Genomic DNA, 68,571 nt, shown 5'->3' on the forward strand with positions numbered 1-68,571 from the left:
TTGTTCTCAGCCTCTTGAATTCGTGGCAAGTGAAGAACGGCTCTGTGCTTTCCCCTGGCAGCCTTTTTGCCTGGCTCGTGCTTGATCTGAGAGAGTTCTCAGAAAGGTGGGAGGTTGCTCGGTACACGTACTATTTTTCTGGAAGGGTTTCTACCAACAGCAAATGGTCTCTGCCCTCCTCTCTCACAACACCAATCACACAGGTACACGCCTTACAGATTCTGAAACGATTCATCCTTCTGCCACTTTGCTACTGGCTCAGTCGCAGTGAACCGGCCTGACAGCTAAATGGACAGCACTGAAGAGCCTTTAAGGGCATCCTGGCATTTCTTTCAATGGCTGCAGTTGGAGCTGTTGCTTTACTGGCTAAAAGAATGCCAGTCCTGCTTAAGTCGATGCTTTTTGACACGCTAATGAGAGGCAGAGACTCCCATGGGTTGCATGTGCACATGCATGTTTGAAGGATCAGAATCACCTTGCACTTGGGGCATAGGAATGGGTGTCATAAGTACAGGTCAGGGGACAAGAGGCTGGAGAGCAGCACTTGTGAAAGGGACCTCGGGGTGCTGGTTGACTGCAGGCTGAACATGAGTCAGCCATGTGATGCGGTGGTCAAGAGGGCGAACGCCACCCTTGGTTGCAGAGCCAGAAGTGTGGCTTCTAGATCGAGAGAGCTATTACTACCACTCTACATGACTCTGGTGCGTCCGCAACTGGAGTATTGTGCTCAGTTTTGGGCCCCTCATACCAGAAAGGATATAGCCAGGTTGGAGTCAGTGCAGCGCAGGGCCACAAGGTTGGTGGCCGGTTTGCAGGGGATGCCGTATGAGGTGAGACCGAGGGAACTGGGTCTCTTCAGCCTGGAGAAGAGGAGACTCAGAGGGGATACGTTGGCGACATACAGGTATGTGAGGGGGTGTCACACGGAGGTAAGTAGAGACCTGTTCTCCCCTGCAGAGGAGGGCAGGACACGTTCCAATGGAGCAAAGATCAGGAAATCCAGGTTCAATTTGGGTACCAGGAAGTCCTTCCTGATTGTTAGGAACCTGAGGGTGTGGAATGGGCTTCCACGAGAGGTCGTTGAGGCCCCATCGGTGCGGGTGTTCAAAGATAGGCCGGACATTCACATGGTGGGCATGTCGTGAGTGGAGCTGGCTAGAGCCAGGGGTCAGACTAGATGGCCTGGGAGACCCCTTCTGACTTGCTCTGCTTCTGTGTTTCTATCTTGTAACATTAGTGATGCCACAGAACTTTTTTAACAGTATACTCATCTTGTGTTGATGCTTCTCTAAGTATCAACACACTGTCAGGACTGTCAATGTTCTGTGCAAGCAGCATGAATTCTGGCAGGCATGTAGATTCTGATTTCTCAGTAAACTGATCCTGTGCTTTTAAACAATGGGCGCACGCTGCAAGCCCTCTTGGCTGTGTACACAAGCCCATTCACCGGCTCGGGCTGCTGTGCCTTTTGCGGGGAAGTTGCAGCTACCTGCCCTGTCAAGAGCCTCGGTCAACAAGGGTCCTTGGAGCGAGCACACCTGCCCTGGTGGGCCGGCAGATGCCCGCTGGGTCCCCAGTGCGTGGGCCATGCCAAGCTCCTTCTTGCTTGCTGTTTCAGACTGAGGCCTGGGCCCAGCCATGGGGAAGCAGAACAGCAAGCTGCGTCCCGAGATGCTGCAGGACCTCCGTGAGAACACCGAGTTCTCGGACCTGGAACTCCAGGAGTGGTACAAAGGCTTCCTCAAGGATTGTCCCACCGGCATCCTCAATGTGGAAGAGTTTAAGAAGATCTATGCCAACTTCTTCCCCTACGGCGACGCCTCCAAGTTCGCAGAGCACGTCTTCCGCACTTTCGACACCAACGGCGATGGCACCATCGACTTCCGAGAATTCATCATTGCCCTGAGCGTCACTTCGCGGGGGAAACTGGAGCAGAAGCTGATGTGGGCGTTCAGCATGTACGACCTCGACGGGAATGGCTACATCAGCCGGGAGGAGATGCTGGAAATCGTGCAGGTAGCCCTGCCCTCCCCGCCTTGCCCTAGCGTCCCGTAGGGATCCCTTCCCAGAGGCTCCCCATGCTCCAGATGTACAGCCAGAGGCCCGCTTCCGTCTTAGTCAGGCGGTGCCCCTTCATGGCTTGCAGGAGCAGCAAAGGCCGTGTGCTGCAAGGCCGGGGAGCCTGGCCTCGACTCTGCGCACTCACGCGGGTTCCATGGGAGCACTGGTGCCGCGCGGCTGTTGTGAGGCTAAAACGGGGGCCGGGGCCGCGCACGCCGTCTCTGGTGAAGGTGGAGGCGGAGTTGCTCGGGGAGCCTGCCCGGCGCTTGTAGGCGTGTCACCCTTTGGGCCTGTCTCCTGGTTGCAGGGTCTTTGCAGAGGGAGCACAGCTCCTAAATGGAGCACAGCCCTCACATCAAGTTCAGCCTGTGCCCCACCCCCAAAAAAGCTGTTGTGAGTCAGCTGGCAATGCTGCGTTGGATGGACCATGCAGAGGTCCAGCTGGCCACCTCCCCGAAGGCAGGCAGCTCTGGTGCTTCTGCAGCAGGAAGGTGTGAGATGGGAGCAGAACCGCCCAACCTCGGCTCCAGCTGCTTTGGCGGAGGGTAGGCCAAAACTGCCAACCATGGCGAGGAGCCACAGGGTGCTTTCAGTTACATGATTTTCAAGGGTCAGAGGCCCAGCAGGAAGCTATGGGGGAGGGAGCGTGGAGGCCAGCCAGGCGTCCCAGTGGCAGGCCCAAAAGCAGCCTGTGCAGTGGCGCCCTCCCACCCGGCCACTGGTGTACATGAGGGGAGTGCCGCTGCTCCTGGAGTCATGAGGACTAGAAGCCATCGATCGGCTTTTGCTTGGTGAATTCCCTTCTCAAACCATCCAGACTGGTAGCTATCACTGTACCTTGTGGTGAATTCCACAGTTTAATTAAGTGCTGTGTGAACAAGTCCTTCTTTGATCTGTCCTGAATCTCCCACCATTCAGCTTCAGGGGATGACCCCACATTGCATTTTAATCTCTCCATATTATGCATTGCTTTATACACCTCTTTCCTTCCCCCCTCACTCACTCTTTCTGAGCTAACAGCTGTAAAGAGTGAGCTGTAGACATTCCCAGATCTCCAAAGCCACCTGTAGGACCAGGAATTTTCCAGGTTGGGCAAGCTCATTTCCCCTCCTTTCCTTTCCTTAAAGCCCCAGCAGAAGGAGCCCCTGGGGAGCGAAGGCTGTGGTGCGGCTGCTGCAGGCGTCTTCGGGCAGGCAGTGGGGCTGCGCAGACCAGCTGGCCTCGTGCGCGGGAGGGGTCTCTCCTCAGCCGAGGCGGATCCAGGCCCCCGGCTGGCAGCTCAAAGCTGTGCCTGGCCTTCCCTTAGGAAAGGAGGCTTCGCGCTTGGGCGCTTCCATGCCACGGGGCTTGAAGGGAAGCAGCCCAAAAACAGGGTTGCGGTTCTGCATACTTGGGGACACTGCAGGTATTTGTTTGAAAGTGAGAAGGAAAGGGAATTTTGGAAATCCCCCAAACAGGCTGACAAGGATCCGTGAGCTCCCAGAAACATCCATGGCAACGAAGCCTCGAGGTTTGGTTGACAGCCTTGCCCTCTTCTCCCCGGTGCCTCCCCTCAGAGCTGGCCGGAGTCCCCGGCTGGGAGGGCTCACGCGCCGTTCTCCCTACCATCCCACATCTGAAACTTTCTGGGTGGCTTGCGACTTTCTGTACAACAGATAATAAAATGCAATGATAGATAACATCAGAAAAACATTAAAATTTTAAAACAGCTAAGGCCAAACCATAGCAAAGAAAGACTGTAAGGCACCCGGAATGGGCAAGCCCCTCCTGTGTCCAGACAAGTCTTTTAAAGCCTCGGCACAGAGGACACTGAAAAGACGGAAATCTGGCCCAGTGGGGCCACAGCAGGGCCTCTGTTCCATAAGTGGGGCCATGCAGAGACCCCCCCACCATTGCCACCCTCTGTGCTGATAATGATCACGCCTTGCTCTCAAAATAAGCCCCGTGAGAGCTGAGTTTGCTCCTGGCAGGCTCGCTGTGGGTGGGCAGCCCCCTCCCTCCCCCGGGACTCCGCAGCAGGATTGCCCCACCCCACGGTGATGCTGAGCCCTTGCGCTTGCGGGGCTCTTTTCCCCAGGCGCTCTTCACAGTGCCCGGTTTGGCTCCCAGCGACACCCGCCCAAGTCAGGAGCGGCACATCGGAGGGACTGTGGCTGGTTCATCAGTCCTTAGAAAAAGTAGCGCAGGGCATTTGCGCCATGCTGGAGCATTCGGTGCCGCTGCCCGGGAAAGGCGAGTGGCCGCTGGAGCGGCGCCCTGGCCTGCCACTTGGGCCAAGAGGGAGATCGGCTGGGGGGGGGGGGGACAAGGCGCTTTGGCCGCTGCCTGGCCCCGGGGCAGGGAGTGGCTCGTGGGGGCCCTGGGGGCTCTCAGCCCCTTGCTGGCCCGTTCACATGCTGCAGCTCTTGCCCAGCATCTCCTTCTAAGCAATGTGGCCACTGGCCAGCATTTGTTCTGGGTGGCTAATTAAAAGTGGAACTGGCCATGCATGTGGCTTGTTCCTGGAGTTCCGCAGGTAGCCAACCCAGGAATTCCTGGGTTTATTGTTGTTTAGTTTTTTTGTTTTTATGAGTATTGTGGGTATGTTAATAGTTTGATGTGGTTTTGAATAATTGTTCACCGTTCAGAGAGAGACTACTGTGGGAAAACGTGAAATGTGCGATGCGACTCTGCATTCAGCTCTTTGAGAAGAAACACCACTTGCTCCTTAACTGCCAGAAGGCACGGCCAGTTTGAACATCTCCTGTTTCAGCAGTTGCCCCAGGAAGACTAAGATCAGCCCCAGAACGAGCAGCTGCAGCTTCCCGCGCTCCCTGTCCACCCAAAAAAAGTGCCCTCCCCTGCTCCATCAATGGAAGCCTTGCTGACTAAAGCGCTGATGGCACCGATTAGAGCCCGCAGGCCCAGTGTTGAGCGGGCACCTTTAAAGGGGCCTCCAATCTCATGTCCGTACCAACAATTTAATCTACTGATTAAATTGATTAAAGATGGCAGCGTATATATCTGCAGAGAGAGCAAGTCTCTTGCATGAACTATCATAAACCTCCTGGAGAGCGTTGGCTCTTGGGCAGAGTAGGAACGAGATTCAGGATGCTCTGAGCTGGGTTTCTGGTCAAGAGTGTGTGTTCGTGCTCAGGAGCGTGACTCCCTTGAGGAGGGCAGCCACGATGGCTCAGGGGAAGCTGGAGCCTCGGTGGTTTGCGGGCCGCCATGGCTTTTGTCTCTGAGTGTTTCGAGGCAGCTGGGGCCGCAGGCGCTCCTGGCGCTGCTAAGCAAAAGGGCCCGTGCGTTCCCTCCGTATTGGATCTTTGGTGGCAAGAAAAGGGATGGGGGACGCCGTGGGAGAAGAGCGGACTGCCCTTGTCTGAGCCTTCTTTGCCATCTCTTAACGCCCAGTCTTTCTCACTTTCTAAGCAGCAGCGCTACAAATTTAAGGGAGGGGACACTCAGAGGAACAGATTGGGCAGAAGTTTTTAAAGGGGATTTTTATCAGCCAATGGAGCAGCTGAGCAGAGGTATAGGGTGTGGGGTGACGGTCCCTCTGGGAATCTTCCATGACACGGGATTCAGACGCCCACCTAGCACCACTGCCCAAGGTTGCCTTGACTCCCTAGAGAGGGGCTGAGACAGCTGCTGAGCAGCTGTTCCCTTTCTTTGCCACGGGGGGGGGGGGGGGATGAGACGCGACCCCTAATCCTAGCCGAGGTCTGCAGGGCAAATGAAGCCTGGATAAATCGCTTGCTCAGGCAGTTGGACCCATCAAGCATAACGAGCAAAATGAAAATGAATTTGTCTTTGAGGAATTTCTTCTTTTCCACACTGAGAAAAACATGGTGTTTAGCTCAGTTTTGAAGCACCTGCTTTTCGTGTTCCCCACGGAACCCAAAAACTAGTCCAGATTGTCAAGAGGTAGCTGTGGATCACAGGTGCGGCGGGCAAAGACGTCCTGGGTCCTGGATAGCTATAAGTTGAAGCTGCAAAGTGCCCTTGGCAGGGAGAAATGGGAACACCTGAGAAGGTGGAGTTTGAGCCAGGTGGATCTTTGCTGAGGCCGTCAGCTGGGAGCTCGTCCTCTGCGAAGGCTCACTCAAGTGGGAGCAACCACAGCACCCTTTTCAGGCCGAGTGGTCAGACCTGTGTGGAAACACGGCAGCTCAAGCCATGGAGAAATTTGCCACTGCAGATTCCCTGACAGTCCTTGGGCAAGCCTTTCCAGAAAGTGGAATCAGCGTGCCTGAACCCCAAAATACCACAAAGCAAATGAATCATCAACTATTAATTTCAATTTAGGAGGGTGGCAGGAAGGAACTTCCAGGAAGCCTGCTGTGGGAGAAGGCAGGTTGCCGATTGGTGATGATGTGCCCCGGACAAGCTGGTTTTCTGCCTTTGGGTACTGGTGATTTCTGAGGGCAAATGCTTTCATTTGCAGAGAAGCAGATTTGGTGGGAATGTGATGAAGGTGTAGTAAAAGGATGAACCATGCGGAGATCTGGCAGCGAGACACAAGCCCTTCCTGCCTCATCATACTAGAATTCCTGGTCACTTGGAAACCTTAAATGACAAAAAAGAAAGCCCGCAAATGCACTGTTGTAATTTGCACCTGGCAGAATCAGCTGATGGGTTTTGTTGCCATGACTAGGTGGCAGGAGCTGACTTAGATGGCCTTTGGAAGGAGTTCTGTTGGCAGCCAAGGGCCAGAATCAATCAATGGCTCCTCTCTGTCCGGATGCAGCCCACTCGGAACCGTGATTGGTAAAGAGCTCTGTGGTGCCCTCTGCTGGAGGCAGGACAGAACAGCATGTCTGCAGAATGCCCCTTTTCGCTTTTACCTGCATCTTACTCCTGAAAGGTCCTTTGCGTGGGGGGGGGGGGGCATTTGTTGCTGTTCTTGTTGCTGGACTGAATCTCCCTAGAGCAGGAGCGGTGTTTTCTGAGCTGCCCCATGCTGAGCTTGGGGTTGGAAGGGGAGCAGGCCTTGCTGAGAAGGGTCTGGGGCGATCTCTCCATGGCCGCTTCAGCAAGTGTTTCCCCCAGAGAAACCCGCCCCAGCATTTTCAGTGCTAATCACCAGGTCTTCAGCCAGGCGAAGCATGTGGCCTCCTGGGACGTGGCTGGCTGGCTTTGAAACGCCGCCTTGGATTCGCCAAGGCTGTTTGCCTGCTTTTGCTTTCTGGGTACTCGGCGATGTGGGCGAAGGTGGGTTCGCCCCTGCAGACCCTGGGCCTTCAAGGCCATCTGTCTGGGGCTGGCTGCGAAGGGGGCAGAGATGCAGGCTGGGGCTGCACATTCAGTGGCCATGAAGCCCCTGGGGCAACACTGGAGGGCAGCCTGGAATGGCTCTGAGGTTGCCAGCAGCGAGCCAGCCCAGACTCTCCTGGGGCTGGGGGGCTGTTACGGACCCCCCCCACACCAGCCCAGGTCTCCCTTCCTGCAAGCCATACAAGGACTCGGGGAGCCCCCTGCATTGCCTTCCCGCTTCGCTAGTTAAGGGATTTTGCTACGATCGGATGCCAGAGAATGACAGCTGGCACTGTGCAGTGCTGCACAGGCCGGCTTCGGAGTGCCAGGAACAGGATCTGCTGCCCCCTAGATCAGGTGCTGGGGGGCTGGCTGGGTTTGTGCACTTGCAGGAGAAGCCGGTTCCTCCCATTCGATGGCCCCCTGTGCCGCTGTGTGTCCATTCCAGAGCTGGAGAGGTCCGGGGGCTCCCAAGGGCTTGTGGCCCAAAAGCCCCGAGCAAGGCAGCTGTCTCCACAGGGCTGCCGCTGGGGACCCTTCTCTCACTGAGCTCACCGTTCCTTCCCTGCAGGCCATCTACAAAATGGTCTCGTCAGTGATGAAGATGCCAGAGGATGAGTCGACTCCTGAGAAACGGACGGAAAAAATCTTCCGACAGATGGATACCAATAACGATGGTAAAGGAGGAGATAGAAAAGATTAAGGCACACGCTCGTCACTAAATCCGGAGTGCTTCGGCAGAAAGGCGGGCGTCCTGACTGCATGTCCCGGTGGGGGAGGGACAAGAGGGCCGGGGGCTGGCTGGCAGAGGGATGCCACGGGGGGCCCTGGCGAGGGGCAGCTTCCTCCTGTCGGGGAACGACGCCGATTGATCGTGCGGGGGGCCGGCCAGGGCGTCCCCGCTCGTCTGTGGCCGCACAGGAGGCCTGTGGGCCGCGGCGGGGGCCGAGCAGGCTGCCATGCTCAGCGATGCCCTCGGGGGTCATTCTCAAGGGCATGTACAGCCATGTGGGGCTGCTTCGGGGAGGAGGGTCGGAATGGTGCACCGCTCCGAACGGATGAGACACCAGAGCAGGGTAAGGAGCCGTGCTGGCCAGCACGACAGGGTGGGGGGGCTCCGATCTTTGCAGGGGGCCAGGCTGGGTGGGCTCGCGGGGCTGGACCTGACGGCCTTCTGGCCACTTCCGGCTCCACTGTGCTGTGAGTCCGTGAAAACCCCCGAGCATGAATGGCCAAAGCATAGCTCTGGACTGCTGCTTTAACAACAACAACTACTACTACTACATCATCATCATCCTCACCATCATTATTATTTTCTCCACCATCCATAGCTGAAGCTTTCTGGGTGGTTTACAGCAAAGTATAAAAACAATAAAATACAATAGATAAAACATTAAGAATTAAAAATCAATTTAAAAGAACATTAAAAGACAATAAGAGGCAATTTAAAAGATTCAGCCAAGAGTAAAAGAAAGGCACCTGGCTAAAGGCCCCTGAAGATCAAGAAGGTCTTTAAAGGCCTCTGCAAAGAGGGCTGTTTTAGCTTGGTGACAAAATATGGCAAATTTGGTGCTATTCTTCCAAAGATGGGAGGCCATCCCAAGAAGGCCCTCCCGCTAGTTACTCCCTTCCAAGCCCCTCGAGGGGTCGACACCTGGAGGAAGGCCCAGAGGCCGAATGTGGTGTCCAGGCAGACTGGTGCTAGGAGAAGCACTCCAGTAGGTGTTGCCGTCCCAAACCACATCATGCCCCCCGGCACATGGAAAAGACCAGCCTGGGTGGGCTGCGGGGGGTTGAAAGCCCCTTTCCGTGCCTCGCGTGGATTGTTCTGTGCAACGCTGTGCGACTCATAGCGGCTGTTTCCCGTCTTGGGCGGCACACCCTCATCGGGAGCTCTGCACTGCAGGGGAGCGCCCCCTCGCCGGCAGCAGTGGCCCTTTCCCGGGCAGCCCAGCCAAGGACGGCTTTGCAGTGTGGTGGGAATGCCGGCCGAGGTTTTCGCTGAAAGGGTTTCCAGTGCTCCCACAGACCATTTGGACGTGGCAAGCTCCGCTCGGCCGTGTGGACAGCCTCCCTGGGAACAGGGCAGTTCTTGATGGATTTCACTCGGCCTCGCTCTTGACAGCTGTCGCTGCTCTGCTGCCACAGCTTCTAACCTTCCGTCATGCCGATGGCTGTGGTCTTGGCTTCCCAGCGGAAATGAGAGGACTTGAGAGGACACAGACAGGGCCCACACTTGGAAATGTGGCAAAACCATGTTTTTAAACATTCAAATTGTTTTGTGCAGATAACGCAACAGCGTGGATAAGCAAATCCTGCAAGATTCTCATGGAGTCTTGGACATCACAAGGCATGACCAAGTGGGGAATCATTCCCGTCCGGCGCAGACTGAGTGTTCATGCAGCCTAGAAGCTGATGGTGGTGACACTGCACATAATGTTCTAAAACTCTCCCTGCAGTGCGGACAAGATGCAGTAGATGTTTAAAAATGCAAAAAGTAATCCCGGTGCAACTGAGGAGACTTGATGGCTTCAGAATAGTACCTGCAGACTTTGCAGAATCCATGAATGGCCACATTCTTCCAGCTTCCTTGAAAACAAACATTAAGGCAGCAGGTGATGTAACCAATGATTTGCTTAAAGGTTAATGAGCAGGGAATGCCAATTACCGTCAGTAATAGGTTAATCAGAGCAACCTTCCCACCTCATAATCCAAGGAGGAAAACAGAATTCGAGCTCTTGCCCCTTTGGGCAAATCAAATAGTATTGCACAGCTGTGTGGAAAGAGAACGAAGAAGACAGACAACAAGGCTGCATGCAGAGGACCAGACGGAGCTGCCCAAGGTGAGCTCTGCGGCTCTGCCGCTTGCAAAGGCTGCTGGACAGACACACCGCGTGCCAGAGGCAGGCTCAGTCGGTCCGCCCTGGGGACTGCGGGGGCTACCACGCATGATGTTCCCTACACGGATCTGGAAACATGCATAGGCCAGGAGTGTAGCGTGCAAATGTGTCCTTCTGCTCTCTGGTGTGACATGCTGGTGTCGTGGCAGCCAGACTGGACGGCACTCCATGCTGGAGTCTCTTCCCCAAGAGCAGCCACGTGAACCGAGCAAGTGGATCTGGAGAGAAGCAAGCGCTTGTTGGCATTCAGCCGCGGGAGCAGGAGAGACTCGTCGCACGCGTGAAGACACCGCCGGCCCGGGCAGCTTCCCGCGGAGACGGCGGTGCCGGCAGCACCTCCACACATCTCCATGGAGGGGGCTGAGCGGGAGGGGCTTTTCCAATCTTCAGGGAGCCATGAGGACACTGACCCAGGTCACAGGTGCCCTGGTGCATGGCCACCACCCCGCCGGCCTGCAGGCCCATGCGTGTGTCTGCGTACAGAGGCAGAGTCCTGCACCCGCCTCCCAGATGGCCCCCCATATCGCTTCCCAATGGCACTTGCACACGTGCTTGCCCAGGCGCAAGGCAGACACGGGGCCGGCACAGCTGTGCTAGGAGCAGCAGCAGCTGAGGAGACTTCTTACCAAGTGCTCAATGAGGAAAGCAAATAAAGCGCTCAGCCCACCCGCCTCCGGAAGTGCCAAGGAAGCTCCCCCTCCTCTGAAGAGATGCAGGAGAAGTGGGAGCCAAGGCTGGTGGTGCTCTGCCGTGATGGCCCCGGGGACACGTGCAGGGGCAGCGGAGGGGGGGGGCAACTGTCAGCCACAGCGCGGCTTTGATGGCTGTTCACCTGCCCGTCAAAGCTTCGTTTCAGTCCGAGGTCATGCTTCTCTTGACGCCCTTGCAGCCTGAAAGCGTCAGAGGCAGGGCCCTACTGGGGCCCACTGGAAAACAGCCGGTCCTGGGCATGAGGCTTTTGCAACCTGTCTGATGATGGAATCACAGAACAGTAGAGTCGGACGGGGCCAGAGGGCCATCGGGTCCAACCCCTGCTCGGTGCAGGACTCCCAGTCAAACCGTCCCTCTCAGAGGGCTGTCCAGCGGCAAATGCCCGCGTGTTGACTGGCTATGGCTCAGGATGATCCTTCCAAGGCTATGGGAAAACCCTGCTGGAAAGTGCTTCTCTTTTGAAACAAGCTCACCTTCCCTGGTTTGGGAAGGTGTTGGTGTTACTTGGATGCCACGTGATTTCTGTGCGGCAGGTGCAGGGCTCCAGCTGCCTAAACGCCCAACCCCAGTGCTTGTGGGGTGATGTGTCCATTCCAGGGTCTTTTCTGTCCTGAACCCTGTCCCTGAAACAGGCCGAGCACCTTCCATAGCTCCCTTGACCATTCAGGCTGAAACCTGGAATGGATTAACCGTCCCACTGGCTTCAAAGGGCACATCCTTCCTCCAACCAAGGATGCAGGTGCCAATCAGCAGGCAATCGCCTGACTGAAGGGACTGTGTGAATATGGTCACTGCCAGACCTTTCTCTGGGAGAGGAGGAGCCCAGCGGTTCACCTTCTTTGTCCTCGGCTTGCCTGGAATGAGTGAAAACCTGACCTGCCACACGATGCCCCTGCCTCAAAGGGGGCTTGAAATCTACCACTGTGCAAGGATGCTCTGCATGCCTGTGGGACATGGGCGTCCGAGTCGTGAAAAGCTTTGATCGCACTCAGCCTCATGGGGGGGGGGGGGCTCGAGGGGCCCTTTTACTCTTCCCCTTTAATCACTCGGTGACAAAGGGAGAGACTAACATGGCTAAGTCCTCAGAAGGGCAGACGTAAGGATATCATTTGGAAAGGCCATTGCAAATCTGTTTCCCTATTAAAAAAAAAAAAATCCAACGCAGAAAAAATAAAAAAAAAACCCGACAACAACAACCCCACATTTTGGGTCCTAGGTCTGGGAATCTGAAAATACTCATTGCTGCAACCTAGCAAAAGCCAAATAGGTCTGGGGATGCTCAGCAGCCAGATGCCACCCTGAGCTCCCTTTTTGGAATAAAGTGGGAAACAGACCATTGTATTTCAGCTGAAGAGATTTTATTATGCGGCTGTGGCTGAAAGAGTAAAAACCTGCGTAAACATTTTAACTGCATGCAGAATAGGCAGCGTGGAGACCACCAGTATTCCGTGCCAAGGAATTCCACCATGGCCCTGCTGCGAAAATGAGGGCCCGCGGAGTCCTCACCAGCCCCGTGCAGCTGCCCCACAATGGCGTGGGCCCCAACCCCCGTTCTCCCAGTCCCGGGTGCGAATCCTTCACCACACGCTTGCTGCTGAACGGCGGGCTCATGTTGGGTCCTGCTCTCTTTTCCAGGCAAACTGTCCTTGGAGGAGTTCATCCGAGGAGCCAAGAGCGACCCCTCCATCGTGCGGCTGCTGCAGTGCGACCCCAGCAGTGCCTCGCAGTTCTGAGCACCCGTACGCAGCAGGCGGCGAGACGCGGCGGCCGCCCGAACCGGCTCCACCGCCCTCGCGGGGCTCGCGCCGCCCCCACCCCAGGGAGGCAGCCGGAGCCCCTTCTTCCGCTGTGGGAAAGCAGACCGATCCCAGCATAGCCCCGAGCACTGCCAGCCTGTTTCTTCCTTCCGACTCACAGGTCTCTCGACTCCCTTCCCAACACTCGTTTTGTGTGAATGTTAACAGAATTTGCGGGTGGTGTGAGAGCAACAAGGGGAACCCAGTGGGCTGGCGCACTCCTGCGAGCCCCCGGCACTTGGTTTGGCAAAATGCCTCCCACCTCCAGCAGCCTCTTCCCTGCGCTGCACGTCCATTTCGCCGGTTTGTGGCACACGCTCCTTGTGGCGGCGTGCCTTCCGTGTGCACAGAGCGTGATCGTGATCGCACCAGAGGCCCCGGCCCTGTCCAAGCCTTCGGGGCCCTGAAGGCAGCACCCAAAGGTGTGTGGATGAAACTGCAGCCGCCGAGGGCGGGGGCGGGCCACAGGGGAGAACATCGCAGCCGCCCGCTCAGCCTGCAGTGCGGCTGCTGGTCCCAATCCGTCGCTGAGCGGAAGGCACGGTGCCAAGGAAGCCCAGGCATGCCCAAGAATGGTGTCCTGTGGCAGCAGTGGGGTTCTGGCAGGGTGTGGGCTATCCGGGCGGCTGGTAAGGGCAGGGGGTGACCTGCTTGCCGGGAACGTGCATGCAGATCGTCCTCCCTCTTTGAAATGGGCCTGCGGGCGCCCAGAGACCTCACCCCGTCCCAGGACAGGAACCGCAACCGCATCCGCAGGCCTCGTGTAGGGTCAGCCAGCCTGGACTAGATGCCTCTTTCTTCGGCCTTTTGCTTCTGAGGCGGAGCACAATCCGGGGGTGGGGGGAGCCCAAGCACCTCCCAGATGAGGAGCCTGGCGACCACCACCCCTCTGTACACAGCCCAGACTACCCAGCCCTGGCACGTGCGCGAGGCAGGTCCCCAGGGAGGGCAGAGCCTGGCGTGGAGGGACTCCTCTGTGACCGCGACGCGCCGAGCAGAGTTTGCGAGAAGGGCCTCCCTAGGATCGGAGTGCTCCGAGCCCGGAATTTGCGTCCTGACCCTCGGAGCCGCTCGGCGTTCCTCCCACGTGCCCCGGGCCCGCTCCGTCTCAGCCATGCGTGCTGCAGCAGGAGGGAGAGGGGTGCTGCTTGCTGCAGCAGCCGTTGCGCGACGCAGCGGGGAAGCCTGGCGGGCGCACTGCAGGTCGCGCAGGACCGACGGGTGGATCCTGGTGCCCCTTCTCCCCCACCTGTGCGCACGATGACACAGTCAAGGCTCCACTCCCTGGCCAATTACCTGAGGCGAAGCACAATCGGGGGGGGGGGCAGCTCCACCACCTCACCCACGTACCGCTCCTGGTTCTTTGCACTGCCAAAGGGGAGGACTGCAGAAAGACGCCCCGCCGGCCTGCCCTCGCTGCACGCAGCTGCCGCCGTTCACCTCCGCCCCGAAAGGAAGGCAGCCACCCAGGCTACAGAGCACAGGGATGAGACGGGGCGGGGGGGGGAGGGCTTGGTCCAGGCCTTGGGGGTCGCCCGGCCGGGGGGCTGCTCACACCAGCGTGGCGGGGCCCGTGTGGAAGGTGCCTGCGCCCCCTGCTCCAGGAGCTGAGTGGGCCCAGCGCTGGCCGTGGCCGCTCGTGGGCCAGGCAGGGCAGGGCAGGGCAGGGCAGGCCGGGGGATGGGGGGCAGGACTGCTCCTGCTGCTGCACTGAAGGCCACGCAGGGGGCCCGCTGCTGCTGCACGTGGCTCCTCGCGCAGGCCTGCCTGGCCTTGCCACCTCCCTGCCCGCCGTGCCGAGGAGGGCTGCCAAAGCCACGGAGGGCCGTGCGGGCCCGGAATGCGGCGTGTGAGTGATGCACATAAATAAATGCGACATTTGGAACCAGGCGATTGCCACGTGGTCATCTTCAGTTCACACGCGCGTGCTCACTTGTACAGCACAGGAACAGAGCGAGTCAGAAGGGGCCTCCTGGGCCATCTAGTCTGACCCCCGGCTCCAGCCGGCTCCGCTCATGCAACCCCCAGCATGTGGTGGGCCAATCTCTCCTCGAACACTCTCACTGATGGGCCCTCCACCCCTCCCATGAAAGCCCATTCCATACCACAGCTCTGCTGTTACGGACTGGGGCCTGGGACAGGTGCCGGCTCCTGACAGGCGTGCCCGCCATGCCACAGCTCCGGCCCCACGAAGGAAAGGCACCCGAGGGTTCCTGGACTGTGGGGGCCATGGGTGGGCAAGCAGGAAGCACAGCCCTCCTGCACCTCCCGCCCCTGCTCCCCCCGCTAGTTGTTGCAGAGGTGAGATCCAAAGGGGTAACCGTCTCCCACGGGGGGGGGGGGGGGCCCCACCCCCCCCCCCTCCGGGGGTGGAAAACCCCCCCCCGGGCGCCCCCCCCCCCCCCCCCCCCGTCAGGTCTTGGTGCCGAGTCCACCCAAAGGACCCCTTTAGACTCATCCTGCCCAAAAGAGCGAGCCCACCCTGAGGTGCCCGCAGGTGCTTCTGCGGCTGGGGGGGCATGCTGCTTTGGGCCACAGTTCGGGGCAGAGCGCCCACAGTGCCAGTGTGTGGGGGAGGGGAGGGGCTTGCCTGACACTCGGCGGGGAGGGTGCACAGGCAGGGCCCCGCTGGGGCTCCCTGGGGCTGGCTGCCGAGATTGGGGGGGGGGGGGCAGAAGGGCCTGCCAGCACCATGCTGGGTGGGGCGATGCGCAGCTCCTCTTCCCTCCAAACGGGCCTTGGAGGCCGACGCAGGAGCAGCCCGCAGAGAACGCCAACCTCGCCTGGCGCTGCGCAGAGAACGCTGCAAATTAGGAAGCTGGGAGGGGTGCCCTGGGACTAGTGGTCTCAGCCTCAGACCACCTTTCAGCTTATTGAGCAGTTCTCTTTTTAACGATTGATTGTTTAATGTAATAGATTTGCATAGTTACAAAACATCGGTTCAAACTCTCTTTGGCCAGACTGAAGACTCCAGGCTCAATTCCATTCCACAAACAGGCTCCCTGCTCTTCCGACCCCCTTTCCATTGCCTGTTAAAGTTACGATAGCCAAAGCCCGTGTCCTCCAGGATGGCGGCGCTTCCCGTCGAGACACTCCCTGCTTCCCATTGCAGAGTGCCCACCGCTTCGCCTGGGGGGCTGCAGTCACTGCCTCCCCCTGCCCCAGCGTCTCCGTCCTTGGGGTAGCCCTGCAGAGGCTGGCTGGCTGGCTGGCTGGGGAGCCTGAGGCAGCCTCGGCTGCTCGTGGCCAAGGGGATCGTTGCCCTTGTGCTCCGCAGACCCGCGCAGCCCCCAGTGGTGCAGCTCGCCCTCCTCCGGCCCTTCAGCCATCATCGCGGAGTGCGCCAGTGTGGGGAGGGCAGGGAATTGCCCTGCAGGGCCAGCCTCTTAAAACGTCAACGGGAAACGGTTTCCTGGAGTCCAAGAGCCACTGTAGACCTCGCAGGCGCCGGAGCCTCGGCTCTTCCCTTTGTTCGGAAGACTCGGAGAGGCCGGGGAAGATCTTCCGGACCGAAGCACTGGGGCACCAGTGGCGGAGCGCCTCTGGCGAGGAGAGGAAGCGGGGCCCTTCCTTGTGCGGCAGCCCACGGGCCAAGGGCCAGCTGCCCTGTCCCAGCCACAGCGAGGCTCCAGGGCGAAGCTGCCGCCAGGCGCTGGAGGAGGCGCTGCCGCGGGCGGTCGTGCAGGTGCAGCCAGGCGGTCCCTAGAGCCACACGGCCTCTGTGCGGTTCCCCCTCAGGAGGTCGCGGCTCTCGCAGGCGTCTCTCCTCTCGGCTGCGTACAGCTGCAGCGAGACCTTGAAAGCAAGCGGGTGCCCTCAAGCCCTGGCAGGAGAGGCGGCTTCTGCGTGTGCCCGAGGGCCCCGGGCACGTTCAGGGCGGCCCTGTTCTCAGGGTGATCACTGCGCCCAGCAAGGGAGCCTCTCGGGAACCACGGAGCTCCCCGTGACGGGGCACGGGCACGGGCCAGTGCCCATCTCCCCTCCCTGTGACGAGAGCGCAGGAGCGCAGGGCTCGGCAGCTGGCCGGCAGGAGGCGGGTGGGCCCGTCACGCCTTGCTCAACTGACTGCAGCTGGCAAAAACCCTGGCAGGCGGGCGGGCGGGCAGCGCCTCTCGTCTGAGCCTCCCGGACACAGCCTGAGCCAGGAGCACCGCCAGGCTCCTTCCCAGGGGTCCATTCGAGGGCCTTCCACCTTCGCCCCTCCTGAGATTGGAGCATACGGCCGGACGATGGAAGCCGCAGGTCCGGAAGAAGGCAAGGCGTGGCGGGGTGGCGACACTGGCCTGCCCGGCCTGCTGGGCCAGTGCTGCCCGCAGCGAGGGGCCGTGGGAGCTGCAGCCTGAGAACGCACCTGCACTGTATGGGGACGTACTGGGGGCAGAGGGGGCCCATCCAGTCCTCCTCCAAAGCGCAGGCGGAACGAAGTCCGGATCACAAGGACGGGGATCTCGACCACAAGCGGGGGGGGGGGGGCTCACCTTTTTCTTCCGGGTCGTCCTGCAGCAGAACCTCGGGTTCAGGAGCACGAGGGTGACCAGGAAGCACCGGATGCTGAAGATGATCTCCAGCACGTCCAGGAGCAGGGAGAGGCCCCAGAGGGCCAGCGCAGAACTCTGGCGGGTGGGCAGGAGGGGGAGGGCCACGTGAGACCTCCCGAGAGTGCCCCAGCGTTCTCAGACGGGCAGGGGCAGGAAGGGGCAGGGCCGCCAGTCCATTCCAGCCCCCGCCCCCGGCCAAGAGCAGCCTGCCCCACTCAGGCTGAGGCTCACGGCAGTCCCATCTGAGGGGCGGGGGAGCATCCCCCAAACAGGCCCGCGCAACCTCGGCTTCCACGGGCGGACAAGCTGATGCTGGAAGGGTCCCCGGTGGTGGGAAGCGTGGAGACAACCCCCAGGAGCGCAACCTCCCTGGGAGAGGACTGCTCACGTCCCGCTCGGCTCCCTGCCCCGCACCCCACGGCACGCATGCCATGTGCCTGTGGCAGACTTACATAAACCCGGGTGGGGTCGAAGGGGCACTCGTGGGCGATCTGGATGAAGTCCATGTCCGCAAAGGTGCACACGGCCAGGAGGGCGCGCCCCTTGTTGGCGAACGTGGCGGCGATGGCGACCACCAGCCCCACAGCGCAGAACAGCGAGAGGAGGGCACTGGTTGTGCTGAAGGAGAGCACCGCCCATCGCTGCAACGGAGAGGACAGGCCTGCGCGTGCGTCCCTTCGTCAGGGCGAGGCGCCCCTCCCTGCCCCACAGGACGCCCCAGGGGACCGGGCGCCACTGGGCCCCAAGCCCCCGGTGAGCTGCGTGGCCAAGAGGTGGCCAGAGCCCTTTCCTAGCCCCAGTCCAGCCCTCTAATGCCCTCTCCAAACTCGCTTCCCACGCTGGCGGCTTGGCTATTCGAGGAGGTGCTGAGAGCGGCTTTCCAGAGGCAGGAAGGAAAACGTGTCCACTCCCTCCCTTCCTGACCCCAGGCCTGGCAGGCAGGTGATGCCCGTCAGGCGCAAGGCGCTGCCTCGCCCTGAGGGCCCCTGATCTCCCGTCCACTGGGCCGCTCCAGCCTGGCCGCCCGCGATCTGGAAATGCCGGGTGCAAGATGGGCTGTGCCAGACCCTACGGCCCGGCTTCGCCCTTCAGCCCTCACTTCCCTTGAGGAAACCAAGCAGCCCGTGCAAAGCTTCCCCCCGGGAAGCGGCTCCCAGAGGAGGGCTTGTCACGGGGGCAGCACCACCACCACCTCCTGTCCCAGGTGGGGCACACAGGCAGGGCGCCTGCACCCTAAGACGGTGAGCTCAGGGCAGGGTGGGGGCTGAAGGAAGGAAAGGCGGCGTTTTCGGCCAGCCTCAAGGCCAGAGCCTATGTCCTCAACAAAGAGTGCAGGTAGGCCTTCTGCAGAAAGCTGGGTGTAACGGGGAGCTTGGAGGGGTTCCTCGGCTCAGAAACATCACCACACCCCAAGATACCGCAGGAGACAGACGTCCTACCAGCAATTTCTGGGACGCGTATCTGGAGAGAGCGATTGCTGCTATTCCGCAGGAGATTGTCTGCAAAAGGGATACAGAGATCAAGAAATAACGCCCTGAGAACGGCACCCCAAGACAACCAGCAGCCAGCCGCATTGCCCAGTGCACTCATGCCAACAAGCCAGGACTTGTAATCAGGTTATGCTCCGGGTGAACTGAGGACATGCAGTGACATTCCCTGATCCCACTGGAGCCATTGTGCACAGCAGACTAAACAGGGGCCAACAATGCAATGCAGCCGCCGAAAGGGCAAATGCAGCTTTGGGATGCATTGACAGCAGTATCACTTCCAAATCACGAGAAGTAGTAGTTCCCCTATGCTCCTCACTTGTCAGACCTCACCTGGAATACGGTGTCCAATTCTGGGCACCAAGATTTAAGGGAGATGCAGGTAAATTAGAAAGGGTCCAGCGGAGGGCAACAAAAATGATCCAGGGTTTGGAAACTATGCTCTATGAGGAGAGACTGAGCGAACTGGGCATGTTCGGCCTTGAGAAGAGAAGACTGAGGGGGGCCATGATATCCCTCTATTAGTACCTCAAAGGCTGCCACAAAGAGGAAGGTCAAGATCTCTGCTGACAACAGAGTGCAGGACACGGAATAATTCAAGCTGGGACAACCCAGATTCAGGCTGGACATCAGGAAAAGCTTCCTCACTGTCAGAGCAATGCGACAGTGGGACCAGCTGCCTGGAGGGATGGTGGGCTCTCCCACACTGGAGACATTCAGGGAGAAACTGGGCAGCCCCCTGACTGGGGTGGTGTAAATTGGTGTCCTGCCACAGCAGGGGGTGGGCTCGGCGGCCTGCTGGCCCCTTCCAGCTCCACTAGTCCGTGATTCCATGATCCTGTTGGCTATTGCCTTTGCGAAAAGGACTCCTCGGCGGTTGGCAAGGGCCTGCACAAGGCTGCCACGCTCAGGGTTTGGAGCCAATGGCCGCTCAACCTTGCCACAACAAATGGAGATTCCTTTGTAGGGAAAAGGGTGGGTGAAAATGTTGCAGAGAAATGGGGTACATGCCTCTGCAGTGTTCTTGCCAGGGGTACTGCGGAAGCAGTGGGAGAGTTTTGTGCTCTACTTTATTCTGAAACGTAGAACTTGATGGTAATCATTTACTTCCATGGAAGACAGGAAAAGGTATCACAGGTACAGGATGGGGGACAAGTGGCTGGAGAGCAGCACTTGTGAAAGGGACCTCGGGGTGCTGGTTGACTGCAGGCTGAACATGAGCCAGCCGTGTGATGCGGTGGTCAAGAGGGCGAACGCCACCCTTGGCTGCATAGCCAGAAGCGTGGCTCCCAGATTGAGGGCGGTGCTGGCACTGCCCTACATGGCTCTGGTGCGCCCACAGCTGGAGTCCTGCACACAGTTCTGGGCTCCACATTATGGGAGAGGCATAGATAGGCTGGAATTAGTTCAGCGGAGGGTCACAGGAATGGTGGCCGCGCTGGGAGGGATGCCTATGAGGAGAGAGAGGGAACCGGGCCTTTTCAGCCTGGGGAACAGGGGGCTGAGGGGATCTTTTAGTGACTTGCAGGTATGTGAGGAGATGTCATGTGGAGGAGGGCTGGGACCTGTTCTTCCCTGCAGTGGAGGGCGGGACATGTTCCAGTGGAGCAAAGCTCAACCAACCAGGTTTTCAGTTGGATGTCTGGAAGTACTTCCTGACGGTTCGGACCGTAGGATATGGGATGGGCTTCTGCAGTGGGTGGGGAGGCATCAGTAAGGGTGTTCAAGCAAAGACTGGACAACCACATGTTGCTCTGCCCTGTGCCCACAGGGGGGGCTGCTGTTTTGACACACTGGCCCTTCCTGCAGTCCAAGCAAAGAACTGCAGCAGTGCAATGCGTACCACAATGGCGGAGATCACAATGATGATGTTGGAGATGGCGTACTGCAGCGAAATGGTGTCCTGGGGGTTGGCGATGTGGCGCAGCACCGTGCCATGGACCAGGGCTCCAGTGATGAAGTTTAGGTGGCCAATGACGATCAGGATGAGTCCCGTTTTCATCAATAGCTTCTGGGTGCTGCTGGCATCCAGGTTATCTGAAAAGGGGAAACAGCATGTGCATTTCATCCAGCACCACCTGCAGAGGAAGGTCACCACTGCGGTAATACCCATTTCCAGAGCAGGAGCCAGCTGGTTTGAAAAACATCCGAGACTGGAGAATAAAGCATCACTGTGCAAACAGCACAGCATGTTCCGCTTAGGGCACACACGAAGTCCTCCCTCCATGCCAGAGGGGTTCTGCCAGGTCACTCTAAGAGGAGTCGCCTGGTCCAGAAACCTGCTTCTCACAGTGGCCAGACAGCTGCCCCCCAGAAGCCCCCAGCCACGTGCCCCCTCCCAGAGCCTTGGCCCGGCTGGCAGTCAGGAACACGCTGCCTCCAACGTGCCTGCATGCAGACATCAGGACAAGCCCTTCCCACGCCAGAGCTGCTCCAGCCCCACAGTCCCGTCGGTCGTCCTGGCCAGCATTTTTCTCCACTCCGCCATACTCTTTCAGAGGTTCAGCATCAGAACAGGATGCGGCGCTCCAAGGGTGCCCACACACCGCAAGGGCATTTGGACACTGGCAGGGCGATGCGCCGTCCTTTCCCCAGCAGGTCCTGGAACGCACCTGAGCAGAGCCGTTTTTGCAGCTGCTGCTCACTTGGCCAGCGTTTCCACGGCATTCTCTCCCCAGTGAGACTTCACCAGGGTCTCATTCTGGGTTAGTTGTAGCCCTTTGAGAACCCATCGGAATATAGATCAATGCTGGGAAAACAGAATCTTGACCAGGATGACCAGAGTGCCACCTGAAAATAGGGGGGATTGCATAACATTTGCACATGCTAATTTATATGTATACATGCAAATTTATAATTGTTATAATCATGTAATAATCCATTTTTCATTACCCTAATACGGATTACATCACTACATTTATCAAACTGGGTCACCCTTCATTTTCAAGTCCTGTGCGGGGCTACCGCTGCCATTACCACAAGCACGCATAAACGCTTCCACAGGTCCGGATGCTGGTGTAGGCCAGGGATGCACACTCAGGTAAGGATGCCAGGAAGCCGGGCTGCCTGCCGAGGTGGATGCTTCCCAGGCAACCTCCTCAGACTTGGTACCCTGCAGATACATTGGACTTCAGCTCCCACCATCTCCCAGCCAAGATGCTGGAAGCTGCTGGGCCGACTGCCAGTCCAGTCGCCTCTGAACACAGAATGGGAGCAGACACCCTCTTCCTCCGTGCCTCACGCGGCAACATAGCTTGGGCCCACTTCAAGCACAGTGCTGGGCCCGGTTTGGAGAAGGCTGCTCTGAGGAACAGCAAAAGCCCTGCTCCCAGGTGTGTGCGCAGCAGGACATACGTCCAGCGCATGTGCTTTGCGATGTATCGGGGCTGCTGGTGCCCTGAATCAGGCTGCTTAATTTTTGTAGTGATGTTGTAGTTACACTGTTGGCTTCAATGTTTGGAGAAAGACCAGGCTTTTGGACGATAAAGTTATACAATGTATCCTCAAGTCGTACTATGACATGGACTTTGCTCCATTCTCTCCATACATGCCCATGAGTCACCAGTCACTGCAGGGGGCAATGCAAAGATGTGGAACGAACCTGTACAGGCAGGAAGCGACCGGCTGGCCCTGCAGGAACCTCTGCAGGTGCCGCAAGAATGCAAAAGGATAGCCCTGCCCAGCTCAGGGCTAAGAGCCAGCAGAACACAGCTGGAACCTTCACTGTGCCGGGCGGGGACCAGGCCAGCGGGCCCAAGAGGCACCTCGAGGGAGCGCCGAGCGACATGGCAATCCCTCTCCAAACAGGACTGTGTCCCTAAAGACAACCCACTCACTAACTGCAAACAGCAGGCAAGGGCCTCTTCCTGCTGGAGTAGCCCAAAGTCCACAGACATCAAAGGCGTGCAGCAGGGGTGGGGGAGCACCAAGACTTGCGGCTGGTGTGTAGCCGAGGCCGTTTCTCGGCAGTGTCAACAGGGAGGCGCTTCTCAATTCTGCTCTGGGGATCACCAGGTGCAAGACCGTGGACAGACGGCCTCCCCGATCAGCATTTCCTGCAGGACAAAGGCAGGTCTTGTCCAGGGCGAGGGGCTCTCAAGTCACTGCAAAGCTGCATGTGCATCCAAGGCAGCAAACTAGCCGAGAGCGGGCCTATCCACTTACTTTGTACCTGCTGATTTGCAAAGCTGAAGCCCAAAGTGGGGCCAGAGGGGGCAGCCCCGCCCACCCCATCCCCACCTGGGTTTACGACAGGGGTCCTCAAACTTTTTCAACAGGGGGCCCTGTTGGCGGGCTGGTGCTGGTGGCGGGCGTGAGTCGGAGAGGCGTGGGTCAGCGAGGGGGCGGGGTGGTGGGTGCGCGAGGCAGCGAGGAGAGGCAGGGCGGGCGCACCCACGGCGAGGCGAGGCGAGGCGAGGCGAGGCAGTGGCAGGTGCGCGAGGCGGCAGCTTGCTCACTCAAAGATTGTTTTCTGGAGTGAGTCCAAAACCTCTGAGGTGGGCTGGATAAAAGGGCACGGCGGGCTGGATCCGGCCCGCAGGCTGTAGTTTGAGGACCCCTGGTTTACTACATATAGATGGTGCTCACCTGCCCTCTCACAAAGGTGTGTTGACTGTGAGCTGAAAAAAATTTATCCGGGCATGGAGGAGTGCCTAAGACAGGTCAGAAAAATGAACATCCAGAAAGGAAGAGAGTTGAGACAGGGAAATGTCCCCACGTGCAGATTCTAGGTAACATGAGGGGCCTATGATATTAGGCAGCCAGGTGGGTGTGCTGAAGACAGCCTTTTTCAAACTGGTGCCTTCCAAACCAAAGTGCCTTCAGGTAAAGCACTATAACATTATTTACCATATTCTAAACTTGAGAGCACCACTGCACTCATTTCACATGCTAGCAAAGTTATGTTCAAAACCCTACAAGCTGGGCTTCAGCAGTATGTGGACTGAGAACTACCAGAGGTACAGGCAGGATTTTGAAGAGGCAGAGGGACTAGGGATCAAATTGCCAACATACACTGGATCATGGAGAAAGCTAGGGAGTTCCAGAAAAACATCTCCTTCTGCTTCATTGACTATGCTAAAGTCTTTGATTGTGTGAATCACAACAAATTGTGGCAAGTTCTTAAAGAGATGGGAGTACCAGACCATCTGCAAGGAAATGCAACCAATAGATTCTAAAGTGAGAGAGTGAGTGAGAGAGAGGGGGGGGCACTCTGGTGCATGCATATAATCCAGACCTGCATCCACAAGTGTAAGAACCCCGGAGTGCGGGTGGGGGGGGGGGAATCACAGCGGAGAGATTTCAGGCCCCTTTCTAATCCACAGACTATGTTGTAATGCCAGATTCCTAACACGGGAAGAAGCTGAAGCCAAGGCCGCCTAAGGAGTGACCCAGCAGAGCCCCTCTTGCACGGAGGGAGGCCTTCGTGGGTCCCGCCTTTCGACCCGCCAGGAACCCGGGGTCGGAGCGCCGCGGGGACGCCGAGCCGCCCAGAGGCGCGGGGAGCAGCCGGCTCCTTGGGGCAGCGGTGCGCGCTCTTCTCCCTAAGGCGGGCGCTCTTCCCTTGGCGCGCACGGCAAGGCGTTTACTTCGGCGGCGCAGCCCTTTTCCCGCCCCGCCTGCGCCCACGCTCGCGAGCCCCCGCGCCCGCTCTGCCTGCCGTACTGCTAACGCCCAGCGGCCCGGCGGGGCGCGGAAAGTCCGGGCCGGGCCGCTCCACGCCTTGCCTGCGGCCTCGGAGCGCGGCCCACTCACCCAGGCGACACATCTTGGCGGCGTGCGATCAGGCCGGCGCCCCGGGCCGCCCGCCAGTCACGCCGCGCTCCGCCGGCTCATGGGCGCAGCCGCCCGGCCAGCCCGGCCTCCCGAGCCTCTCTGCCTCCTCTCGGCGCCGCGCCGCGCCGCATCCGCGTCCCTCGCCCTTCCTGCTCGCCAGGCTCCGGAACCAAGGCGCGCTCCACCTCCCCTTGCCGCAGGAAGTGTGATTCACCTGTCGGGGCCCGCCCGCGCCGCAGCCCCGGCTCCGGCCCCGGCTGCGGCTCCGGGCGCTCCCGGCTCGCCAGCCGGCTGTGTCGGCTCGCCTGCGTTTGGTCGGGATCGCAGCCGCAGGAGCGCAGGTGCCCCGCGCAGGAAGGGCCGCCGCAACGGAGGGCAGGGCATGGAAAGGGACGGAGACGAACCGCAGCGTCGTTACTGTGGCATGGCATTCATATCCCACGAGCCCAAAGTGGCTCGCGTGGCAGCGAGTTGAGCTCACAACAACCCTGCGAGGTAGGTTAGGCCGAGAGTGGCTGGCCTAGTCACCCAGGGGCCTCCGTGGTCTCCTGGCTCCTTGGACCAACACTGTATCCCCCTGGATTTCTTGACAGCCCTGCAGGGCAGGCTGGAGTGGCTGAACCAGCTTCACGGCTGGGTGGGGGCTTCACCGTGGGTCTGCTTCAAAGGTCCCCTTCAACAATATCATCCAGATAATAACAGCCGCTCAACTTCTCTTCTACCCTTTTCTGCATATTCTGACATTTTGACTGAAGAAGAGACCTGGACATCCCAGAAGCTTGCACATTTTTTATAACCTTTGATGTATTGACTTGTGCCATTCTTGATGCATCAAGAATGCAAAGCAAGGGGCAACAGACAAAGGAACCTATGCACCTGTTCTTAGAGGTACCAACTTCTCCTTTGTGACAACATAACTAGCCCTTGCGGCAACAAACACACAGGTGTTGCTGCTGGAGTGGAACAGCATGCTGGTCCCATATCATGACCATCTCAGAAAACCCACTCACTCTTCCAGTTTCACAGGGTCAGTTTCTCTGTGGAAACCCTGGAGGGCTGCCTTTTGAACTGTCTACAAAGACGGGGAGGGGAGGGCCGGGAGGCCCACAGCTCCATGGGAGTACTGCTTTAGGGCCACATAAGCCCTGTCCAGAACCGAGAGTTCCCCAGTGGTTTCACCAGCAGCCTTGTTCCTTTTATCTTGCTAACTTTTATTTCTTCTTTTATGCCTAGATTAAGCTGATTGCAAAGACACAGACACACACACAGAGACCGAAGTGCACCCCTCCTCTGCCACCCTTTTAGCCTTCCTGCCTCTACTTACACCTTTTCCACGGCTGCTAGGTGGCCTGTGTGTGAACAGAAGAGCAGGACTACAAAGGCGCTTGGGTACAGCGGGAGTACCTTGTGCTCCATGTTCAGGGATTGTCAGTGCCTCCTTAGTTGGTGTCTTTAACTGTCGAACTATTACACAGCCCAGATGAGAGTTTGCTTTCTTTTCACCCTGCACAATGGAAAGCACAGATGTTACAGGATCAGAGGGGGAAAGGGCCAACAAGGGCCAGCATTGCTAGTGCAAGCCTCTGGCCAAAGCATCGTCCACCCCACAAGCTGCTCCTGCCCTTCATCTGCTCCCAAGACATCCCGAGCAAAGAGCAGGTGTGCTGCAGGGAGGTGCTTGCAGAGCCCTGGCTGTAGTTGGCTCCAGCATGAGTGTGAACAAGCGCTAAGCACACAGAGCTGCCCCAGGAGCGTGGCTGATCTAGGATGGGAGTCTGTTTCCTCATGCTCTCATTGCATTCCAATTTCATAGATACTTTTTTCCCAGAACAATGAAATGTTAACTCCCCAGTACACAACACATCAACTCGTTGTGGGTAAACAGTCACAGTGAGTTGTAGTGTTGCCCAGATACGGACTACTTACCAACAATCCACCCTGAGAACCAGTGGCCTGCCCTAGGTTGTCATGCCATCCAAACCCAGGCGATGAATCTCATTGTGGGTAATGGAAAGTGACAACAAGGCTGTAAGAACCTGACTGGCCTGCTTTAAAACAGAATGTATTTATTGTTGCGATCTACCCAGCCAGAGGGGCTGCAGGTGGCGCAGTGGTCTAAACCACTGTGCTGTTAGGCTGGTAGATCAAAAGGTCACCGGTTCGAATCTGCACAACGGGCTGAGTTCCCGTTGCTCCGTCCCAGCTCCTGCCAACCTTGCAGTTGGAAAGCATGCAAGTGCAAGTAGCTAAAACGGTGCCACTTTGGTGGGAAGGTGACAGCGTTCCGTGCACCTTGGAGTTCAGTCATGCCGGCCACGTGACCACGGAGACTGTCTGGGGGCAAACGCTGGCTCCCTCGGCCAGGAAACGGAGGTGAGCACCACCCCCTAGAGTCAGGCATGACTGGACTTCATGTCAAGGGGAAACCTTTACCTTTACCCAGACAGTCTTGACTATTGGGTCATATAGAAATTAATTTAATGTTTACTCCAAATTGCTCCAATTATTTTGTAATTTTTAAAGCTTATTTTTTCTATTTGGACTTGTTCAAGTGTGACAATACACTTCTACAGGTCCAAAATGGGACGCACTTTCACAGTAGGTCCACCCGTGACTGCCCACGTATGACCTCCCATTCTGAACCCATAGAAATCTGCACTTCCACTTCTGCCCAAGTTCAACTAGAAACATAAAAATACAAAGAAAGGAATCGTGCGCATTTGGAGCACTTTTTTGAAGGGGTGGAGGACGTATTGGCGGCCTCTGCATGTGCCTCTTGAGCACATTGGTGGGGCTGTCACTAGCTGTTGAGAGCTTGCTGTCCACAGTCTCCGTTCCGAAAGGGGAGTAAGGGAGGGAAGGCTGCAACAGTCTAATAATGGCTCATGACTGTGACAGGAGAGGAGGCAAGGCAGCCGCAGCCACCAAAGCTCCTGTCAAACTGGCCAAAGGACCAAGTGGGAAGAGCAACCCACAGTGGGCCTGCTCAGTTGTCCAGTACACCGTGGGTTGTTTGCAAACCAGCCAATCCATTGTAGCTTACTGTCAGGATGAGTTTATTCTGACATGTATAATTTGTTGACAAGTTTAACGAGATGCAGAAAGTTCATGGAAACTGTACTGGACTGAAATTATACAGAAAAATAGGTTCCCACAGCAGAACCATCTTCATCCCCTGTTGTTTGCTTCGAAACATCAAGTACTAGTCCCCTTCCAGCGATGACAGAAGGCCAAGAGGAGCATCAGACTGGTCTTTCTTGTTTGGCCTGTCCGACAGCTCTGGGGACACAGGCAGATAACACCCTGCATCTGCTTTTTTGCTGCAGCTCTAAACCAGAAGTGGGGCAGGAAAGGAATATAAAGAGAATGAAAAGTTACCTGCTGCTACAGGTTCCAGACAGCATTCATGCTGGGAAGTGACAGGGAGGGAAGACAATGCAGGTGGGTGAAGGGGGGGGGTCTCCTATCAACATTGCATTCAGAGAAAGTTTAGAGTAAGTTTCTTAAGTCCTTTTGTTTGAAAGAATGCTTTTCCTCCAACTTAACAAATAGACTTAATAAATCTATACTTCTGGGTTTTCAGAAAATGGCTTCCAGATCAGAGCTGTAGCCTGCCAGCTCAATCTCCTTTTAATTTCAGCCAACCCTGAAAGTGAAATCTGGCTGCAAAATGTAGTTTAGAGAAGTGCACTGACAGTTTGCTAACATCTTTGAGGACAAAATGTTGCTGGGACGGAGTGGTTCATTTCCAGCTGAGCCAAGATGGACTTTTACCTCCTCCCCTATAAACAGAGTGTCCTACAGGCTTGGGCCTAGTTTACAAAAGGCAGAGCTTAGTGTTCCACATGTGTGCATGCGGTGCTTCCCCTGTTTCTAGGGACCAGTAACTTGACTGGGTTTACACAGCTCAAGCCTTGCTTTTTCAAAAATTGCTGTTTAGCTGATCACCTAAACCAAGTTGTGGTATTTCAGCATGGTAAGTTTGGTCCACAGAAAGAAAAAAAGTTTGTTCTGCATCCGCCCCCACACCCATGATTGCTTGTTGTGCCCAAGGAGGGGCAGAGGAGGGGAAGCTTGGCTGGGATGCACTAAGAGAGTCTGGGATCCACAGGGGTGTCCTCAGCGCAGCCAGGCCGAGCTCCAGTTCCCCTGCCCTCCCTTGGGCGGCTTTCTCTCCCGCAGAAGCAAGGAACAGTAGGTTGTGGAGAAGTACACACCCACCCTGTGTGTGCTGCTTCAGCAAAATCCTAATCAAGAAAGTTTCCTTGCCATGGTAAATTATCTAATCCAAGAAGGGCACCCAAGTGCCAGTGTGCCAAAGATAACACTCCTGCTATTTGCCAATAGAGCTATTTGCCAGGAGCATGTAACAGATAATGTTTACATTGCTAGCAGCAACTGCTACTCTGCCTCACATACCTGCACATGTGCAATCTTTTAGTGCCTTCCTTTAGGCGCACATGCACACTTAGAAGCTGCATGCTCATCTAAGATCAGATGTATCCTTTTGACTAATCCAGCATGTAGTTTGCAGGCCTTATTCTCTTATGCACAACCAGCTCTCAGCATTCTGTCTGGACATTTTAAATTATTTAATTACAGTGTTTGCAGTATTTCCTTCACACCTGCAGAACTGTAAGAAACCAACAGCCTAGTATCTGCATTACTGCAAAACTTAGCAGCCATCAGAACATCAAACAAAAGTCATTTTCTGACTGGCCCACCCAATTCTGTACTTAACTATTAAACTAGCGTTGCTTTGGAGCAGCCTACCCCCAACTGGTGCCATTCAGATGTTTTGGCTTCCAACTCTCTCACAGCCTCAGCCAGCATTGCCAAAGCATTAGGAATGCTGGGAATTATAGTCCCAAATATCTGGAGGGCATCATGTTGAAGAAGTTTGCTATAATTTTAAAATGGAAACATAATGACAGTTATTTCCTCTACTTGATTGCACTTGGTTTAACTGCTCTGCTCATTACAAAGGAACAAGCTGAAATGTTTAGAAATTCAAACAGCAATTTTAACAGGCATCTTGCATAAGGCTACAGGAATAGAAGCCTATAAAGCATACTGATCATGTATTTTATATTGTGAAATCAGCATCCGCATGACTAGCCCTGAATTGTGTTGCAAGGATGCAGTCTTTTGAGCAGAAGCGGGTGTGCTTCCAGAGTCATCGAAGGGAGTGCAATTTGAACATCAGATGGCAGAAATTACCTAGACATTGGAAGAGAAATTTACTATGTTACTGAGAAATAACTCAGAGCAAGTTCATAGTATGAGAAATGAAATGTTACTAAGTGGTAAGGTGAAAAGCAAAGAAAGGGTGAAATACAGGGCTAGGGTAGGATCATCCAAGTCCCTTAAGGCCAAAAGGCCTGAGGATAGAACCATGTAAATAGTTGTACTATAATAGTGTTTCTTACATCAAAGTCCTGAAAAATACCAGAGAGGCTAAAAATTGGGAGGGCAGTGGTAAAACTGTCACCTTCAGTGGAAGACAGCAGGAAATTGATTACCTTTTACAACTGGCCGTAATGAGCCTGGAGGAAGGCTTATTCGTCTGATCTCATCCTCCCACAAGATTTAAGAAACAAGTTGGCGTCAAGTAAGAATCTACAAGGCCAAACCGGCCTGTTGACCTTTTAGAAGGTACTGCGCACGCTTAATAGGTTCATGAATAGTAACTGACACACCTCTCATAGGTAATGGACTTATTAGCATGAACATGGGATGTATGAGCGGGAGGGGGAACATACCGAGGGGTAGCATGATGTAGGCGGACGGAGAAGATTGTGACTTCTTAGTAACCCAGCCAATGGGAGAAAAGAGGAAGGGTCCACGAGCCGGGAAAAGGGAGTAAAAAGCAATGTCTTGTGTGTAAACGGTGCGCTGCCTGTGTGGTGGGGCCCGCTCTTGCAAGAATGAATTAAACTGTACTGCTTGGTACTTTGCCTCCGTATCGTCAGTACTGGGGTTTACTCCTTACAATAGTACACCAAAACTACTTCAGAATACAAGAGGTAGAATTATATTTTGAAGGTCAAAATGTAAATAATACATGGAATGCTAGGGCTCCTGATTTCTGAATTTAAAATGTTCCCTGAATGTTTGCTACAGAGCAGCATGGTTATTAACAAGGACTGGTTCTAGAGAGCCTATCACTCCGGTCCTCTACTAACTGCACTGGCTGCCTATTATCACTTGCACCTAATTCAAGATGCTTATGGTTGCAGAGCCCCAAATGGGTTGGGACTGGGATATCCAAGGGAGCACCTGTCTCCATTTATCCCTACCAGACCACCCAAATCTTCAACAAAGGCTGTCCTTCGTTAACTCCCCACCCCATGAAGTGAGGGGGGAATTGGCAAGAAAAAGGGTCTTCTCTGTTGTTGCACCTCATCTTTGCAACTCTCTTCCTAAAGAGGTGCGACTGGCACCCTCATTATTCTACTTTTGCCACCAAGTAAAGACTTTTAATCTGGTACTTGCTCTTAGAATCATTGTTTTATTTACTGTTCACTGCTGGTTTTATTGTTTTTATTGTTTATATTATCCTGTTTTGTACTTTACATTAGTTGGTTTTCACGTGGTTTAGATGTTATTGTTTTATTCTACTAAGCTATGTTGTTTTGTTTTTTGAGCTGCCCAGAGAGCCCCTGGGCTATGGGGTGGCAGACAAATACAATCAATCAATCAATCAATCAATCAATCCGTAGTTTGGGCTCTAAGGAGGTCATTTATCTAAACCACCCCAGACCACTTAAAGAGTCTAGGTCAGGGGTCCTCAAACTTTTTCACCAGGGGGCCAGTTGAAAGGGGCCAGTGCTGGGCGCGGGCCGGAAAGGTGGTGCAGGCAGGGCACCTGGGCGAGGCACGGGTGGGCAGGTGCGGGCGATGGGAGGTGAAGCAAGGCGGGGGCGGGCACACACCCCAATGCAGCGGCGGGCGCGCAATGCAGTGGCTTGCTTGCTTGGAGATCGTTTTCTCCTAGCGAGTCCAAAACAATCTCCTCGTGAGCAAGCCACTGCCTCCCTGTGCGGGGGGCGAGGCAGGCAGCGGCAGGTGCACGCAGCGTGCGGGTGCATGCGCAGCGCATTGAAAACCTCTCAGGTGGGCCAGATAAATGGCCATGGCGGGCTGGATCCAGCCCCCGGGCCGTAGTTTGAGGACCCATGGTCCTCAACCAAACTAAAGGGGGGGGGGTTCAATAGCAGAGCAGACTAGGACAACCGTAACACAAAAGCTGAAAGAATAGAAACGCCAATGCACATTTTCTGGGAGTTCCTGCACTCCCTCGTTTCACCTTTTGCTCCCTTTTGCACTCCTCCAGGTCATACCATTTGACAGACTCTACAACACGACACGTGGGTTCCATCTCATCCCTCCTGTCACCGCAATACTCTCAACTCTCCTCCAGCTTGCCTGAAGACTCATTTCCACCAGGAACTGCCTCCCAAATGAGAGCCAACTAACTAGTGATGAGTAAAATCAGCAACAAAAATGAGATTGGCTTTTGATTCTGCAAAAAGATCGCCAAAGTGGCAAGTGCTTGCAGGCCTCTAGTTTAATATTCAGTACAGAATCTTGATCTTGGGTTCAGTTAGCTGCTGCTGCACATCCTGTAGTAATAGCAGAGAAAATGGTTTTCCTTGCAGCAGAGGAGTTAAACTAGAGTCTGCTTAAGATGTGTTGTGATCTGATGCAGCAAAACAAGTTAAGGGGGGGGGGGAAGCAGCCCTCGTCAGGTACTCAAATGATGCTTCTAGCCTCTTCATATGACACGCAAATGTATCATTTACTTCTGCAAGTAAAAATCAGAAATGGCTAGATATCAAATGTCCTCATCGCTTCCATCAACTGTGGAATCACCAAGACCTTATGGTAGGGAAAAGAAACCCTGCATTCGCATACTGCACAATATCAATGGTCCAGAACAAACTTGCAGCTGCAGGGATCAAAAAGGCCTCTTGAGGGCAGCAAATGAATATTCTCTTGCCCAACTCTTGCTGAAACAACTTCTCCCTGCCACACCCAGATTTTAAAGCAGTGCAGGAGAAAATGCAGAAGAATTTACTAGTTACATGGAAAGGGAGCACAGGATCCACTTTGAATGGTAACAGAAATCTTTATTAAAGGCTTTCTTTAGGCGTATGTTTGGCAGACATACGATGTACACGCACACGTTTATGTACACTCTTACACAACTCACAGAGCATCACCAAGCGTTTGAACCAATAAATTAAAAAAAAAAAAAGATCAAGGTTTTTACCATCATGTAAGAAATGCCGTTTCCCCAGAAGCAGGTTAGGGCAGCAGTCTGGGGAATGAGAAACAAAAGCCAACAAGGACATAATGCCCTCACCACAGTAGAGGCAGTAGCAATCAGTGTGCTTCTCAGGAGGAAACAGCCTCATACTCGGGCCTCGATGCACTCTAGCACAGAGACTATTTCCTCGGGCCGGTGTCCTTCTGCTTGGGCACACTGGCCAATACGGGCACTTGGGCTCTCAGCACCTCTGGCATTGGAAGGATGCAGGCAGGCAGCAGTCTGGGGACAGGAGGAGTCACATTCATCCGAGGTAATGTCGGGCACGTCATCCGACTGACTGTCCGAGCTCTCCAAGTCACTGCGGATGCTTTCCGGCTGTGCCAGAGTGATGTCCCAGGTTTTGCTGGCCACACAGTCTTTCTGCTCACAGCTTTGGTGGTTGCACATCTGTCCCTGCTCCTCCTCTGCTTCTTCCTCCTCATTTTCTGCCATCTGGGTGTGAACATGGAGAGAATCCTCTGTGCTGCTTCCACTAACGAGCTGGTAATGGGTTGGCTTGGTCTCTATATCCACCTGAATCTCCATGTTGTTGCACTCTCTGCAGAGAAAGGACACAATGCAAGTTCTAAATTACAACATTTGCTTTCAGGAGTAGCTGCCCTTTCCGAATGGTGTTCAGCAAAATGAAAATACTAACACAGTTCTTAAAAGGCCTAATACATGCATAAATACATACATACATATTATTTTCCATTATGGAGAGGACCAATTCAAACTGGCAGGAATTATAGATGGGGGCCATCCTTGAACCAGATCCCAGTGTAGCAGAGTCGGAAGGGGCCATGAAGGCCATCAGGTCCAGCCCCTGCTGTTGCAGGACACCAAGTCACACCACCCCACTCAGAGGGCTGCCCAGTTTCTTTTTGGATGCTTCTAGTGTGGGAGAGACGAAGACCTCTCCAGGCAGCTGGTTCCACTGTCGTATTGCTCTGACAGTGAGGACGCCTTTCCTGATGCCCAGCTTCAATCTGGGTTGTCGCAACTTGAATTGATTATTCCATGTTCTACACTCTGGCATCAGCAAGAAATCCTGACTTTCCTCTTTGGGACAGCCTTTGGGGTACCTATGTAGGGATACCATGTGCCCCAGCAGTCATCTCTCCTGAAGGCTGAACATGCCCAGTTCTCTCAGTCTCCCCTCACAGGACAGTGTTTCCAAACCCTGGCTCATTCTTGTTGCCCTCCTCTGGACCCGTTCCAATGTTTCTGCATCTTTCTTAAATCCTGGTGCCCACAACTGGACACAGTATTCCAGATGAGGTCTGACAAGTGAGGAGTATAGGGGAACTACTGCTTCTCATGATTTACATTTACTGAGTATTTACATTCTCCCCTACAAATATGCCTCCTGGCAAGTAGAAAGCTGGCATGGCAGGAAGAATAGTTGTAGTTTTGCTATCTACCTGACACAGCAGGGGAACAAACTTGTGATCTTCAACCTGCACAAGAAATAAAAAGGATATTCTGCTCCAATTACCAAGATGGCATTTGCTGGGAAACACAAGCAGGAGGTTGCTCCTGCACTCATGCCCTGCTTTTGAACCTTCCATGGGCTGGCAAATGTGAGAACGAAATGCTGGACTATCCATCTATCTATCTATAAAATTTGTATGCTGTCCATTACTTGCATCTCTGGATGGCTTACAACATAAATCAGAATAAAAGAGATAATTGACTATTCCACGCTGGCTGTAATTAATAAAATACAAACAATAAAATCCAATTACTATTAATACATATTAAAATATTGATTAAATAAAAAGGTCTTAACCTGGCACCAAAAAAAATATAGTGACGGTACCAGGCAGAACTCTCTGGGGAGTGCATTCCATAGTAGGGGCGCCACTACAGAGAAGGCCCTCCTCCAGGTACTCTGTCTCCTAATGTCTTTCACAGAGGAGGAGGAGGGCTTCTGTTGCTGATCTCAGGACTAAAGGGGAATTTGGTCTGATTCAGCAGATCTCCTCTTATTTTACATCATCACAGGGGGCATACCATACCAGCAGTATGGCACCTCCCTACCACCATTCTGTTACATGCAGGAGACCCTAGACCCATAAAGAGAAAGCAGTTCTTTGTAATAAATTTTACAAACAGTACAAAATGGAATGTGTTACTCCTGCAAGTATTTGAACTGCTGTTGCATTTCAAGTATCTTCATTACATTTAGATCAAGGTTATGTAGAATGGGATCTTCAAGTATTTTGGCCTGCAACTCCCAGGAGTCCTGGCTACATGGCCAATGGTTAGAAATGCTGCAAAATGAGGTCCAAAATATCTGGAGATCTACTTTCACTTGCAGAACTAAAAGATCTTGAAAGCACTCCACAAAACTTCATGCAAAAGGTATCGGTAACTCACCACCTGCCCCAAACCCAGCAAGTTAAGAGCTGGAGTAGACTGACACACAAATATAAAGTGAAGAAAAACTAATTGGCAAAATAGGTCTCAGAAAAGTAAACTGCCTCATGAAATTAGGATCAAAATAATGAAGTAGGCATCACATGCATTTTAACTGATTTGTATCTTAACTTCTAGTTAGCTTTTTAATAGACGTTACAAAGTCAGACCCTGTATTTACAGATACATACCCAAATTGCATTTGCAGAATTTCCTGATAGCCCACAAGGTACCAACAGTTAGGACAACCCACAGGCACCATTTCTGATTGCTCAGCTGTGGAAACTTCCTGACTGCGGCTGTTCTACAGAGTACACAGGTTTCATTCTGTTTCCATATAAGTATGCCAAAGGGAAGGTCCCTCCCACAAAATTGTACATTAAAAACACATCATTGGGATTCTGTTAACTGCGCTAACAGAATCAGAACCTGAAGTGACGGGCTAGCCTCTGACTCCACTGGTTCTACCCCATTGCCCCACAGCTAGGATGGACATACCTGTCCTGGGGGTTGTAAGAGCTAATGATGGAGCCTGCCATCGCTCGTGTGCTGGCATTGTCACTGATGGCTCCCAGGCTGACCGAGTCTTTTGGAAAGATCTCTTTCTGCACATCAGCCTGCACTTCCAGCCTAGAAAAGAAACAGTAATTAAAGGCTCATATGCCAGTGTGGTTTTCCCAAATCCCACTTAAACAAAAAACACACACCAAAACATAAATGTTTTGTTTACATCAAGAAGTTATTTAATCAAACATCAGAATCAAGCATCCTTGAGCTTTAGTTGAGCTTCATTTTACTTGTTTTTCTCTTCAGCACATTAGTGTCATGTTTGGATCTATGACTCACACAGTTCCTGCGTAACACATCTTTTTATACATGCTATATAGTCAGAACCTGGGCTACAAAGAGAGTGTGTGGGGGGGGGGCAGGGGGAATACACAGCCACCTGGCTTAGAAGTTCGTTCAGAGGAAAAAGCTGCAGTTGCAGCCTTATGATTCAAGTAGCAATCTCTCTCGTCATTGAACCAGTAGGGTATCAACAGGTATTGTATGAAAGAGGACAAAGAAACCTTTTTAACTCTGTCAAGTAACAAATAAATGCTGATTTCTGCAAGTTAACCACAGCATCAGAACAGAAAGCATTAAAGCATAATACTAGCCACTTTGGGTTGCGCAGCAGAAGCAACCTTGTGTTCTAAATTATGACTAAGTTGCTAACCACATACACACAACATACACACACCACAGTGGCCATGAAGTTACCTGCTGTACTTTCCTTTCCCACCCAGAAGCACTCCACCACTCAGGGTGCCCCCTGAGAGTGCAGCAAAGCTGGCTGTCTCACTGTAGTTGCCCTGCATGACACTGAGTCCATCGGTAGGGCTACCACTGGTGCTCAGCACACTTGTAAGACCTTCAATGCTGCTCTCTCCAATGCTGGGGTTCTTCAGAGCTCTCCAAGCATCTGCCACTAGTCCAAGAAAAATATATGAAGAAGCATGAGGCACAGGTGATCAAACAGTCGCATCCCTCTATATTAAGCCACTGAGAGCTATAGGCACAGGAACAACACAGTGACACTAAAATAGCTGTGCAGTTTAAGAATATTTTCATCTTTCTGAAATTGCAGAAGGAAACAAAAAATTCATTTAAGGAAAGTTACCACTTTTGTGGGTACACACAAAGGAAAAAAGCTGACTGACTCTCAGGCATGGACTTACAGATTCACCCCACAGAACAATCCAATCCTATTATTATTATAATCATTATTGTTATTTCAGCTTGTATTCTGCTATAACTAGTCCAATAACTCTAAGTGGATTATAACTATATTACATAAAATAACATCAAATTTTAAAACACATAAAAACAATAAACAAAACAGGCATTCAAGATTGCCTGTTCAGCACAGCCTTACTTGCATTTCATTTCCATCCCAAGATTAAAAGGCTGTGAGTTGCTGCTTTATACCTGTAATTGGTCCATCATCTTCATCAAACTCGATTTTAACTCCTTTTCCATTGGCTGTGCTAACTCCACAACCACCACCACGGCACAAAGAAATTGGCACAACTCCATAGACGTAAGCCAGCATAATAGGGACTCCGATTCCTGGGAGTGGGGTGGAAGGAAGAGTGGTATCAGGAAAAGCAGGAAATTTTCTTCAAAAGACAGCGTTGTATAAGGTGCATCCATTCAAGTACTGTCACTGGTCTTTTATAGGAAACAATCAGTCTCTTATACCAAGAGGGAGAGTACACTGAGTATGTGCCGCAGTTATAGATACAGCCCACTGATAGACTCTACTCTCAAGGGGCCACATGTGCTACCGGTCGAGTCCTATACCTGTGGAGAGAGTATCTGCAGTTCTTCCTAGAGTGCTAAGCAAGCTGTGTCAACGTGCATGCCTAACTCTGCATGCCAAAAAGCCAGTAAGAGTGACCTACCACTTGGCTATCCTCTGAGCTTGACAGAAGTTCCTCAAAATAAAACAAGGATGTCAGCAGCCAGGAAGAAGGGGGGTTGTGTTAATTGCACAGGTGACTACCTGGAAGAACAGAAGCTACATGGACACAACCTGACTCTTCTTTGCGCTCTCCGTGCTGCTCCACAGTCAAAGGATGATTAGGCTAGCATACCTGGCCATGGCTATTCTTACACCACTCAGGAGAATAACTATTTCAAATGTGGCATTAATAAATGCAGATTGGCAGTCTGGCTTCTTCTGGGTGTTGCGCTGACTCAGAGTGTCTGTCTTGGCTGCAAAGGGGGGTGCTTTGCCAGCTGAGACTGGTTAATTCCTGCTGAATGCAGATCTGGACATGATAGTATGCAGCTTAATTACATCATGTCTCCATTATTGCAATATTCTCCACCTCAGGCTGCCTTTGAAGAGTGTTCAGAAACTACAAAGGTACCCTGATTGTTGACAAGATATGGACCATGCAACTCCCTTCCTGAAACAGCTGCACTAACTTTAATCTGTGTTTAGGAACCATTTAAACTACTGCTGATGATACCTGAATGGTTCTAGACTAAGATTTCTGAAGGACTGCCCTTTTCTGTATAAACCTATCTGTTTATAGAGATAACCTTTTAACATCTTTTGGCATGTGCCAGCACCTTAAAAATACATTTAAATCGGACCAGGAAGAGAGTTTTTTCAGGGCCTGCCCCTAAACTTTGTAACTTGCATCTAAGGGAACCCGGTCTCTCCTTTTCATTGACAACCTCATACAAGTTGGTTTATTTATTTATTTATTTATATTATTTATTAAAACATTTTATGCCGCCCCATTCGCCGAAGCCTCGGGGCGGCTTACAACAATAAATCCTTTTTAGAAACATGCCTGGTTTGTAATTATTTGTTTAACTTCCTGTTTTTAAAAAGTTGTTTACTACTTCTCTTAGTGTTCATTGTCACACTGTAACAGAAATTTAATGGGTAATTTTTGGCTTGTATCTTTCATCTTTGTTGTTCACTACCCTGAGTTCTCTGGCGAAAAGGCAGACTATAAATGTTTTAATCAAACAATTCATTTATTTAGTTCCAAGGAACTCAAGGCAGCTTACATAACTCTTCTCCTTTCAATCTTATTCTTACAACAACAATCCTGTAAGGTAGGTTGGGCTGAGGGTCTGTGATTGGTCCAAAGCCAGCCAGAGAGCTCCATGGCTAAGTGGGAATTAGCACCCAGACTGAACAGGGACCATAACCCCGACTACCTGTGTCCCAATCTTGCACTCTTAGCCACTAAACCCCACAGGCTCTCAGATCAGCTTCAGGTTTTCATGATCTGGTTGAGTTACATGAGCTCCCATTTCAGGACCAACTCAGAAACCAACCCAGCCAAAACAAGAACATTTTTCATGATGAGGAGATGTCAAAGTACTATCAAAAGGTTAGAATCAAAACTGAGGTCAAGGACATAGTAGAATGTGTAAGAAAAAAGGAGAAGATTCAACATGGGATTGCAAACCCCATGAATCCAATGCAAACTTTCAAATGTACCCCAACTGCCACTACATTTTTAAAGTAAATGGTTTGATCACAGTTGTGTATGCAGGAGCAGCAAAAATTGTAGATTATGTGAACAGAAAAAACAGTGTAACCATAGGTGTCAAGAAAAACCTAAGATATGTTCCCCTGACTCCCTCAGCAAAGGAAGACCTCAGCAAAGTGACTTTTGCAGTGCTTACAAGAGAACCAAGTGGGCAGATATTTCCCCCTGTACCTTCAGAGCATGCAGAGACAATGTGATTCTCTCTGCTTGAGGGGAAAGACAGCAACATCAACACCCTGAGAAGCTCTGGGAAATTCGCACATCCTGATTCTAAATACATTTCCCATCTATCTAATGTTTGAATGTTTGTAAACCACCCAAGAGAGCCCTCTGGGCTATTGGGGTGGTATATAAATGCAAGCAAGCAAGCAAGCAAACAAACAATTGGAGGGGTGGGCTATGAATGCAATAAAGAAATGAAATGAAATGAAATGAAATGAAATGAAATGGAGGGGTGGGAGATAGATATTTTTAAAATCACCGTCATGTTATAATGGAAGTCAAATCACCATGCACTCATCTGCTTACCTACACTTACGGCAGCAATAACAGGCGATGCTATAACAGACAAGGTTACACCACCAGTGATGGCAAGGTTCCTCTTGTGCTTGGAAGTTTTCTTTCCATCATACCTGCTGTGAATCTGACATGAAAAAGGATAAAGAAAAGCTGTAAATTAAATAGAAACACATGCCACATGTGCAGCTCTGAAGAGTTACAGGAAAGGTGTGAAAAGGCTAATAGGCTCTGAAAAAAATAACAAGCCTCACTATGCTAAAAATTTGCTCAAGGTGGCAGAATTCAAAGCAGGGGCAAAACAAGTGTCAATGCCCAAAGAACTCAAGAGGAAGTAGCTTTTCTAAAACAATACATAAATGCTGTGCTCACTACACATCTGTTCTGGGGAAAGAGGAGCAGCCTCAAGTCTCCTAACACAACACCCTTCATTATTATTAGGCTAGTTCCCTTTCTAGAACAACAACTGATTCCTCCTAATCTACTGAAGGCAGTTTACACACAGAAACGTGCATGAGCTCTCTCTTTCACTCTCACTCATACACATTCACTCCATGCAAGCTTGCAAATGTTACTTCAAAAGATGCACCTTTATGCTTACCTTTCTGCCAACATAAACAGGGATGCCAATGACCATTGCTGGAATAGCGATGCCAGCAATGAGGGAAATGCCCACTGGGGCACCAATCAATGTTCCAAGCTGCCAAAGAATCTTCTTTTTACGACTCCATGGTTTCTTGCCCCAGAATGTGCAACCAGAAGGACTGCAAGAGATTTTATAGTTGGCCCTTAGGAGGACAGAGTTCAAACACGGCAAAGGTGAACGTGTGCCTACGCAGGTCCTAATAAACCTCTTTTTCCATGTAACTAGAAGTGCCTGAAGAAACCAAGCGGCTACCCAGTGAGCAACGTTTCCCCTCCTTCCTCAGTATTGTTCTCTAATCAAGACTCAGTTTCTCAGTATAAGAACACAAGTCACTGTATCAATTCTGTTGTACTCACAGCATGATGGATACCATGTGCTGTGGCTGGCATGGGTTTGAGGTCACAACCATGCATCAGCAAATACAGCTTACTAAGATAGAGTGGAATTACTGCATTTTGCTTTCAGACTTACCTGAGGTAATGCAAATCAGAGATTTCCTTCATGCAGAGCCAGCAGAACTCACAGCCACAAACAGCACAGGTCATGTGATTACAGCTGCCATCATTCATTTTGATGATATAGGCACTGCAACGTGGACATGGCTTGATATCATCTGCTGCAGAAGTGAAGAAGGAAAAGTAGTCAAGTTGTGAACAACTAAAATATATTTCTAAAAGCAGCTGAAATTCAGCAAGGTCTTTCATTGCAGGAAAGAAGGTGAAAGATGGATTTGTATGGCCTGAAGCTTCCAGCTCATAATACTAACCATAATGGTTCAAATGGAAAATCAGTATTTAAATGATCTGGCTGCCCAAGACATGGAAATCTGATTAATTTCAATACAATTGCCCATATAAGATCACAGTCTTTGTCATTAAAAGCAGTACCTAACAAATAATTATTCATGATGGTTATACCTATTTTAGACAGAACAGGCAAAACCGCACAGGCTCATAGCTTGGTGGCAGTACAAATACATCTCATACTCCTAAGCACAAGTTCTCATATCTAAAAAGAATCAGGTAGCAGATGATATACAAAGATTTCTAGCTAAGCAAGTTGGAGTAGACAATAACAGATTAGACTGAGGATAATCTGACCCAGTATACAGCAGTTGTTAGCATGCAGAACTAAGAGTAAAACTTGATTTTAACTTAGTGTTTTTGCTAAGAGATTCCAGCATGTTTCAGAATTCCCGCAAAATAACTTGGTATTTAATGACCTTTTTGTTTATAATTTGTAGCAGAATAGTTGTAGAGATTCAATTGATTTACACCAAAGATGGCATATTAACATGCACTATAGAAGGAATCTCCACGTGACCATACTAGTTTACTGCAATAATTCCTAAAGTACTGAGTATTTTTTTGCTTCTCAAAGACAGTATGGTAGCAATACATCTGAGATGCGATATCTACTAGGAGGCTAACTGAAGTCTTGTAAGTAAGTAGAAGGTTTTTAATGCAGCAGCAACCAGAACAGCTCATGACCTAAAAAGCCAAACCACATACAAAGAAAGGAAGCTTTTATTTATTATACGGCTATCCTGCCTTTCTTCCACAGAACTCAAAGCAACTTTTTTTTAAAGTTTTTAACTTGGAAAAATGACATGTTAATAATCATCATAGATTTCCTTGTTGCCATTTTTATACCCTGAATGGATATAGACCTTTAGAAATAATCTTAAAATATTACTTAAATATAGTGGCAGCTGGGCCATAATGATAAATACCCTGATATGCAAATATTCATAGCTCCAGCCTTTTCCAATGAGCAAATATAAAACCCCAAGACCCAAAAGAATCACGCCCAGACCAAAAATCAAACAAGCAGCCAGCACAACATTGTCAGGAAAAAATTAGGGCAAAGCAGCTGGGATAAAAGTTGTGAGGCTTTTAATGAGAATTCTGGGGTTAAAGAGCTGGTAGTAACTTTTATAACTAACAAATACTAGTATCTGATCCAATAGGCCAAACAGATTAGGAAGAGAAGTACATGTTGCACAGAAGTCATGGAGATGCAGTCATGCAAGAGCCACTTGATTGCACCAAGTCACCAAAGTCTATGTCAGACATGAAGGTGTCACACTTTTATCCCAGAAAATTCACCATCGAGAGAGTAATCTCTCCCCCAGACCTTCCAACATAACCACAGTTGCAAGAAACTTGCTAATGCATACCTGGTCCTGATTCTTGTCCGTAACTGAGGCCTGAGGTATGCTTTGTCCGTACCCGCAGAGTTTGTGCTCTTTGTTGGCGGGCCATGTCGCACGTCTGGTTTGGGTGCCATATCTGTTTGCAGTGGTAACAAAACTCAGTCTGGCAGCCTTCTCTTTCACATGTCAGTTTGGGGCAGCTGGCACATCCATATGCAATAACAGCATAACTGTGGGGGGAAAGTGGATGTCCATATAGTTAAACTAGGCAAAAACACATGGGAGCAGTCGTCTTTGGAACTCGTATTGACAATACAGCGGTATCTCGGCTCGTGAATGCCTCAGTTCACGACCAAATTGGGTTGTCAACAAAAATGTCATAAAAAATTTGACTCTGGTCGCAAACTCCGCATTGGGTGGCGACCGCGATCGCAGTCCATCCCCCCCCCCCACGACCGCGCTCATCTCTCCCCTCCCAGTGCACCAGGACGACGGGCGCGATCACGGCTGTGTTGGGCGGGGTGGGAGATAGCTGCGATCTTTGTTGTTCTTTGTCACTTTGCTTCACATTTTTCCGATTTAAAAAAATAGTTACAGAACGGATTAACCTTATTTACACTGAACCTTATGGGCAAATTTAACTTGGCTCACAACCAATGTGGGTCACAACCAGAGTCCTGGAACGGATTAAGTTCATGAGTACCACTGTACTGCACAATGTATGCCTACTCAGCCCTGCTGTTCAGTTCAGTTGTCATACACTTAGGCATAGTTCTCTTGTAAATTTACATTATGATCTGTATGTGGACAGAAATGTAGTTAACTTCTTTAATGCAGTACACATCAAACTGACCTCACTAACCCTTGGCCAATGCAAAACCCTGACAGACTCGTTTCTAAAATATATAGAACACCCCTTAGGCATTCTGAACGTGAGAAGCCTGTTACCAAGTAAGCTTCCTAGTTTGGAGAGTGTGAATACACCTGACAAATCATTTCAACCAGAGTGCAGAGACAGAGTGAAAGTATGCAACTATATCCTTGTGCATGAAAGCCCTCCTCCACTCCACAAAGAGTGGAAGATACGCTATATTACTGCTCAGTTAAATGATTTAAGACCAGGCTCTTCGCTGCACTCCTACAAAGGACTGTGGTTAAACTTGCCTGCTTGTAAGCCCCAGAAAGGTTGCCATGAGTGAAGATGGCATATAGAATGGCGAAGTATCTTATAAATTGAAAAAGTTATTAAATATAGAACATCTAAGTGCCTTAAGCTGTAATGTGGAGCAGAACATTTTCCACAGAAAATATTCCAAAATGGAAAATGTATTTTTGTTTGTGGAAAATACCCACTTTTTTCATGGAAAACTGCCACACCATATGCATCTGTGTTTATCCATAGTTGCCTGGGCTGCTGCACTGCAATCACTCATGTTAGGTAGATTAAAGGTAAGATGTGAACTTCCATAGGTTATTTTTCTAAGGTAAGTATTGACAAACAGCAGTGTTAAGTTGCCCATGGAAGAACAGGAAAATAAGATATGGCTACCCCTTCCTGTGCAGTTGGCTACTGGCTGGGTCTGGACCATGTTTATACATAGTGTGTTTGCCCTCTATTGCTAAGATTCTTCAATAACAAACAAAAAACACAATTACCGCTTATTTCATTTAAGATCATAAGAAACACCATGTTAGATAATATAAGAATAGTCAGGCTGGTCCCACTAGTTCAGCATTATGTTCACCAGTGACCAGCTATGAGATCCTAGAGGCAGGACACTGAATCTCACTTTCAAGTTCCCTAGCCTGTGTATGCAGACCTATATCCATCCTTTAGTGAAACAGAATGTTCAACTAGCACATGGGTCCTCAAACTACGGCCCACGGGCTGGATATGGCCCACCATGTTCGTTTATCCAGCCGGCCTCAGAGCTGGCGCAGGCATACTCAGTGGGGAGATGGACGCAATCGCAATTGCGCTCGTGCAGGAAGACGGGCGCGATCGCGGTCGTGCTGGGGAGGGAGAGATGGCCACGATCGCACCCGTCTTCTCTGCATGATCGTGACCATGATCATGCCTGTCTTCCTTGCACGATAGTGCTTGGGGTGGGGGAAATGGCCGCGATTGCGGGCACCCTCGTGCAGGGAAGACAGGCTTGCTCATGGTCGTGCGGGGGGGGGGGCGGGGGGGAATGGCCTGCACGATTGCACCCATCTTCCCCCCAGCATGACTGCAGACATTACAGCTATGTCCCACGAGTGAGCGGAGCAAACATTTTAAATTATGTTTTAAATTTTTAATTAATTTTAATTATAATTAATTTTTAATGTGCAGTGTGCATAGGAATTCGTTCATATTTTTTTCAAACTATAGTCTGCCCCCCCCAACAGTCTGAGGGACAGTGTACTGGCCCCCTGTTTAAAAAGTTTGAGGACCCCTGAATTAGCACCTTTTTTCAGCTTGAAATGGAACTGGTAAGGGATCTAGAAAGTGACTGAAACCAAAGGTGCTATACTAACTTCAACAAAAGACCATTAATTTGTTGATACAAGATATATCACTAACAGAAAAATAGTGACAAAATACACTTTAAATAACATTCCTGAGGAATTTAAAGCCCAAATGAATCTATTTAAGTCTACTTTTTAACAGACAGTTTAATGGTTTAACAGTTTAGGGCCTTAAACAGAAGCACTGAAAAATTACATTTTAGTTCTGTTTGCAAGATATCAGATACGATGCTAAATCAGATAACATTATTTAGGATATTGGAAACTTTTTCAGTTCTACTTTGTCTGGAAAACCATTAACACTAGCCTTAAGTTTCAATTCTTCTTTCTCTCAACTGATCACTTTGTTCCCTTAAACTAAAGATCTATAGATAGTTTAAAACCTTATTCAGATAAAGGCCAAGTTTTATTCATTATCTAGCATTCCCAAGAAAGTTTTTCTCTCTCTTCCTAAGACTCAAAAATACTTCAAATATAATATTTTAATGTATTTAGATATTCATAATCCATCTTGCTAGGGCAATTCTACCCAAAGCAGCAAACAAAACACAACCATAACATTAAAAATAGTATATTAAGGAAAAATTAAAATTTGACAAATGCGAAACCCAACATTTAATTAAAATATCAGTCATCATAAAACCATTTCCCAGAGGCACAGCAATAACACATGAAGGTGACAACCTTTGGGTACATCATGAGAAGTCAAGACTCACTGGAGAAGACAATCATGCTAGGGAAAGGTAGAGGAAGAAGAGGTAGACCCACTATGAAATGGAGTCACTCCATAAGGAAGCAACAGCCTTGTGAATTTACAAGAGCAAGGTTGTGAAGTACGGAACATTCTGAAGGACATGCATACTGTCGCCATAAGTTGGAGACAACTTGACAATACATAAATAAAAACAGCAGTATGATGAATTCCCCATATTAATTAAAAACCATTTGAAACCAGATTTTTTAAAAAGAGATCGAAGCCTTTTTAAATGCTAAAACTAAGGAGCAAATCACTTATCCTTTACAAGAATTTTTTGCTCCAGTGCTTAGCAACTCAAATGATCTGAAAGGAAGACCATCACATTTAACTACTTAATATGTGTTCAAGAAGAAATATTCCAAAGTGGTTTCAGGAAGAAAACTTTTAAAGATTACCAGGTACACAAAGAGACCTTACAAGAAGCAATCCCTGCTTCCACTTCCTGTACATGTTTTTTTTTTCTTCAGGTTGTCGCTTAGCTTTTTGTGGAGTAATGAGGGCTTCCTCTGCTGTCTTCTACACTTTTTTCTTGATGAAAAATACTTGATGGTTGTGCTTGGAGAATCTTCTTTTTCAAGATTTCCCATCCCTCTTGAACTCCTTTTCCCTTAAGGGTGTGTTGCCATGGCACCTCGCTTATCATTGTTCTGAGTTCATCAAAGTTGGCTTTTTTAAAGTCCAGGATACATGCTTGGCTGCAGTTAACCCTTGTCTCCTCTATAATTGAGAATTCGAGTATAGTATGGCCACTTTCCTCCAGAGTTCCCATGGCTCTATTTTGTCCAGCTGGCCATCCCTGTTAGTATTAAATCCAGGATAGCTGATCCTCTCATTCCTTTCTCTACCTTCTGCTGGAAAAAGTTGTCAGCAATGCATAGCAGGAATCTCTTGGAGGGGCCATGTTTGGCAGAAATGATCTCTCAGCATATATCATGGAAGCCGAAGACCCCTGTGTTGACTATATTATTCTTTTTGGAAATGCTGTAAAGTTGCTTTTCAAAGGTTGCACCCTTGTCCTCTTTTTGACTGGGTGGTCGGCAACAGACGTCAGTAAGTAAGTTTTTCTTATTTTTTGCTCCCTTTAAATTAAGCCAGAAGCTTTCACTGGGACTACCAAGTACCAAGGTCCCCCTCTTGTATTTCTGTGCAGATACATGTCTCTCTTACATATAGTGCGACTACCTCCCTTTTGGTCCTTTCTATTTTTCTTGAACAGGTTGTATTCCAGTTGTGTGAGTCATCCCACCAAGTTTCAGCTATTCCTATAAGATCATAATTGCCCTCATGTACTATGAGCTCAAGTTCATGTCGTTTGCACCCCATACTCTGGGCATTTGTGTGGAGACATCAAAGTCCATTCTCGCTGTGCTCTGGTTTTCTTTCTATGTTTTTTGGGGGACTGGTGTTGGGCCCTGCTTGAGGTTTTTTGCTCTGTTGAACTGTATCTCTTTGCCAGATGATGGTATACCGTGCTGCACATCTCCCTCCCCTATAGGTTTCAGTTTAAAGCTTTCCTGATGAAGTTTATGTAGTGGCCAAACATCTGCTTCCCATTCTTTGTGAGGTGCAGCCCATCATTTACCAATAGTCCATCTTCCAGCAAGCTTAGCTTGTGGTCCCAGAATCCAAATCTCTCTTTACGGCACCACCATCATAGCCAGTCATTCACCTGAACGATTTTTCTTCCCCTAACAGTTCCTCTTCCACCATATTGGTAGGATTGAGGAGAAGACTATCTGGGCCCCCTCGTTTTTTAATTTTTCTCTCTAGAGCGTAAAAGTCTGTTATTTCAGTGAATCTTCTCATGGCAGCATCATTAGTTCCCACATGGAAGAGAAGGAAGAGATATTTGTCAGTGGGTCGTATGAGTTGTGTGAACTTGATGGTTATACATCTTTAACCATGGTGCCAGGGAGACAGCATACTTGGTGATTCTCTGGGTCATCACAACATACATATTTTTCCATCCCATGCAAGAAGGAATCTCCCACAACTAGCACTCTTCTTTTGTTGCAAAATTTGCTATCCTTTTCCTAGTTTGATTGCCCTTTGTCCCTTCTTCAGAGTTACCCAGTGTGTCATGTAGTTCTTTCACAGTGCGTTTCTCACATGTCCCTTCCTCAAGTAACTTGAAGCAGTTCAAAAATTCCACTGCTTCCATGGGTGCAGAGTGTATTCTAGGTCTTCTGCGTCTAACTGTCACATTGTTCCAGCAAGTTTCCTCATTTTCCCTTCCTTCCGGGTTCTCTTCTGCTGCCTTAGCTTGCTGTTGCTCTTCTTCCTTCTGGACTACACTTACCTGCAGCACTTCCACTCTGTCTAGAAACACTTCATTTTCTTTTATTATCTGGAGCAGGGGTCAGCAACCTTTAACACTCAAAAGAACCATTTGGACCCGTTTCCCACACAGAAGAAAACACAGGGAGCCACAAAACCCTTTTGACATCTAAAATGAAGATAACACTGCATATCCCAGCATTAGACTCTCCTCCAGGAAGTCCTTCTGGTAGCCAAAGTATTTGAATGTCATCTTCAGTATCTGGCCTTCTAAAGAGCAGTCAGGGTTGATCTCCTCTAGGACTGACTGGTTTGATCTCCTTGCAAGCAAGGGACTTGCAGGAGTCTCCTCCAGCACCACAATTCAAAAGCATCAATACTTCGGTGCTCAGCCTTCCTTATGGTCCAACTTTCACAGCCATACATTACAATTGGGAAAACCATAGCCTTGACTATACGCACTTTTGTCGGCAGGATGATGTCTCTGCTTTTTAGTATGCTGTTTAGATTTGCCATAGCTTTCCTCCTCAAGAGCAAGCATCTTTTAATTTCTTGGCTGCAGTCCCCATCTGCAGTGATCTTGGAGCCCAGGAAAACAAAATCTGTCACTACCTCCATTTCTTCCCCATCTATTTGCCAGGAAGTGAGAGGACTGGATGCCATGATCTTAGTTTTCTTAATGTTGAGTTTCAAGCCAACTTTTGTACTCTCCTCCTTCACCCGCATCAAGAGGCTCTTTAATTCCTCTTCATTTTCTGCCATTAGAGTGGTATCATCTGCATATCTGAGGCTGTTGATACTTCTCCTAGCAATCTTAATTCCAGCAATCTTAATTCTGCATATAAGTTAAATAGGCAGGGCGACAGTATACAGCCTTGCCGAACTCCTTTCTCAATTTTGAACCAATCAGTGGTTCTGTGTCCAGTTCTCACTGTTGCTTCTTGACCCGCATATAGGTTTCTCAAGAGACAAATAAGATGGTCAGGTACTCCCATCTCTTTAAGAACTTGCCACAGTTTGTTGTGATCCACACAATCAAAGGCTTTAGCACAGTCAGTGAAGCAGAAGATGTTTTTCTGGAACTCCCTAGCTTTCTCCATGATCCAGCGTATGTTGGCAATTTGATCCCTGGTTCCTCTGCCTCTTCATAATCCTGTCTGTACTTCTGGTAGTTCTCGGTCCACATACTGCTGGAGCCTAGCTTGTAGGGTTTTGAGCATAACTTTGCTAGCATGTGAAATGAGTGCAATGGTGAGGTAGTTTGAACATTCTTTGGCATTACCCTTCTTTGGGATCGGAATGTAAACTGACCTTTTCCAATCCTGTGGCCACTGCTGAGTTTTCCAAATTTGCTGGCATATTGAGTGTAGCACTTTTACTGCATCGTCTTTTAGGATTTTGAATAACTCAGCTGGAATACTGTCGCCTCCACTAGTTTTGTTGTTGCTCAGACTTCCTAAGGCCCATTTGACTTCACATGCCAGGATGTCTGGCTCGAGGTCAGTGACCACCCCATCGTGGTTATCAGGGATGTTAAGCTCTTTCTTGTATAGTTCTTCTGTGTAATCTTGCCATCTCTTCTTAATCTTGTCTGCCTCTGTTAGGTCCCTGCCATTTTGGTCCTTTATCACGCCCATCTTAGCATGAAACGTTCCCTTCATATCTCCAATTTTCTTGAAGAGTTCTCTAGTCCTCACTCTGCTATTGTTTTCTTCTATTTCTTTGCACTGTTCATTTAAGAAGGCATTCTTATCTCTTCTAGCTATTCTCTGGAATTCTGCATTCAATTGGGTGTATCTTTCTCTTTCTCCCCTGCCTTTCACTTCCCTTCTTTCCTCAGCTACCATGTTTCCCCGAAAATAAGACACTGTCTTACATTTTTTGGGGCTCACAAAAATTCACTAGGTCTTATTTTCGGGGTAGGTCTTATTTATTTTATTTTCTAATGTGTACAACAATCCACACTTATTCATGTACAAAAGCATGGATACATGTACATTTGGGACATTTGGTATCACTCTGCCTGTGACAGGAGCCGCCGCTATAGAGGAAGCATCAGCTTATGCGGCTCTGCTTCCTCCGCAGGGAGCGGAGGGAGCAGAGCTGCATAAATATGTTGCCTCCACACAGTGCATTAAGTTAAAAGTTAAATTAAAAAATAAAGTTTAAAAGGGCTCTTTATGTTCCCCACTGGCGCTGGGAATAAACACAGCTAGGTCTTATTTTCAGGATAGGTCTTATTTTCGGGGAAACATGGTACTTGTAAAGCTTCCTCAGACAGCCATTTTACTTTCTTGCATTTCTTTTCCTTTGGTATGATTTTAGTTGCTACCTCTTGTACAATGATGTGGACTTCTGTCCATAGTTCTTCAGGCACTCTAAGATCTAATTCCTTAAATCTATTTGTCACCTCTGCTGTATATTCATCAGAAATATGATTTAGGTCATACCTGAGTGGCCTAGTGCTTTTCCCTACTTTCTTCAATTTAAGCCTAAATTTTGCAACAAGAAGCTCAAGATCTGAGCCACAGTCAGCTCCTGGTCTAGTTTTTACTGACTGTATAGAGCTTCTCCATCTTTGGCTGCAGAGCACATAGTCAATCTGATTTCTGCGTTGACCGTCTGGTGATGTCCATGTGTGGAGTCATCTCTTGGGTTGTTGGAAAAGAGTGTTTGCTATGACCATCGTATTCTCTGGACAAAATTCTGCCAGCCTGTGCCCTGCTTCATTTTGTACTCCAAGGCCAAACTTGTCTGTTATTCCGGTTATCTTCTGGCTTCCTACTTTAGCATTCCAATCCCCCATGATGATAAGGACATCATTTTTGGGTGTTAATTCCAGAAGGTGTTGTAGCCCTTCATAGAACCAGTCAACCTCAGCCTCTTCAGTACCAGTAGCTGGGGCACAGATGTGGACTACTGTGATGCTGAATGGTTTGCCTTTAATTCAACCTGAGATCATTCTGTCATTTTGGAGATTGTATCCCAGTACTACTTTTCCTACGCTTTTATTGACTATGAAGGCTATTCCAGTTCTTCTGAGGGATTCTTGCCCGCAGTGGTATACCTGATGGTCATCTGAATTAAATTCACCCATTCCTGTCCATTTGAGTTCACTGATTCCTAAAATGTCGATGTTCAGTCTTGTCATCTCTTGTTTGACCACGTCCAGCTTGCCTTGATTCATGGATCTTACATTCCAGGTTCCTATGGAATATAGATCTTAATAGCATCGGTCTTTCCTTTCACCACCAGATACATTCGCAACAGAGTGTCCTTTCGGCTTTGACCCAGTTGCTTCATTCTTTCTGGTGCTACTAGTACTAATCCTCTGCTCTTCCCCAGTAGAACACTGGACACCTTCCAGCCTGAGGGGCTCATCTTCTGGCGTTATATCTCTTTGCCTGTTGATACAGTCCATGGGGTTTTCATGGCAAGGATATTGGAGTGGGTTGCCATTTCCTTCTCCAGTGGATCACCTTTTGCCAGAGCTCTCTGCTGTGACCTGACCGTATATAGATGATACCGTATTTCTGGCAAAAAGCAGCAAAGACTTGAAACAACTCCTGATGAAAATGAAAGAAGAAAGTGCAAAAGCAGAACTGTAGCTGAACATTAATAAAACAAATATTATGGCAACAGAAGAATTACACACCTTCAATATAAACAGTGAAGAAATTGTATTTATAGAAGACTATGCATACCTTGACTCAGTCATCAACTGAAATAGAGGCTGCAGCCAAAAAAACTGAAGATGGCTGAGACTCGGAAGGGCAGCAATGAAGGAAGCAGAAGATCACCTAGTTGGGCATTTCATTGGAAACCAAGGCCAAGATCATCTATACCAGTGTATCCCAGATAACCATGCATGTTTATGGGTGAAAGCTGGACAGTAAAGAAAGCTCACAGGAAGAACACTGATGTGTTCAAAATGTGTGCTAGAGGAGACCTTTGTGAATACTGACAAATAGGTCCAAGGTCAAATCAAACCAGAAGTTGTCTTGGAAGCAAAAATTATGAAACTGAAGCTATTGTACTTCAGGCACATAATGAAAATGTAAGACTCGCTGTAGAAGACAGTCATGCTAGCAAATGTTGAAGACAGAAGAAGGGAAAATTAAATATGAGCTGGATTGATTCCATAAAGTAAGCCAATGCCTCAAGTTACAAAAAATGAGCAGGGCTGTCAAGGTTAGGGCATTCTGAGGGACATTCATTCCTGTGAGGTTGCCAGAGATTACTTCATGGCACATAATAAAAAATCCATAAACTGCATCCAGACCAGTCAACATGGGTCTATGCTTAGAATGAACCAGGATTTTTCAACAGGTACAAAGGCAGCTGTCCATTCACCTATGACAGCTGGAACATGACACACTGATACTGTTCCAGTTGCACTGGTTAAAAGTGCATTCCTAGGCCCAATTCAAGAAACTGGTTTTCATTAAGGCTGTAGACTGACTGAGACTGCACCTAGTTTATAAAGCATCTTCCCAAAGCATAGGTGGGTAGCCTCATCCGTAATAAGGCTTGAAAAGTCCATTTATTCATTGGAAACCCTACTTCAAATGCCCCTTCATACTAAGGTCTGGTGGGTAGCTACATCTGAGTGTGGCTTTTCAGCACTGGCCTCCAAACTATGGAATACTTTTCCTAGTGAATGCCACTTGGCAACTACCTTGGCACCGGAAAAAATGGTTTTTGTTCTTTCAGGACCATAACAATTAATCTGCTTGATTTTTAACAAGGATAATGCTGAATTTTAAAATAAACTTCCTTTATCTCTTTTAAATACTGATTTCTGTTGAGTAACATTACACATAATATGGTTTCAGGTTTTTTTATTTGGTCTAATTGTGTTTGCTTTTATTCTATTAATCACCAAGAGAGTTTCAACTACAGGATGCCTCATAAAACATAAAGTGAATAAGAAAATAATTAAAAGTTCAGACATCTTCAGCCTTGAGAAGACTGAGGGGAGGCATGGTATCATTCTATAAGTACCTCAAGGGCTGTCACAAAGAGAAAGGTCAAGATTCAGGCTAGATATCAGGAAAAGCTTCCTCACTATCAGAGCAATACAGCAGTGGAACCAGTTGCCTAGAAAGATGGTGGCCTCTCCCACACTAGAGTCATTCAAAAAGAAACTGGACAACCCTCTGAGTGGGATGGTGTAACGTGGTGTCCTGCAACAGCAGGGGGTTGGATTCGATGGCCTTCATGGCCTCTTCACTGTACTATTCTATGATTTTATGGATGGATTACAACTGGCTTCACAGAACAGCAGCAGAAGGGGGACAATTTTGCATAACTTAAGGATCTGAAGGATAAAAAAAATGGTTTTTCCTTTTTGTGACCCTAACAAAGACACAGAACTTAATATTCATGTAATTTAGGTTGTATTACCATTTCTCAGACACAGCAACATGCAAACACTGGGATAGTTCACATGAATCACATCCCGTGAAAACTTAAGCAACTTTTTTCTATCCAAGTACAATGCTATTATTAAAAGCAAATATAACTTATGTGCCTGCCAAAACACAAGGCTGAAAGACAGAAATGGATGTACATACATATTCATAGGCATGATCTATATTTTTAGTACACAAGAATGCCTAGCACTAGTAGAGAACATTGACACAGGTAAGAAATGTAAAATATTAACTAAAGTCATCTTTGACCGCAAGGATAACTTTCCATTCATGGCAGGATACTGCAGCTCAAGTCCTGCCACTCAACAGGACTCAATAACAGTTGTGCTTAAACACTGCAAGTCCAAAGATCTATCTATTTCAATTTCTCCACCCACAGTTATGAATTTTATGAATCTGTTACCTTCTAGCTAAGGTTATACAAAAAAGAACTTTTAAAAAGAGTACTAGAAAAGTATTTAAAAATGAGTCCTAGGAAGAGTACAATGAAATGCTCATAAGTAACTTCCACTGTTAGGAGGCACAACTTCTGGACCTTCCCTGTGATTCCTAGTCCTTGTCAACTTCATCAAAACCCAAGTAATTTATTACTCTTCCAACTTTGTCAGATTCCGCAGAAAGGAAAATCCCTGAAAATGCAACTGAAATAACATATAGTGAATTTACTGACAGTGTGCAAATCTGCATAGCATATTAAAGCTGCAGAGTTTAGTTTTATATTACAAGTATCTTCATATAGCTTGCACATTCATATAGGTCTGCACCCAACCTGTAAGCAGCTGTTGGCGCATCCATGTGAACTACTGCCTTTTTGTAAATCTAATAATCTCTTAACAGGTGGAGAAAGAAGTTTTGATGATCCAGCACATAGATTCTCCAGTGCTTATCATAAGAGTCCCTACTGGCATGCCTCCTTTAGCAATCTCAGCCTACCAGACAACAGTTGTGCCACAAGTATTCTATTTCACAACCAGATTTAAAAAGACAGCTGACTGCCACAAACTCACTGACATAGTATTAGTGAAATACCATTTTTTCTTTAACAGCGAGAGTTGACTGTCAAGTCTGCTTTAATGTTCTTGTGTTCTGCTTCTGAACAACCTACCTGTATTACCTCAAGATTTCAACATGTAGCATTTACTGAATTACATTTACTCCCATTTGGCCTATGCCACCAAGTTTTGAGTGAACCACTTTTTGGTAAGATGAAGCCTCAACTGCAAAGGTAGCTGCTTTGCTTTTTTTGTGCGCACTTGAAATCTGAGAACAGAATGCACAAGTGGTGCCTGTGAAAAAAATGATGCAGAACAAAATGCCTTGATATGAGTTCTAGCCAGTCAGCAATGTCCTCGTCCGGGATATTCACTTCTTCATGGTTTTGGTTTTTCCCCATCAAGCAGTTACTCAGCATTCCATCTTCACCTGTTTTGGGTTCACTCTACCACAATCACATTTTCTAAACCATTTTTGCACTTCTGCAAATCTTGAAGTTCCCCCTCACTACTATCCCAAGACTGTGGATACCCCTTGCTGTCTTGACCACATAAGTACAAACACTTGGAGAGAGAGCTTGCTAACAGGATGTTGCTCTTACCCTGGTTTCAGCAACCAAGATGACTGCCATCCTCTGCTTCAACTCACTGTGAAAGCATGTCCCACCTTCTTCATGCTCTATTTTCCCCATTCAACATGATGTATTTAAATGGTTTGAAATACAAATCAACAACTAAATGCCACACAGCAGTATAACCTGACTACTATGAAAAAGATAGTTTCAGATTTGTATGCAGATCTAATGGTACTCTAGAAGACCAGAATTACCATGGAAACACACTTGTGTGTTATGTCTGCAGCTGACTTCCCCAGGCAGAATAGCTAAGCTTGGCAATTTATGAAGATACTAAAAGTATTGGTGGAATACTGAAGCCATTCCTAGTGCTGCATGCTACATTTTCCTGAATATGATTTTGCCCTCATGTCAGAGAAAATGATCTATGAAACCAACAGGCGAAAGATTCTGTGTAAAGCATACATAAAACTAATTAGGAAACCAAATATTATAATTGAACAACAAACAAAAGCCACTGACAGTTATTAGGTACCACACTCTGGACAAAGCACCCACCTTGGCACTACAATCATCTGTCGCTGTTTATATGCAACAGTTATCCACCAGAATGCATTAAGTATCTCAGCATTAGCTCCAAAAATATTCTACACCTCATCACCTAATAAATGGCACCTACTGTTCATGCAGTTGATATACAAAACCTACAGCTGAATTTGGTGCCACTTATATTCTAAAACCATTATTTACAACTGTAAGAAGTGGTACTGAAATTTGTTAGACTGAATTTGACTTTCACCACGTTATGTCCCTGTTTTTAATCATTTTGTATGTGTGCCACTTTATTTTAAATTAATCACTGCAGCCATAAAATAAAATGGCATTTTAATAAAGTTAAATCTAGATTCTGAGAGTTCACAGCATGACCCTCAGCACTGCTATGAATAGAACTGGAAGGGGGCTATAAGGCCACTGAGTCCAATCCCAGCTCAGCTTCCACATGTTGTCACCACCCTGCTGCAGGCCCAGGCCTTTCCAGCTTAGCAAAGGTGACTTGCCATTAAGTATCCACTTGATGAACTTTCTCACATCTGCAACAGAGGGTGCAACATTATAGCTTCCTCTGGAATTTTCTGAGGGGTTTACAGAATCACCATGTACAAACCAGTGGATCAGAAAACAAGGAGACCAAAATGGGATATCCTATTTTACAAATGACTAAATAACACACTAACCTTCAGAAACTTGCCACAAGAATATCATTACCATGAAAATGGCAAACTGAAGGCACCAATTCAAAGCCAAGGTGTTTTACACTGCTACCCATCTGAAAAATGTTGCAACAGCTGAACAGAGGACAAACAATTGAGTGGTTACCAGATTCTGCCTTCTGTTACAGTGTTTAGTGGTACCAGGGTGTGGGCCTGCCTAACTTTCTAATTCTGCTCTCCATTACCTTGTTACCATTTAAGAACCAGAATCAAATGCAGAATTTTTCATGAGGTCCTGTAACTTTGGACTGGCAATTGATGATGCTCCCTAAACTTCTGAATGTTTGACAGGAATCAATGTAATATGAGGCAGTCACGATTACTTAACTATAAGGCCAAGTATATTGATAGCTTCCACTATCATTTTAAGTTGACGGTTTCCAGGAAAATGAAGAAACCCTAGAATAGCTTAAATTTTTAAGACTTAACATTCCTGTCTCTTATTCTGTGTGCTGTACCAGGGAAACTCTAAGGAGGATGATTTACAGTAAAACAGAAGTGAAAGTGAAAAAGACTCCTTGTTATTCTACCAACAGCCAGGCCATAACCGGATGTTGAATAACAGTGATTCAACATTTCTCACTTCACTGCTGTACACATTCTGGTCTGCCAGCAGTTTCATGTTCTAATTCAGAGGCCAACTATTAGATATGAAACAGAAAGTTACGATGAGGGTTGAGAAAGAGCCATACTGGTGTTTAAGTCACTTCTCAGAAAATTGCTTCCCACCACAGCCTGAAACCTAAGTAACACAGAGTACTAAGAGTTTGTTTTAAGAATAGCTGAAGCAGCTTTACATCTCAGTTCACTAGGCCAAACTTCCAAGCATCACCTCCCACGAGGTTAAATATCCATAGACGGTTAAAATGAGATTCTCAGGAAGACTTTTACTGACAAAACCACTTTAGTGCAAAACCTACTTAGAACTAAATGAGTAAGACTATTCTACACAAAGCAGCATTCACATTTCACTGCAGAGCCAGGTCAGCTGATCACCTTGACAGCAGGGACTCTTCCTGTCAAGGACTTAAGTCACAGAATAATCTTTAGATTACCATTTGCCAGGATCCACCACAACCAACCATCTCTCTTGATGAGCCACTTCTTGGGGCTAAGTACTCCATATTCCATTATTAAAGCATAATAAAATATCTTGAGTGATCTTTTTCACCTTAGAAGAATGTTTCATTTCTATGTCCCACTTAAACGCAAACTGATGTAAAGCACAGATGGTGTTTTTTACAGACCCATGCATTTTACATATGCACAACTTAATATCACATTTTTCCTCCATTAGCAGAGAGGAGGATGTGGTCTAATAAAACCAGAAAAAGGACATATTAATCTTGTAAAGCATGTGTAAGTCTTACCTTATTTGCATGACAACTGCAATTTGTGGGGTGTTTAGCACAGGAAATTATGAGACAAGCAGCATCTGCAAACCATTTCCACTTTATTTAACAATCCAGGACCCTGGATTATTTCATCATGTCCAACTGAAAAGTCTGGATTGGGATCCAGATTTGAAGCAGAAACAGCTTATGCATAGCTTGTGAGCTCCACCTGTTTCCCCAATTTCTGGGTTGAACAGCTCAGGAACTGTTGCCATGGCATGCAAAGTGAGTCTGCATCTATAATGAAAAGGCTGATCTTACACAAACCCTGTCTGAAAAACAGGGACTCTTTCATGCCTTCAGCTTTTCAACGTTCTTCAAGCCATATAAAGTAAGGGATCATTCACAGGTGCAGCTTCCCAGTCTGCATAAAATTTTAGACTGTGAACCTGCAGACAAGGTGAATGTTTATTTTAAAATCTGTAACAGTCTCTCATAGATTTTAAGCAGTTATGATGATAAAACTTTCATTCAATCTTTCAAAACTATAATCATTAAGTCACCAAAGTAGCTGCCTTATGGGGGCTAAGAAATCATTTTCCTTAGACTCTAAAGGGTGAGAGAGTTAAGCATATTCCTACTGGGACTTTATTTTTGACTATGCTTCAAAATTCAGTTTTAAAATCACAATGGAAAGATTTAGTAACAGTTTAATTTAAATTTAATTTAAACATTTCTATGCCATCCTTAGCAACAAGCCTTTGACCACCAGTTCTAACTACTGTCCCCTATATTACCCTTAATACAGAGAATATACTAGTCACTAAAGAAAGTGTGTGATAAAGCAGAGAGCAACCATAAAAATGATTATTTATTAGCATTCATATAATGCTTTTAAGTATTCAAAGAGTTACTTTATGAATATTTTAATATTGCAAAAAAGGTGTAGGGGCAAAGTAGCTTGCATAAGGCTACTCTATGAGCTCACAAAAGCAGCAGTACCTGAACTGGTTCAAAAGGGGCTCAGACATTATGCTGTGCTACTTCCTGAGTGACCTATTGTGTAAACTAAACAAAATATTAATTCTATTTGCAGAACTCATCTCTCCCACAAAACCTTCGGGCTTAATTCCTCACATCCTTATCCCCAACAGAAAAAGCCATTTACTTTCATACCCATCTCTTGTTTTTCAGCTGCTTCACTCTATGTCCCCCCTAATGCCAATTTAGACTTAAGTTTACAAACTAAAATGCCAGTAAGAAGAACACATTATTTTTAATGGAAAGAATATGCCTTATTTACTTGATTTATTCTAATATACCATGCATTCAACCTGTTAGAGAAGAGGGGCAATGCTGCAAAGACATCCAGAAAGAGAGAACTAGCCCCAAGATGCTGTAAAACTGGTTTTATCCTTCAGGAAAATCAATACATTTGGACCCAAAATATTAGTACCAGCCTTTCTCAAGGTAATTCTTTTAAGGAGCCTTCCAATAATTCTGTTAGGACAGGGTCATACCTTAGAGGACCAATACAGCACCCCTTAGAATCTTCCTGAAGAATACCATTACTAATATATTAGGCCAAAACATGTTGGACTTCCTAAAGAAAAACTTTTTTTCCTGCATCTTGAGACTAGTTCCCTCTTTTTGCAATTATTGTGCGTGCTTTCAAGTTCTTCCATACTTTATAGGTAGAAAAGCAGATGCAAAGGCACCAAAATACCTTAATGTCTTATACTGCTCAAAACTCAGCACAACGGTCCTTAAAAAGAATCGCAATCTCATTCTCTCTCCCCCTCCCTCCCCCCAAGTGTGTGTGTGAATTAGTTTGAGACATTACGTTCATCCTGAAAGCTTGTACACCGAAGATTAGTATCGCTTCTGACCCTAAGTTTGATATGATACAGAACTAGTCTGGCATCACGAACCCCCTGGTGAAGGCGTCTGATCTCCCCTCTGGGAAGACAGCGCACACTAGGTTCGGAGAAGGGCCTGCAGCTTCCCAACGGGCCGGGGCGCTCTGGGAGTGGAAGGCCCCTTTCCGCCTCGCCCGCTCCCGCGCCCCCATCGGCCTCCCCGCCGCTTCGGCCGCGGCAGTGCCTGCCCGGGCACCGCAGGGCAGCGAGGCGCTCACCCGCAGTCCGGCGCCGGGCACCAGCGGCAGTCCGGGTCGGCCGCCAGGCAGCGCCGCAGCATGAACTCCTCGTACTTGGCGACGAGGTGCGGCGAGTCGCGCAGCAGCAGGCGGATGTCGGCCGGGTTGAGGCGCTCGCTGCACTCGGGGCAGCTGATGTTGACGCGCGACTCGGTGATCTCGATGCGCAGGTACTGGCGGAGGCACGAGCGGCACGAGCGGTGCGGGCACGAGAGCAGGCGCGGCGCGTTGCCCGCCGGCTGCCGCACCAGGCACAGCGGGCACTCCAGCTCCGACGGCGGCGACTCCTCGCCCTCCTCGCCCTCCGCACCGGGCGGCGGCGGCGGCGGGGCGGCGGCGGCGGCGGCGGCGCTGGCATGGCCCTCGCCGGCGAGCGGCGGCGAGGCCGAGGGCGGCGGCGGGCTCTCCCTCGCGGCGGCCGGCGCGGCAGGGCCGGTCTCCTCCTCCTCCTCCACCACCGGGGCGGGCTTGGCTTGAGGCGGCTCCGGCTTGGCCTTGGCCCGGCGCCGGCGCACCCCGGCTCCGGACGCCGAGGACGACGCGGCCGAGGCGGCGGCCGAGAAGACGCTCTGGAAGCTGAGGAGGCGTCGGCGGCCGCGGCCGGAGGCCGAGGCGGAGGCCGAGGCGGCCGGGCCGCCGCTCCTGCCTCCCCCGGCGGGGCTGCCGCCGCCCTCCTGCCCCGAGCCGCTCTTCGGGCACTTCGCCGGCGGGGCGACCGCGTGGATGGAGGTGGAGCGCGGCGACTCCGAGTCCTTCTCCGAGCCCATCGCGAGGGTGACTGGCGGCAGCGGCGGCGGCGCCCGCTTCGCGCTGCGCCGCCTCTGAGGTACGCCGAGGGGAGGAAGGGAGGCGCAGGTCGCCGCGCGCGCATGCGCGAACGGCTGGCCGACCAACCGACCCACTGACTGACTGCTGAGGTAACCCAACGAGCGCCCCGTCCCTCGAGCGCGCCTGCGCCAGCGCGTCCAGACACGCCCCTCGCTTTCCTTGCTCACCGTACCGTCCCGGCACTTCTCGCTATGCGCATGCGTCGCAGGGCAGCGTTGAGTGGGCGGAATAGGCGTTTTGCGTGCGCCTTCTTTGCACGCGCACGCGCGTTCGTTCACGCCCAGGGCTCTGTACGCCTGCGGGCAGATACAGAAAGACGCGGGTGTGCAATGTTCTCATGGTCCCAAAGACTGAACCTCGTCTTGTTGGGCGGAGCCCCGAAGCGTGAAAAGAACGCTTCTGAGCATGTGCAGAGCCTAACCGTATGCGTGTTAATTGTACGATCGCTCTGTATGTCTGAAATACAAGCGCTGTGCCAAAGCATTACTAAAAGGGTTCTACCTTTGAAGCACGCCTAAACATTCATTTAAATTAATAGTCGCTCAGCAGTAAAAAGCGAGGTTTGGCAACTGGAAACTGCAGTAGGGTGTGCTCGTGTTTAGCCTGCTGGCTGGTTAATGGTGCCCTTCCCTCAAACTCAACATGCTCATTGGAAAGCCCCTTGGGAGGTATTCACTCCAGCATTTTTCCCCTAAATCCTTTATTCCATTTTTGCAGTGGTCTGCTAAGCTTGCAGATACCTTTTCTTTGTGTGTGTGTGTGACTTTTTATCTATATGTGCACTGGCATTCACGCATGAACATCAGAAATAGAGGGCATGATAGAGCTGCTTAACTATATAGAAAGACAGCAAATAAAGTGGTTTGCTCCTCTGGAGAGAATGTCTTGGGAGTCCACAGCATATCAGGCATGTGCAAAAAGAGGAGAAGGCCAAAGAGTGTGAGGCAGAGCCAGAGGAAGATGGGGAGTCATCAAAGACATGCCACAACAGCATTACATTACAATGGTTGATATCGCCAGAAGCATAAGAGCCAGAACTTTGCATCTCTTTTGACACCTGAAGCGGTAAAAGAGGAAGTGGAGGAGGAGCTTCCCCCTTAATGGCATAATCCTGTGCATGTTTAGGCAGGAAAAGCTTGCAGGACCCTGGCCTCCCCAGCCAGCCGTATCATTTTCATTGTAAAGGCTGGTTTGGAAGATGGAGGTCACTCTATTCTCTTTGTTCAGGCTGGACTGGGTAGCCACTGATGTTAAACAGTGGGCCTCCTGTGAATAGGCTAAGGCTGGGCCTTGGCGCTGGATTCCAGGACCCCAAAGCTCAAAGAGCTCCCATAATTGTTCTTAATGCAGGAAGAATGCATGTGTGAAGCTCCAAATTTCTGCCCTTCCAGCCAGTTACAAGAGGCTTGCATGTTTTTGTCTCTCCCGATTTGAGGTTGTGCTTCAGGCAGGACAGCTCATGGCCTGAATGCACAAGTAACGCAAATACTGGGTAGGAAATAATTTTAGGAGCACCAAAGAGCAGTGGTCAGTGACATTGCAAGAGATCCCAGAAAGTGCAGCTGCAGCTGTGGGCCTGCCCTATTGGGAGGAGATTCTGGCAGGCTCCACTGAACATTTGCAGTTGGAGCTGTCAGGTGTGGCCTCGAACTGGATTGCAAGGGAGGAGACATTCTTGCATTTTATCAGGTCACCTGTATGAGTGGAAAAGAATTGCCAACTTTAAGTGGTGTTTAAAACAAAATGTAACTCTGTGCACAACTGGTGGGCGAGGTTCATGCAGTTCATCAGGACAGATTCCCATGTACTTGCATATAGAATTTCCACCTTTGAATTAATGGCTTTGTGGGCACGTTGTGGACTAGATAGTCCAACTCCCTCCTTGACTCAGGAAACCCAGAGCTATGGCATCTCAACAGACAGCTGTCCAACTGCAACTTACATACCTCCATTCCACCCACTTTTTAGCAGCAGCTGCCACCTGAATGGTGGGTGTGTTGACCCTCTTGCATAGTTGGGCAACACTTACGCATATTTCAACATTCCAGTAAGAAAGCTCTCAGAATCCAGTTAGGCCTGAGTTGCTTGAGGAGGCATCATTTCCCAAACGAGAAGTGCTTGAAGCTTTGCATTATTTGCCCCAAACGATATAGCTAATTCCTGGCTAGTGTGGCTTATCGGTGGAATGGGAGTAGCATTCTGCCCATGCTCAGGGAAAATATGATTGCTGCATTCCACTTTCTGGGAGGAACCCTGGCACTGAAAGCACCTGCACATGACCTGCTGGAGGGTTGATTCTTCTTGCCTGCCTCCCAGGCCCGTTTGTGCAAAGGCTTCTCTGCATTGTGGCCACGGCCATGCTGGCCGGCTTGGTGTAACAGAAGTTGCCTTGGAGGCTGGAGAAGGATGGGCTACGGGTTGACCCTCGACTTGGTTATGCTTAGAAGGCAGGCTATTAAATGAATTGGGTCAAAAGTTCATCATGACTTACTTGGGTCCCATTGATTTCAATAGGTCTACTCTAAGTTTGACTAAGTCTGAAGCCAGCCATATATGTTTCAAAGGTGGCTTCACAGGAATCCAGAGGGTAAGCAAGGAGTTCAAATGCTTGGGAAACAGCTGGATGTTTTCAGAAGCAATCCAGTGAGTCCTGTCTGATGGAAGGGACAAATACAGTTTCATGATCTGCATTGGTAGAAGATCCCATCCTCATTTCTTGGCTCTGGGTCTGTGTACAGTGCCATCCAATTATCCCTAGTAAGGCCAGCTTGTTTTAATTTGTAACCCAATTAACAGAAAATCCCCTCTGAAGCCTCCTACTGCTTTTAAAACAAAATATATTCCCTGTTACTGGATTAGTCACATCAGCCAAAGCATAGAAATACTTAGCAAGATTGCCATGTGGTTCAAAGCCTAATGGTGTTTCAAGCATTTCCAGAAGAAATGACTGTATTCCCTTTCTAAAACTGGGAACAACAACCATCTGAAGCCAGCAGTTGCAATCCATGGCCCAGATCCAAGTGAGAAGCTTGCCCAGATATTTCCTCATAGAACTGTGGGAGGACAATCCTCTCAGATTTTGCAACTCCGTTTCCCCTTGGTGGAGGACAGAGAAGTGCGCAGATATCAGCTCCCTCGTCTCACTGATCATCCATCCAGTAGAGAGGAGCACTGCTTACTTGCCCACATCTGCTGCTCCTTGCTGGGGTCATGGACTGTCCCTCAACTCCAGCTTGCTTAAACTGTTCTCCTGTCAGTTTGTCCCTGCACACCAGGGTGCACCACCTTGTCCTTCCATGGAAGGAGCCACCATGTATCCCCTCCATGGCAGCTGTCCTCCAAATGGCTGTGGCTGAGGAGAGGACCCAGGGACGATGGATGGAGGCTCCAGGCCCTTCCAACCGTTTTTTTTTTTTTTTTTTTTGTTAGTTTAGTCACAAAGTTGTGCCCGACCCATCATGACCCCATGGACAACATTCCTCCAGGTTCTCTCCAACTGGAGGGAGAAAGAAAGAGTCCCCAGAACACCAAGAATATATGCTATCATTTTTTCCTGCTCAGAATGAGGATTCTCCTGGCACAGAGCAGCAATGGCTGAATTGGAAGAAACCTGCAGGGGAGTGGGGCTTTACCAGGTGGCTGATGGACCCAGCACCTCTTCCAACAAATGGCCTCTGGCTGCTCATTGCAGCCAGGCCAGAGCAGGGCACCAGAGCATGGCCTCCAGCAGCAGGGCTGTGTGCAGGGGGTGCCTCTCCACCCCTCCCCGGGCAGTACATGCACTGGGGGCTCAGCTTTCTGTTCTGGGGGCATCTCTCCTTTTATAAATTAGCTTCTAAGTGCTGGTTGTTCCCAGGTTGAGACACCAAAACGAGATTCTGCTTGATCAAAAATGATTTGCAGTTAACAGCCTCGCTGTTTTGTGGGAAGGAGGGCACCACGAGGCCCTTCATGTTGCTATAGGCAACAGCAGGATCTTCACTGGAAAGCCAGCAGAGAGAGAAATTTGGTGATGGGGGTGTTGGTGTGTGCAGGGGCTGCAGCCATTTTGCAGAAGCCCAGTTCTGTGACGTCCATTGTTTTAGACAAGCAGGGCAGGGGAGTGCCCCTTAAGGGCAGTTTGCTCCGTGATAACTCTTAAAAGTCTGTCGATTATAAATGGCACCTGTTTCACTATTAATGTGAAGCTTGGCATCTAAGATCTATCCACTGAAGTGTTCAGTTGTGCAAAATGCCAGCGCATCCTGATAAAAATTGCCACATTAAGAGCAGATGAAAACAGACACAACTGCACTTTTTGCCCCAGGCCTGGCATATTGCAACTTCCTTCAAGTACAGTGGGACATTATTGATGCACTTTATTTCTAGGAGCTCTGCCTTCGTGGGTTTCATTCTGAGCAGCAGTATCAAAGCTATACTCCATGAACTGTGGCAGCAACCACGCCAGCGAAGCAGTGCCAGGCATTTTGCTCTGTTTCACCCAGCAAAAGTGACCAGTGCCTGGAGAGGAATCCCAGTCCTCCCATCAGCATTCCCAAAGGGATAGCAGAGGGGACTGCAGGAAACTGTGCCCTGGGATAAGAGTGGGGGAGTTTTGAAGGCTGCGTGAATCACTCAGCAACCGATAGCTCACTGATGAAGAAGGCGATGGATATGTTGGAATTCTGTGCAGGCATGTTCAGTGGTGCACCTTTCTGAACCTGCAGGGACATATCTATTCCTTTGTACACTCCTCTTAGTTACGTTCATTTTTTAACTGCATGTTTCCTAGAACAGGCTAATAGCGCATCTTTATTAAAAACTGAGGAAGGAAATAGAATGATCAGAACAGCAGCAGGTCCAAGCTCAGCACTAAGGCTATCTCATGTTGGCTCAATCTCTACAAAGCTGGAAAACTGGAAGCTAATGCAAACAGTTAGCAGACATGCAAGCCTTCCCTAATTATGCTGCGGAATGTCACACAGTCAGTACTTGCTTACCATTAGGAAATAGGCATGGATCAACTAGGAGGTCTCCTTGAGGAAAACAGTAGGGCAGGGAACCGGTGCAGGACCAGGTGGGGTGTCTTGGCTGGTCCTGGGCACTCCACTCTTCCCAGCTAGATTTGGGCCTTAGACCCAGGAAAATTGGACGCATGGAGGGTTAAGCTATAATCAAGCACAATTTGCAGCACCGCACAACATCTCTGCTAAGGCATCAGCCTTAGCCTCCACTTCCCTGGCTTTGTGGAGCTTGACAGGAGAAAGCTTTTGTTGTTGTTGTTGTTGTTGTTGTTGTTGTTGTTGTTGTTGTTGTTGTTGTTGTTGTTGCAGTTGAGTCTGACCCATCGCGACCCCATGGACAACATTCCTCCAGGCCTTCCTGTCCTCCACCATCCCCAGAGTCCACTTAAGCTCAGCTTTGGTCTTAAACTGGCAGGGTTTTTAAATCATTGAGAACCATTCTGCTGGTTTAATCACTTCCTCAAAATCCCATAAGCTGGAACTAGCTCTAAGAATCTTTTGTCCCAAAAAGCAATGTTTCTGATCCATGCAGATGTCTGAGAAAAAATTTGAAAAGAAAGGACAGCTGATGGGTTCTCTAAACATCATTACTGATCTGGAACCAAGTGCATGAAAACTGTATTAGCAAAACCACCATTTACATATTAAAAGGTCTGACTGTTACATACAAAACTTAATCTCTTTTAGTGTTCTAGGAAGTCAAAGACCCATGCTTTGCATGTTGGCCTCGTCTCCCCTAGGAAAAAACATTGCGCAGCCAAGCCCATAAAATTCCAGAGAAACTGGGCACTCCTTTCCCTGGAAGTGCTATGCAAAGAAATGAATGATTTCTTATTGTAAGCCCCACTTCCACCTCTCCCACTTCTGCAATTTAAATAAAAGTCCTGACCCAGCTCACAGCCCTACGGACATGCATGCAGAGCAGAAATATTGTACGAATGCTAAGCATTCTAATAGGAGAGGTGGCGGCGGCTCAGGCACTGCGAAGCAAACTCATACTTCCCCAGCGTACAGCACCGAGAAAACTGGACACCACAGGCAGATTCCTGCCTTCAGCCCTCTCAAGCTCTCCCACACTTGCTATCATAAGGGCACAGGGTACAAAGAGGCAGCCAGCACCCGCCAGACCCCGTCCCAGCTACCTTCGCATTCTCAGCCACATGTGCACCCTGAACTGAGATTCCTGCCCTGACTGAGTCGTCTATACAGTGGGCCAGAAACAGGTGCCCTCAAGGTTGGGAAAGGAGGCTGCTGGTACAGAGGGTGCATACCCAAACTCTGGGCCCTGCCTCTTTTGGGGGTGATGCTTGTTACACTCGACCCACCTGGCTCAAAATCAGCATAACAGAATGTTATCAGCTGTGTATTAAGTTAGCATAATAGAAGGCTTTGTGTATTAAATTAGCCTAATAGGAGGTTTATCAAAGGCGTAGGCCAACTGCAAACGGTCTCGCTTCTGTATTATGCTAGCTCGCTTAGGAGGCCAATAACTGTTGGGCTCGAACCGCCTGGTACTGGGGCTGGCACGGCTGGAGATTTATTGGCTGTATAGTGGAAGTGGCAGGACGGGAGGCTTGGCGCCTGTGTGCTGAGTCGAGTGTGAGACTTGTCAGTTTCCCAGGCATATTCAAGATGTTTTTTCGGAAGACTTATCAAGAGGTGTAAAAAAACTTAAAAGGATAGTAGAAGCTTCAAAGGGGAGGCTAGAACCATGAACCGCTCTGCTTTTGTATCATGCTTGTTTGCTTAACTAGATAAGACACATGCCTAAGTGATTTTGTAAAAGAAAGCTGCTGTAACTCATTATTGCTTGCCATTTGACTGTAGTTGACTGTAAAAGGTATAAAGCTCACCGTTTTCTCTGCCAGGCGCTGTTGCCCTTCTCCTAGGAGAGAGTGACAGTCCCTGTACAGGTAAAAATAGAAAATAAAACTCCTCTTAAAAATTACCAATTGGTCTTTGGTCTCATCTGAAAACCGTGGGACACAACAATGCTATGCTGGGGTGGGGGGGAGGCCAGCTGCATCCCCTCCTCTTCAGCTTGTGCATCGCTTGACATCCAGCTCTGCTGGATGCAGTAGTTTCCCTCCAACAGGAAGGGCCGCTGCAGCCATCCTCACCAAGACTGAGGCAGGGTTTAAGCAGAAGGGCGCCAGCAGCCAGGCACACCTCCTCCCACCCCTTCCACTGAAGATGGCCTCTTTGCTGCAGCTCTTGCAACCGCAGGCAGCCTGCGCTTGTGTGTGCACGCGCACGCGAGTGGGAGGGGGCATTTCACAGCCATGATCAGGCCGTGCCCCCACATGCTTTCACACACAACAGTAGGGGACGTAACAGAAAGGAGTCCCCACAGCCTGTTAACAGGCAATTCCAAGAAGAAGCCCCTCGACTGCTCTGTGTCAGAAGAGCACAGAGATTCTGACAGGCAGTGTCAGAATCCCGGAATCTCAATTTGAGAAGAGGGAATAAAACTCGGGTTCGTGGGAAAGACCAAGCGTGCAGCCCATCTGAGGCTTTATTGTATTTACCCCAAGGTTCCCGCAGTACACTCACGATAATGCAGGCTGCATTTCCGGGCAGGCAGAGGTGAACTCTGCTGCAAAGCTTCAACAACATTGCAGGGTATTTTATAGGTACACAGGTACAGGGCAATTGATGACAGAATGCAGAGATTACAATAAGATTCTGAGGTCATCACATGCAGAACAGATAAAGGAATGTCAGTCAATCATACAGTAACAATGAGATTACAATACTTCTAATTGCCTGTATTGACACTTTAGCTCAGTAGCTTGAACCCATCTCCAG

At 49.7% G+C, this 68,571-nt stretch overlaps 3 protein-coding genes across 7 annotated transcripts; 1 reads left to right on the forward strand and 2 right to left on the reverse strand.

Moving 5' to 3' along the window:
- The first annotated feature begins 1,638 nt into the window (after positions 1-1,638).
- HPCA (hippocalcin) lies at positions 1,639-12,643 on the forward strand. The gene is made up of 3 exons (XM_044431621.1): positions 1,639-2,016; positions 7,871-7,976; positions 12,546-12,643. The coding sequence occupies exons 1-3, from the start codon at positions 1,639-1,641 to the stop codon at positions 12,641-12,643; spliced, it is 582 nt and encodes a 193-aa protein (XP_044287556.1).
- Positions 12,644-15,613: 2,970 nt separating this feature from the next.
- Positions 15,614-26,005, reverse strand: LOC123024199 (transmembrane protein 54-like). 4 transcript variants are annotated; one of them, XM_044431625.1, is made up of 6 exons: positions 25,911-26,005; positions 20,575-20,768; positions 18,684-18,743; positions 17,697-17,885; positions 17,185-17,319; positions 15,614-16,501 (listed from the first exon to the last, which is right to left on the reverse strand). In XM_044431625.1, the coding sequence occupies exons 2-6, from the start codon at positions 20,731-20,733 to the stop codon at positions 16,409-16,411; spliced, it is 636 nt and encodes a 211-aa protein (XP_044287560.1). In that variant the 5' UTR covers positions 20,734-20,768; positions 25,911-26,005; the 3' UTR covers positions 15,614-16,408. The 4 variants fall into 4 exon arrangements, with proteins under 4 accessions (XP_044287560.1, XP_044287559.1, XP_044287558.1 ...); XM_044431624.1 differs by lacking the exon at positions 25,911-26,005 and adding an exon at positions 25,831-25,868; XM_044431623.1 differs by lacking the exon at positions 25,911-26,005 and adding an exon at positions 24,486-24,658.
- A 6,612-nt stretch (positions 26,006-32,617) lies between these two features.
- RNF19B (ring finger protein 19B) lies at positions 32,618-60,729 on the reverse strand. 2 transcript variants are annotated; one of them, XM_044431620.1, is made up of 10 exons: positions 60,617-60,729; positions 59,912-60,166; positions 42,647-42,852; positions 40,939-41,083; positions 40,423-40,585; positions 39,834-39,948; positions 37,213-37,353; positions 36,505-36,712; positions 35,740-35,871; positions 32,618-33,379 (listed from the first exon to the last, which is right to left on the reverse strand). In XM_044431620.1, exons 1-10 carry the CDS (start codon positions 60,697-60,699, stop codon positions 32,923-32,925), a joined length of 1,905 nt encoding a protein of 634 aa, XP_044287555.1. In that variant the 5' UTR covers positions 60,700-60,729; the 3' UTR covers positions 32,618-32,922. The 2 variants fall into 2 exon arrangements, with proteins under 2 accessions (XP_044287555.1, XP_044287554.1); XM_044431619.1 differs by lacking the exons at positions 59,912-60,166; positions 60,617-60,729 and adding an exon at positions 57,811-59,511.
- Positions 60,730-68,571: the final 7,842 nt, after the last annotated feature.

The sequence above is a fragment of the Varanus komodoensis genome, unplaced genomic scaffold (assembly GCF_004798865.1).
Source record: "Varanus komodoensis strain SLA01 unplaced genomic scaffold, ASM479886v1 scaffold221, whole genome shotgun sequence".
In the NCBI taxonomy this organism is placed as follows: Eukaryota; Metazoa; Chordata; class Lepidosauria; order Squamata; family Varanidae; genus Varanus; species Varanus komodoensis.

What these genes read in the sequence shown, in the direction of transcription:
- RNF19B (XM_044431620.1), bottom strand. Translation starts at nt 60,699, where the DNA reads ATGGGCTCGGAGAAGGACTCGGAGTCGCCGCGCTCCACCTCCATCCAC. An exon ending in GCGAAGTGCCCGAAGAGCGG is followed by an intron (nt 60,167 to 60,616) that starts CTCGGGGCAGGA and finishes GCGGCAGCCGGC; the next exon opens with GGGCAACGCGCCGCGCCTGC. An exon ending in CGGACAAGAATCAGGACCAG is followed by an intron (nt 41,084 to 42,646) that starts GTATGCATTAGC and finishes TCACTTCTGCAG; the next exon opens with CAGATGATATCAAGCCATGT.
- HPCA (XM_044431621.1), top strand. Translation starts at nt 1,639, where the DNA reads ATGGGGAAGCAGAACAGCAAGCTGCGTCCCGAGATGCTGCAGGACCTC. An exon ending in AGATGCTGGAAATCGTGCAG is followed by an intron (nt 2,017 to 7,870) that starts GTAGCCCTGCCC and finishes CCTTCCCTGCAG; the next exon opens with GCCATCTACAAAATGGTCTC. An exon ending in GATGGATACCAATAACGATG is followed by an intron (nt 7,977 to 12,545) that starts GTAAAGGAGGAG and finishes TCTCTTTTCCAG; the next exon opens with GCAAACTGTCCTTGGAGGAG.
- LOC123024199 (XM_044431622.1), bottom strand. Translation starts at nt 20,922, where the DNA reads ATGCTGTGCTGTTTGCACAGTGATGCTTTATTCTCCAGTCTCGGATGT. An exon ending in TTGTGATCTCCGCCATTGTG is followed by an intron (nt 18,744 to 20,574) that starts GTACGCATTGCA and finishes TCCCTTTTGCAG; the next exon opens with ACAATCTCCTGCGGAATAGC. An exon ending in TCGACCCCACCCGGGTTTAT is followed by an intron (nt 17,320 to 17,696) that starts GTAAGTCTGCCA and finishes CCCACCCGCCAG; the next exon opens with AGTTCTGCGCTGGCCCTCTG.